Source organism: Dasypus novemcinctus, chromosome 4 (assembly GCF_030445035.2).
Source record: "Dasypus novemcinctus isolate mDasNov1 chromosome 4, mDasNov1.1.hap2, whole genome shotgun sequence".
Taxonomy (NCBI): domain Eukaryota; kingdom Metazoa; phylum Chordata; class Mammalia; order Cingulata; family Dasypodidae; genus Dasypus; species Dasypus novemcinctus.
Window position 1 is genome coordinate 98,892,196 of NC_080676.1, and position 72,089 is coordinate 98,964,284.

At 34.6% G+C, this 72,089-nt stretch overlaps 1 pseudogene; it reads right to left on the minus strand.

The window, feature by feature from the left end:
* Positions 1–775: 775 nt before the first annotated feature.
* LOC101429111 (COP9 signalosome complex subunit 1 pseudogene) lies at positions 776–1,094 on the minus strand (annotated as a pseudogene).
* Positions 1,095–72,089: the final 70,995 nt, after the last annotated feature.

The window sequence follows — 72,089 nt, forward strand, 5'->3', positions numbered from 1 at the left end:
ATGCACATATATATATAATACACTGAATCATGACAAATAGTACAGCAGTAACTAAGAAAATTCTTTGCATAGCTGGAGGTGTTTGTTGTTGTCTCTCTTTTTTGTTTGTTTTTAGCCCATCGAATTGGCATAGATTTTTCCAATAACTAAGAATCAATCCAAACTTTCAGTTGATTGCTTCTCCAGCACAGAGGGTAAGTATTCATCACAAACTCAGTAACTTTCAAATCTCCGGTTTGCACCTCCTCCTTCCTCTTATATTTTATAGAGGACACAACTGACAATCATTATCATGCAGAAAGGAAGGAAGTAATTAACTAAGCCTATGGAAGATGGCCCAAATTCTGTGATCAAAGATCACAAGAGTGATCATTTGGACAAGTTAAAACTTAAGATTGGGAGGTGTTGCAGAATCCAGTACAAATAACCAGGGCCATTGATCAGGCCTAAATTTTTTTTTTTTTTTTTTTTTTTTGAGTTTTCAGTATGTTCTTTAATGGACTAAAATTTGCAACAACTCATCTTTGACCCCAAACAGTGCGGGAACAAGGTGGCGTCTGGGAGGTGGGGCCTGGGGCGCTGTGTGCTCTGGCTGGGGTGTGGGAGCCAACCTGGCCAGCCCTGCACACCACCCCTGCAGGGCCGAGAGCGCATGGGCGAGGTGGGGTCCAATCGCTGGGCCCTCGAGCAGCCGCAGGGCGGCCGGTGCTGAGCCTGGTCTCCGCTGGGGGCGGGGACAAGCGGAGCGCGTGCGGGAGCCTGGCGCGCCGCACGCTCACTTGTTGGTGCTCATGCGGGACTGGCTGTTGGCCGGCGTGAGCTCCCCGGGCTGCCCTCGCGGGCGGGGACTTGCCGTGGACCTGGTTGCGCTGCAAGGCCGTCCGCAGGGTCGTGGCCTTGGTGCGGCGCTGGAACTCCTTGCCCATCAGGAGGGACTTCTCGAAGGTGGTGCTGCGCTGGTCCACGTCGCGGGCGTACAGGATCTCGCCGGGGGAGTCGATGCGGGCACTGATGAGCCACCCAAGGATCAGCTGTGTCAGCTCGTCCTCCAGGGCAGCCACGGTGGTGTTGAAGGCTGTAGCCATCTTGCGCATGTCGCCATTCCAGGCCTAAATTCACATTACTTGTAAATACTTTTAGCCAGGCTGCCCCTGCTGAGTGTTCAGGGGCCCTGGGCAACTTCCTGTCATTCAATTGGTTGAATGGATTTTCAATAACCAGTTAAATAAAACAAGGGTTTTTTAGAGTTTGAATATAGAAGTAAGCTAGTCAATTCTCAGAGTGAGTCCTAGAGCATGCTCTTCGTTTCATATTGTCATTTTTTTGTTTGCAGAAATTGTCTTTTATTACAATCTTTCCTTATGATTCAAGTGGCACAGAGTAAACAGATTATAAATGTAAAAAGAGGGTGGTTTGTCTTTTCCATCTGATTATATCATGTTTCATAATGATTTATTAGCTACTTGAATCAGAAAATGGGGTTAGAGCATTAATAACTTGACGTTGCAGAATGAGTAAAGGTAAAAGTAAAGAAGAGGTGAAGAAATCTCCACTGGATGATGAAGGGAGTTTAGGTTGGCAAGATTATCTGATTGAGATAACATGGTGTAGTCACTTGGACAGATTTGAGTCCAACAAAAAAAGAAAAAAGTACAACAGAAGCCTTGAGTTTTAGTTCAGTTTCTTTTTTTTTTCTTCTTTTTTTTAACTAAAGAACTAAGTGGCCTTAGGAAAATAGCATATAAATGCAATTATGTAAGGGTTAGAAATTGTATTCAAAACAGTGCAATACATAACAATGCCTTCTCTACCTACATGTGTGCTTGCTGTCATGAGAGTTGAGGCTAGAATTGCACTGAGTAGGTAGGAGTAGAGGATTTTTGCAGAGATATATCTGACATTCTTGTTAAGTAATGCAATTTCCTATTGTTGGTTAAAGAAAGTCCAGCAATTTTAATCTAAGGAAAATAGCCTGGTCAATTCTGTCCTAACTTACCTTTTCTTTTAGTTTCAGCCTAAGTTATTAATAGAGAAAGAACATTCCCTGAGGCATTAAAAATGTAAATGGAAAAATAAGATTTTGATATAATTTAATTTAACAAAATGTTTGTGAATCTTGTTGTTTTTTAAATTTAATTTGAAAATTCACCTCAACTTTTTTTCTCCTCTCTTTCTAGATTATTTATCATTGTTCAGTCACCTCCCACTACATGTAGAGGTCACATTTGAAATCAATCCCACACTTTCTTGAGGCAGCTCTAGGCAACATTTAGAAGTCTTTCCAGTGATTAAGGGTAGCTAGCTCTCCTGTCACCCCATTTCTTCCAGGCAATTCTGCTCTCTCTCTCTCCCTTGGAATGATGCCCTGAGTTTGTTTTACTCCATACATTTTTAAATGTAATGCTGTCTCAAATTATTCATAATTTAATGGATAATCCTTGTAGATCCAAGATCTATAGAGACTCTGACGAATTTCCAAATATGGAAATTGATGTTCAGTTATAATAGTTTAAAAAAATATTTTGGGAGCAGGATTTCCTGTCATATAAAATCCTCCAAACTGCATTACTTATGTATCTTAAGCCTTCCTTGTGCCAGCTTACCCTGGCAGCTAGCTTGTCATTTCTTATACACAGTAAGGTCTTCCATCAAAGAAATTAATATTTTTGAAATGATTTCTTTATACCTGGCAGTTATTTATTGTGGTCCTTCGTATAAACAATAAAGGAATCTTTGTAGTTAAGAAATATATTTTGCATTAGTAATGCCAGTTGAATTTAATAATAATATCACAACAAAATATATCTTAGTAGGGATTTTTCCTTATTTTTATCACCTAGCATTTTTTCTTGCCTAGTTGCTTCTTTTCATGATTAAGTCCCTGCCTAACCTAAGCAAATGTGCAACTCATGTATAGAAACTAAATAGCCTGATGGAATTCATGTAATGATTTTTGTTTGACAAACTCTAGAAGGTTTTGTGCATATTAAAGATGTGCTGAACATCACTGTGAGCCAGTCTCAGTAGAAAGTCAGCTGGTCACTGGCCTGCACTGGAGGGTACAGTGCCACAAGTCACCTTGGATTCCCTGTCTTCAAGAGCAGACTAATGTCCTCTAATTGAGAGTATGATTATTTCGACTTAATTTGCTCTTTTACTTTTTATTCTTTTACAGTAATTGGGTACATGAGGTGGTAGAGACAGTTTTATTTACTTGACAAAAGCTGTTCCTCTATCACTTTAATATGTACTTAGGATGTTTCTTTAAATAACATTTACCAAGGTATAATACACACTGTAGTATATTTTTGAAAAGCTTATTTAAAAATCATGTAGTGGTTTCTAATTTATCACTTACTTCTGGCCAAAGAAAACCTTTGGGTTCTTACTTCTTTTTAAAATGAACCCACAGTCTCCTTTATAAGCCCTGACTGAATTCCTGTATTCTCCAGAACTTTTTCATTGTTTTTAAGGTTGAAAATCTGGTGAAAGAAGGTATATGAGTTTTATCTTGAAGCTATATTATATGGAGAGTAGATTGCTTTTACTTAGAATATATATGTAGATCAATTAAAAATAGCAATATTTTCTAAAGAAATTTTTATTCTCACTTTATAAAATACTGTGAAAACCTCAGTGTTTATAAAATACTTCACCTATCTCCAACCACTACCGGATATGATTTCACAGAAATCTAAGTTTTACAAATCCAAAATCTAAGTTTTACATAACCTGCTTTAATGAAAGCAGGTTAAATGACACATCATTCCATACTCTCTCATCATGGCAATCAGTTAGGAGTTTTGATAGCAGAAGGTATACTGAGGAAAGATTTACTCTGAGAGAATGATATTTGCACATGTATTATTTATTAAGTTCTTGGTTTTGATTAATAATATCTTTAATTACTGGTCAAACAGCATTAAGACATAGTTTATATAATCTGCATATTTAAAATGAATACTTTGAAGGAAAGTCCATGGAGTCAATTTAGGTTTACTTTGAATTATACACAACTATAAACACATACATATATAAATATATATATGTATGCATAAAATATATTTTAAAGAATATTTTTATTTGAAATTAGTATTGACTTTAGAACAGCAACAAAGTAGCAATCCTGGGTTTTGGACCAATATTTATATCCTTCACTTTTTTACAATTGAGTTCTTCTTCCTCAATAAACTACCCAAATGGAATATAAGCTCCAAAAACTTATGCTAGCATTAGTTTGCTTCATGGAGTGCCATGTAAAAGGCCTTTCCTGGAAGCATATTTGCTTTGGTCTACCTGATACGAATGAAGCAAGGAGCTTTTCCATTTTTAGAGAGAATAAAGAAAAGATTTTAGTCTATTTTGTATTTCTCACCTCTCTGCACTGATCTCCCCTTGACTTTAAATGTTTCATCACATGCCTGATTGTAGATATGTAGTCAGACAATGGCCTCAATCCTATAAAAATATCTGCAGTTTCACTAGCTAGAATGGGTTTTATACCATGGGGTATTAATTAATGGCCACCTGGGGTGAGAAAGATGTTTACTTCTGTTTCACTTCATGATATACTTTGAACAGTTATGTGTGTATGGGGGCTTTCTGCTTTCTTGCAGGAATCTTTCACTGGATGACAGCTGTGATAAGATAAAAGATCTATCACCACCACGGTCAAAACCAAGATTATTTTTGCTGTTTTTTTCCTACCCTGCATAGCAATATCTATAGCAAAAGACTCTCTTATGGATACCTTTTACCTAAGGAGAAGGAGATAAAGATGCTATAAAAATCAGGCATCTCATGGAATATTCAGCAGTGAAGAACTTATTTTTATAAACCTCACAAATTCTTCATTAACTTTGCTTTGGTGACTGAACAAATTCAACCATCAAAGAGAAATCTTTTGTTATTGTTACAATGATTATAACTTTAGATTTGAAGGCAGATTTGTATTTCTGGAATTATAAATGCAGTTACATTTCTTGTTTCCTTCACTGATACCCAAAGATTGGATTGCAATTTACTGCTACCTTTTTTCTCTTCCATTAGCTATCTGGAGGAAGGCAGTAGGATCTGGAATCATGATTTCTTCTCTAACAATTTAGAAGTTGTTTACTTATCCAATATACTTTTGTTTGATTATAGCACTGAAAAAATCTGAAAAAAAATTTGTAAAGAACATGCTGATATGACCTCAACCTAAGTAGCATAAACAATGCCACTAAAATAACTTAGGTAATAAACTACTCCTATTCCAACAAGTATAGGTAATATTTTGGTGAAAGAGAAAGTTGCTAAGGTTTCGAACTGGTTGAGGTTTTCTTTGATGATAAATACTGTTTCCTCAATTTCTAAATAAAAATGTAATGAGTTAATCATTATTTATAATTCCAAGTCTAGTAGTACATTGTGCTATGTTCTTTTATAAAGACAGTATCCTGGTTTGAGTCTTTTGTGGACCCTAAAAAATATGTTAATAATATGTTAACCCAGTCCTTTATGTATAAACCTATTAATGTGTAGGACATTTTGGTTAGATTCAGTTAAGGGACATTTTGATTGGATAACTTTTGAAGAGGTTCTTCAGTTAAGAAACTTTAATTATTAGATTTCAGTGGGTCCTAATCCTCAAACTGGGTCCTTTTATAAACTGAGAACTAAAAGCAAAACCACACAGAGAAAGAGAGCTACCATTTTCCCTGCCATGTGTGAGAGGACTTCAGGATCCACTACAGCTACAGAAACAGAAATACCAAGAGTGTGAGAGAGAGGCTGGAGGCTGAAGTCACAGAGCAGTTCTCAGCTGAAGAGAGGAACCACTGTGTCTGATCACATACAGTTGAGCTTGGGGAGAAAATGAGCCTGGAGAAGAAAGCAGAGAGAAGCAGGCTGACCTGCAATCTGTCTCATCACCGGTAGGAGTCCCGGATCTGCCAGCATCCACTCTTTGGTGAGAACACATCTTCTAATGATGCCTTGAATTGGACATTTCAGAGCCTCAAAACTGTAAGATTTTACCCTAATAAATTTCAATGATAAAAGCCAACCCATTTCTGGTATTTTTATATTGGCAAACTTTAACAAACTAAAACAGATTGTTTTGATGATTAGAGGCTAGGCTTATATATTTTAAGATTTTGGTTTGTCATTACAAAAATATGACCAAGGCAGGGTAAAAATGAGCTGGAAGTCCAATAGCATATTTCTCTATATGATTTCTTATGACTGTTTCCCTAGAATGCCAATATATACAATAGATATTGCTGCTGTTTCTCAGATTTTTATTGTAACTCTATCTACAGCCCTTTGAAAAATAAACATTCTTCTTTCTAGTTGTCTGGCATTCACAGATCACAGAGAAATAGTTTCTTATTGCCTGCATCTTTGGGGAAGACATGCATGGTCAATTTAGTTCATAATAATATCCAAAATCATATCAAAGTGTTTACGTAATGATAACAAAATTATTCATGAAATGAGGAAAAGGATTGGGACTATATGGAAAGCTATGAGTTTTTTTAAGAAAGATTGCTTTGCTTTGCATTTCTGTGCACCAGCAATATGGAAGTAAATAGATCAACTTTTCTGCCTTTCAAACCCATTCCATGGCGAATCTGAAGTAGATCTCTTTGCTGAAACTCTCAACAAATGAGAATGCATGTTGCCTGACAATAGAGCATCATTATAAAATCACATAGGAAGCTGGCAAGTTAAATCCAAGCTGCAGAGTCTGTAAATGAAGATTTTTAATCTCATTTTAGCCTTATTATTTATCTAGCTCCTTACTTCTTCTTTGACTTGGTGTTCTACGAGTCTATTCTATCTTCCCTGTACAAGGTGTCCTCCTTATTTCTTGAACACAAAAGCAATCTTTTGCCTTATAGCCTTTGTTCCTGCTGTTTCCACTGTCAAGAAATTTTTCCTTGCAGATATTTTCCTCACTTCGTTAGATAATTCCTAGAAAGTTTCTCTAGGAATAATAATAGGACCTACTATCTATATCATTTAGTTTTTAAAATATTAAATATATGAATTAATGTAAAGTCTATAGAAGTGTGCCTAGCATATTAGCACTTATTTGGTGTTGGCCATTAGTGTCATTGTCTGGTTAAAATAGTTGAAGAAGGAAAAATATCCCATTTGTGTACACTAAAGGGATAAGTTTTAATAGAATTTGCATCTATTTGGATTTGTGAGGTGAGGTATGTGGAGTGGTATGTATTAGAAAAAAATGATAAAAATATATAATTAAATCTACTTTCTCTAGTCAGTGAGCTAACAAAAGCAATGTTGGTTCCAAATCTTTCAAAGGCCCCCTCATGTTGGGGTATACTAGTAACATCAAAACTTCCTCTGTATTAAAACCTGTTAGAAAAACTTCAGCATTTTTATTTTACCTACAATGTATAACAATTTGTCTGTTGGAAATACTTTTGAAATACTTTCAATTTTGGAAGCTAGCATAAACTCAACATATTGGAAAGTATGAGAAAAGTGGGAGGAGATCTTAATTTGCAAAAAGCTGCCAATGCAATATACCAGAAATGTGTTGGCTTTTTCAATGAGACTTTTATGATGGGAAAGTCTTACATTTCTGAGACTATGAAATGTCCAAATCTAGGATTCATCACAGATGACTTCTCACCAAAGTAAAGTACTAGTGTTCCTGGCGCTCTATCATGTACAAGGCAAGATGATGGCTGCTCTGCTGAGACCCCTGCCTTTCCATCCAAGCCCGCTGTCTCCTCAAACTCTGCTGTGGGTAATCAGGTGTACAGCTTGTCTCTTTCCTGGCCTCCTCTCTCAGCCTCTGCTGCTGTGCTTTCTCCCTGAGTTCAGCTGTGGGTAATCAGGCATTTCTCCCTGGGCCTCATCTCCTTGAGCTTCTTGGGGCATCTCTGTCTTTCTACAGCTGTAGACTAGCAAAGAGTACTCTCTCTCACATGACAGAGTCAAAATCACAGAGTTCCCATTCTCTGTGTCTTTCTCTTCCTCTTTGTTTGTTTCTGCTTTTAGTTCTCAGTTTATATAAGACCCCAGCCAGCAGGCAGGGATCTACACTGGGTTACGCCTCACAGACATAGCCCAATCAAAAGTCCTATTGTGATCTAATCAAGTGATCTAATCAAAGGTTCCTTAATTGAATTTATTTATTTATTTTTAAAGATTTATTTATTTATTTATTTCTCTCCCTTTCCCCCTGCCCCGGTTGTCTGTTCTCTGTGTCTGTTTTGCTGTGTCTTCTTCTTTGTCCTCTTCTGTTGTTGTCAGCGGCACGGGAATCTGTGTTTCTTTTTGTTGTGTCACCTTACCTCACACCCACATAACTGGATTAGTTCTAGAATAAGATCTTTTCTAAAATTGACAAAGTTCAAACTGTTACAGAGGATAATTTAAAAACGTATTATCCCTCAATATTAATAAGCAAATGCTAATCATTATCTCTAGGTCAAGCCTACTCTCCAGCAAAATAGACTCACAGAAATGCGGACACACAGGCATGCTTTCAGTGCCTTATATTGGTAACCAATCATGACTTGATCTAGGGTGGCTGTAGAATCTTGCATAATGCAGTAATGCAAGTGTTCACTTCACCCAACCAGAACTAATATAAGCTCTCAGAAAGCATAGACTTTTGTCTTTCTGATTTAATACTTTATCACCATATCCCTAGAACAGCCTTGGCACAGACAAGGTAATCAGTAAATATTTGTTGAATTAATGAATAAATGATTTTCCATCCTTGCCTTAGATCTTTTGTATTTCAGGTAATAAAATCATATTTCTGAGGCAAGTTGTGATGTCTTTAAACACATGGGAAAAAATGAGCAAACAATGTCTCAGCTTACCTGTATTGTATTTATGGAGTTTTATAACTGAGATAACAAGTGTTAGTGATAAGACATGTAACTTCACCTGTCATCCTAAGTATTGTCAAATCTAATCACTCCTCTGCTTTTTACAGGCTCCAAGCATGGAAATCTCCTCTGAGGATCATTCACTTCAACCTAAATAATTCCCACAATCTGTGGTCACACTCTGACATGAAATCTCATGTCTCTTCAGTTTCTGCTAGTTTCTTGCCTTCATTCATACCTTTTTCTTCTTTCTTTGCTCCTTTCCCATAGATTTGCAAAACCATCCTGTACTGTCTACATGACTTTTTTTTTTTGCCAATGCAGAATTTGCTTTATTTTTTTTATTCTGTTGACTCTTTTTTAAATTATCCTTTATTTTTTAAAGATACATAGATCAGACAAAATGTTACATTAAAAAATATAAGAGGTTCCCATATACCTCACTCCCCAACCCCTCACTCCTCCCACATGTACAACCTCTTTCATCAGTGTGGCACATTCATTGCATTTGGTGAATACATTCTGGAGCACTGCTATGCCACATGGACTACAGTTTACACTGTAGTTTACACTCTCCTCCAGTCCATTCAGTGTGCCATGGCAGGACATACAATGTCCTGCATCTGGCTCTTATCTAGAATATTCTTTTCCTCCATTTTCTGATTCTGTTCCCTTTGCTTCTAGGCACCATGACCCTGTGTTCAAAGTCAGGTGACTGGCCAAACCCACAGATTATTCTACCTGCAGAATGTGTTAGTTCTCATCTTCTCTTATTTGATGTGGGAAACAGAATGGATAAAATCAGTCTAAAAGAGGAACTGTGTACCGCAACCACCACCACTATCCACCCACAGACACTTTTATTTTTATGCCATACTACTTAATATCCAATAATAGCAGTAATGTAAGACTTAAGCTTCTGGCTTTAATACCATTTAAATCTCTGGTGATTTGGAGCTATGTACCTCAGGAAAACAGGTTCTTAAACTTAACCTGTTCCTTTGAATGTGAGCCCATTGCAAGTAGTAGGTTATTTCAGTTAAAATGTAGACCAAATCAATCAGGGTGGCTCTTAATCATTTTAATGGGGTCCTTTTTAAGCAGAATGAAATTCAGATATATAGAAACTCACAGGAAGTAAGAAGCTGAATGTCAGTTGATACCAGAAGAAAACGGAGAGGCCAGGAGAGGTCACTACATACATTGCCATGTGACAGAGAAGCCCAGAACCAAGGATCGCTAGTAGCCAGCTCCAGAAAGCATTGTCTTATGACATCTTGATTTGGACATATCTTAGCTTTAATTCTTTCAACTAATAAATTCCCATTGTTTAAGCCTACCCTTTCCATGGTATTTGCTTGAGTGGCCAAGGAAACTAAAATAACATTCATTCTGACAGTTCAAAGATTGTCTGTTATATTATTATACTTAAAGGGCCACACAATGTAGACATTGCACTCTTCAGTTCCAAAATTGCCCTTTCTTTCAAGTAGTCATTGATTGCTAACAAATGATGTTGAGAAATAATTGCTCATAATGCATATTTATTAAACAAACTAATCCAAAATAATAACATAGAACTTCTGGGTACATTGCTTAAATCTTTATAACTGATTGTTAAAATTTAGCCATATATTTGTTTGGGAGGGATAAACTATAGATGCCACTTTGAGAATACGTAGGTAATCTAAGATTGTGTAAAAAAGGCAATAAGCTGATTGAGAAGGCCAAAATGAAGATTATTTACAAATTTCTAGTTGTATACTACTTGATATTGTAGTTTAGTTTTCATTCTGTAAAGTAGGTAACACTAAGATACTGGGACAAGTTACTACACTTCTCTATGACTTGGTTTCTTCACCTAAAATGTCAGATAACATCTCAGCAATTTTGGTGAAAATCATTTGAATTAATATATGCAAATAACAGAAAAGTGCCTGGTGCAAAGTGAATACAAATATTAGGTATTATTATAATTCTCATTGCTGCATACACATTTTAATCCATTCTTAAGCCTTAAGCAGTTTTCTTGAGTTAAATTACAGAATATAGATGTGCAGGAGATAATTTTCTATAATTCTATAATATATAATTTTGTTGTTTTGAATATAAGAAGTATGAAGTGAGAAGGAACAAAAAAGATATGAAGACTGTTTTAAGAGCCTCTCTAATTCTTCTTTAAATATACCATCTCAAACAGAAAGAGAAAGAACAAAAACTATTTCCACAATTATATTTAATTTAGACAAGAAAACAAAGGATAAAAGAAATTTTGTATCTTGAAATAGAGGATAAGCACTCTTAATGTTGTTTTCCTTGGTATATTTAAAGTAAAAGAAGTAAGATGTGCCATAAACCAGTTGTTAGAATTATTAAATAATAGACAAAAAATAATAAAGAGTAAGGAGAATACTAGCTTCACCTGAGAATTTTTAAATCTATATATCCTCCAGGGATTCTTATATGCCTTTGTGTGGGATACAGAATGGTAATATCATGTTAAAAACACACAAAAAAGATGAGTGTAACTCTTGAGCTAAATATTCTCTATCATTAGTGATAGGGAAAAATGAAGAGTGATGTATATGTTATGGATTTCTTTCAACTCTGATTATTTCTATAACTGAAATATAAATGAAACTTAAGGAAGAGCAGAAGTTTCCCTAGTAAGTGATAAACTTCTTGATATCCTACTAAATTGTAGGGCCCAATGCAAAATTTGGGTCTATTGTTAAGAAATTAATATGAATTTCAATATGGCAGCAACAAAGCATTAATCCTCACAATCCTTCTAAGTGCTGGCTGACTGTGCAGGCAATAAACCCAGGAAGGTGCCATATTGTTACCATTGTGATAAGCGACCTGTAAGTAAACTGGCATGATATCCCAGCAGGAATGATATGATACCATGCTTGACCATAAACAGTTCATGCCTAATAAACCAGTGCAATGCATCAATTTCTTAAATGAGTCAAACTGAGGCATCATAGATTCACGATGAAATGCATATGGAATACTGTGCATTTATGGTTTTAAAGGAAGGGTACAAAGCCATCCTTGTACTCCTAATTCTCTTATACAAACTAATCGGAGAATATAACCATGCATAGTTCCTGAGATGTGAGCATCCTCTCATTCATCTACATGTTTTTAGGACACTAGCATCAGGATCAGCTCAGGGTGCTTATACATCTTCAGATTTGTGGGTTTGACATCAGATCTATAGAGATAAGATTTCTGGGTCTGGGTTTAGGAAACTGAAATTTATGCAAATTTATCTGGTGATATTTATTCACCTAAAGGAAACCACTGATCCATAAACTCAAGGAATTGACAAAAATTAAAAAAAATTCAAAGGCGTTTAAGGGCCTTTGGGATTTGGTTAATATTAGTGCTAATTTGCCCAGGTATCCTAAATTCCAAATTCCTCTCAGATTAGAAAGACGTGATGTTCCTATTTTGTGAATATACTGCCTTCCAGTACTTCTCTCTTTGTCAGGCACCCAGACATTTTTAGGCACTGAATCCAACCCCTTCAAACCTAAACATTTTTATGAAACTCTCCTATGATCAAGCATGTCTACTTTCAGAACTATTATGCCTATACCCTTACATAAGAGTAATAATAGTGATTTCAGAAATTTTGTAAGCCATGCCAAACTGTAAGAACTGAGTGGACAGATAAATTCTAAGAGAATTACTGGTCTTAATTTTGCTCCAGTCAACCACACTACTCTAATTTCACTAGAAATTAATACTGTAGTACTACCTCTTTTCATCTGTATTTTCTTTAGAATAGATAATCTGACTACTCACACTCTAGTATCTTATGATATATGCTGCTGTCTTCTCTCCTTTGCTTTTGGCCTTATGGGAAACATCTCAGTTAAGTGTTTTTCACTTGTATTGGCTAGCTTCCCTCTGTATTTTAGTCTTAGTTTTACATTTTCTAATGCCATGATCTAGAAACATTTCTTAACCTCCATGTTTTCTCTCTAATAAGTTGTCAAGTATCAAGAACCTTATGGAGCCTATTTTCTTGATAAACAGAAACCACAGAAGGTATTTTTCCCAGATTTACTTACCCTTCCTTAGGCCATCTTCTAGAGCTGAGAATCCTTAACTAATCTTGTCAATACACTTTCCTGGATGCACACCATCTTTTCAAAGAACTGATGAGAGTTAACTCATAATAGAGGAATATCTGTCTCTCCTCATATACAACATTCCCTGTTTCTTTTTCTTCTTTCCTGTGATCTACCTAATTGTATAATTATAAAAGCACTGTTAATTGCCAGAAATCTAGATCAATTTAATTTTCACATTGTCTCTCTTGCTATACTAGATCTAGCACTTTCTTTCTAGCTCTATGGTGCTCTTATTCTAAGATCTCCTACAAATAGGGAGATTTACCCCTGCCCCTCTTCACAAGAAGATAGACTAGACCCTCTCACTATTTGGACCAGGGAACTTTGACTGGGTTCATGAGTGCCAAAAGTGTTTTGTTATCTCCCTTTCTCAAGGATTTTCGATCCAGACTCTAAAGTAAATACTGCTCAATTCTGTGCTCAGACTTGTTATAATTGAATAATCAATTAGTTTATTCATTCTTTATCTCAGCTCCTTTGGATACTATGGGATGTGTATAAACTACTAATAAATTACTAATGCATCTCATGGATGATATCTGGTTCTATTCCTGCTCACTTGATATAGAAATAATAGTATCCAATATTTGAATTTTGATACAATTTAATCCATCAATCTAGAGCATTTTTTGTCAATTTGGGGGACTTTGGCGTATAAAAATGATTCATGCCTTAGGAGAAGAAAATTAAAAATCATGAGGTAGTTTTGTCTGTCTAAAATGCTTTCTTTAATTCAGGAAATTCCTTCTCTTTTTACACACTTCCTGGATTAATGAATAATGACTTTTTCATTTTGTTTTTTAGTAAAATTTTCAAGGCTGTAGGATATTGTTTAACCTGGCTATAATTAATTGTTTTCTTTCTCTACCTTTCTTTTTCCATAATTATCTTTATTTTTCTATTTATTTGTCCTCTCTACCACTCTTCTAGTTTCTTGGAAAAATTAGGAAAGCAGTTAATCAAACAAAATAGCACCAGTATTTGAACATGCCTGGGTAGAAAGTCAAGAATTTCTAAAAAGAATAAGAAAATTACTAAGCAGTTTGTTTTCTTGCAATTTTAAATTGTTGGTCCTTTAAGAAATTGTTCTTGGTAAAGCTTTAACTAGGACGTATAATTTAATAAGACCCTTATTTATGACTTATAAAATAAGGAGATCTCTAGTTGCAAGATACGAAAATATTTTAATATTCTTCGAAGGGTTTAAAAATTTGAAAAAAGAATATTATAAATTTTGTTAGAAAAATTTTGTACAGTGTTCATGATAAATAGGTTAAGTTTTGGAAAATCTACAGTGAGTTAATGATTTTTTTAAGATTAATTTTTAAATTTTCTCACTCATTTAATTATATAAGACTAAAATAAATACAATATTCTATTTTATGGGAAACTAGGGTCAAACTCATCATGATTTTAATTTTCTAAATTCTTATATTATTTTAATGTCATTTAACTTACCATTGTTTCCACAAATTAAGATTTTAAAAATGTACATTTTTAACTAAATGAATCCATAATTTTCAAATCTTTAGTTAACTTTTAAACCTTGAAAATTTTAATTGTTGTAAACTGATAAATAATATTTGGACAATTTTTTTATTAAAAAAACTTTGTTCATTAAGTAAAGTTCTTATACATTTTAAATGACAAGAGATTAGCAGATTTGCAAATGACTTTGAATAATATTAATTATGTGGGAGTTCCTTCTATTTAGAAATTTGTAAAGATATGAAATATATGCAAATAAATAAGAAATAGCTAGGTAGTTCTTTGTTTCCTGTTTTCCTATTTTCTAGTTTTATCTGTGTCAGGAGGAAACAAAAATATGTTCCTTTGTTTAAAAGTGATAATTAGTGTAATGATTGAGACTATCCTTGAATAATAATTACAGAAAGATGTGAGTAGGTATGTACAAAATAATGAATATGGTATGCCAATATATTAAGAAAGCTGTTAAACTTTCTTAAGATTATAAATTGAAAATATAATGTACACCTTGCTTTATTCACTATATTGTAAATTTAAAGCTGAATATAGAAATTCACATTTTTAAATCTATTTTTGTGGTTATGTATTTGTGTATGTTTAGTTATATATATATATATAGATTAGTTTAAAAGCTTATGAATAATAAAAATTAAATTTAAAGAAACCAAATAGCCTAAAATGTTTAACAAAACTTGTTCTTTATCAAAATATTCTATTAACTCTCTGTACTTACAGTAGTTCTCTTGAATTGTTTGTAATAAATTTCCTTATTCTTGAAAAAAGTTAAATTCTTAATAATCATTTATAATCATGGCTTTTTAAAAAATTTTGCTTATAAACTAATCTTGAAAAATTATCAGTTTCAATTATTTTCTTCCCCCTCAATTCTTGATGTTGCCTTTTCCAAACTCAGTCTTCAAATTAGAGTCATAAAACTGGTAAGTCATCTTTCACATCTCAAACTATCTTTTAGTAGCCTGGGATAGCCAACAGGTAATTCAAAGATTTGCCCTTTCACCTATAAAAGGAAGAAAAATAAGGAAGTTTATTTTGACATTCTTTAAATTGGAGTGAATTAAAAGCTCTTATCAACGTTGTTTTGTTTACCATAGTTAAGATAAACAGAAAAACTTTGACCAAAAAAAGGGCTGCCTTCAGAGATTCTCTATGTAACATATATATTATCGTGTGTTACAATTCAGTCTGTCTACCTTTCAGGTTATAAGAAACATTTGTGTAATCTCAAAGACTGTTTACCTCATGATCCATTAAATGCTCTTATTCCTATTGTAGTCATGGATTACATACTTAATGTCCATTATGCAGCAGGAGAGGATACCATTCTTTTACATTCTTTTAATGCTTTCTCACGTAATACATCAGCACGAACAATTCTTTACCTAAGATACTTGTTCTTTGTTTTCAGTCCTCTGACATCAAGTGGCTACTGGTGGTGGTTTCATATAAGTGCGACACTGGGAAGGAAGAATGAATTTGAAAGTGCTTTTTCAGTCACTGTGCAGAACTTCCCCAGTTGCACACACTGTTGCTTATTTAATTCCCTGTTCCTTTTTAACAATTGTCAAAAGGTGTTTGGAAATAGTGATCTTAAAATATAAATATATGTTTTTTTCCTGTGATGAGCTTAATGCTCTTTACATACTTTTTTCCAACTACAACAAACCCTTTACTAGACTCCTATAAAACATACGGAGGAAATAAAGTCAAATTTGACTTTTATTTATTAATTTCAAATAATAATGCAGATATGTGCAATATTTTTAAAAACTCATTACTAATCCTTTTAAACCCACTGTACTGGGATGAACCACTGCTCATTCAGTCACTAGAGATTTTAAAGGTCAGAACTGCTGTTTATATTCAGTTCTTAAGAACTGAACTATTTCATTCTTTTTTTGCTATAATTTTAGCTATTGCAATTATGTGCTCCTGCTGAGTAAAGAGCAGAATTGAATTTTCAACAGATCAGGTACCTATCACTACCAGTATAGGATTCTAACAGAAATGGTTTTTGCAGCTGTACTTTGTTTTGTTTTGGTTATTCTTTCTTAACATTTTTATTTATTTTGCATGTGTGTGTGCATATGTATACATGTGTTTTCCTGGAGGCAGCAGGATTCAGCAGTTATGCTCTTGTTACTAATTGTTTTATCCCCATCAATTCCTTTTTCTATTCCCACTTCATCAACTCAGGTACAAATTAGTAAATGCAACACATTTGGCCACCCTTTCCTCAATGGAAAACATTTGTTCTGTGATTTAACTTTTCAGAAGACTGGGAAGTTAAAGGTATTCATTTTAGTTTTTTTTTTTTTTTATGTTTTGCTTTTGTTTTAGAAACTCATATCTGGTAACCCATTTGGTCTAGTTGGTAGAGATCTTTCTTAAAGTCTACAAGTCTATACCAGTCTGAGAAAATACAAAACATCAAAGGAAATCCAGGTTTGAGTGAACCTTCAGGTGCAATGTGAACACAGACTGCATTTCAGATAAAACTACAAAGAAGACTTTTGCTTTTTTGAAATGTCATCAGTTTGAAAAATGCAAATTGTTACTTTACTTTTTCCCTTTATTTTCTTCCGTGTTATGCCTCTACTTTATGTGCTCAAAAATTTTGGTTGGTTGTGGTAGATTCTGAGATCTTTGCTATGCTATATTCAACTTCTTAAAATCTTCATCGCCCATGCAGAAGACACAAAGTACAACCACACCTCATTTAACTGTGCTTCGCTTTATTACTCTTTACAAATATTGTATTTTTTCACAAATTCAAAGTGTGTGGCAACCCCATGTGGATCAGGTCTATTGGCACAACTTTTCTGAGAGTGTGTGCTAACTTCATGTCTCTGTGTCACATTTTGATATTCCTCACAATATTTCAAACTTTTTCATTATTATTATAACTTATGGTGAGCTTAATGTTACTATTGTAATTGTTTTCAGGAGCCATGAACCATTCTCATGTAAAACAGTTAATTTAATCCATAAATGTGTGTGTTCTGACTGTTCCATGGACTGGGTGTTCCCCATCTCTGTCCCTTTCCTCAGGTCTCCCTGTTTCCTGAGACATAAAAATATTGAAATTAGGCTGACTAATAATCCAAAATAACATCTATGTATTCAACCGAAAGGATAATGCATAAGTCTCTCACAAGTAAGGATGGCATGTCAAAAGGCAAGATAGGCCAAAAGCTAAGCCTCTTGTGTCAAATAGTTAGCCAAGTTGTGAGTGCAAAGGAAAATTTTTTTAAGAAAATTGAAAGTGTTACTCCAGTGAACACATGAGTGATAAGAAAGTGAAATAGTCTTAGAACTGTTATGAGGAAGTTTTTGTCATCTGGATAGAAGATCAAAACAGCCACAACATTCCCTAAAGCAAGCCTAATTCATAAGGCTGAGAGATGAGGAAGCTGCAGTTTGAAGCTAATAGAAGTTGGTTCATGAAGTTTAAGGAAATATGCCATCTCCACAACATAAAAGTGCAAGGTGAAGCAGCAAGTGCTGATGTAGAAACTGTAGCAAGTTTTCCAGATATAGCTAAGATAATTGATCAAGGTGGCACAACTAAACAACAGATTTTCAATATTGATGAAACAACTTTCTATTGTAAGCAGTTGGCAAGTATGACTTTCATAGCATGAAAGGAGAAGTTAAAAAAAAAAAAAAAGAGAATTCAAAGTCTGGCTTCAGAGATTCAAAGCACAGCCTGACTGTCTTGTTAGGGGTTAATGCAATTGGTGACTTTAGATTGAAGCCAGTGCTCATTAACCATTCCAAACATCCTAGGGCCATTAAGAATTATGTTAAATCTTCTCTGTCTTTGCTCTATAAATGGAAAAACAAAGCCTGGTTTATAGCGTATCTGTTTACAACATGGATATTTAAATATTTTTAATCCACTGTTATTGCTCGGAATAAAAGATGCTTGTCAAAATGCTTACTGGCAATGTCTTTGGTCATCCAAGAGCTCTGATGGAGATGTACAATGAGATTAATTTTGTTTTCAGGCCTACTAACACAACATTAATTCTACAGCTCTTGCATCAAGAAGTAACTTCAGCTTTCAAGTCTTATTTTTTTTAAGAAATATATTTCATGCATCCATAGATAGTGATCCTTTGATGGATCTGGGCAAAGTAACTGGAAAACCTAATGGACAAAGGGTATGGGGAAAGGCAGGAAGAGATGAGAGGTGGAGGCGTCTTCGGGACATGGAGCTGCCCTGGATGGTGCTTCAGAGGTAATCACCGGACATTGTAAATCCTCACAGGGCCTACATGATGGAATAGAGGAGAGTATGGGCCATGATGTGAACCAATGTATATGAGGTGCAGAGGTGCCCAAAGATGTACTTACCAAATCCAATGGATGTGTCATGATGATGGGAACGAGTGTTGTTGGGGGGGGGGGAGAGGGGGGGTGGGGGGGTGGGGTTGAATGGGACCTCACATATATATTTTTAATGTAATATTATTACAAAGTCAATAAAAAATAAAAAAATTTAAAAAAAAAAAAAAAAAAAAAAAAGAAAGTATTTACCACTCTGATGCCATTAAGAGTATTTATGATTCATGGGAGAAGGCCAAAATGCCAACCATTAATAGGAGTTTGGAAGAAGTTGATTCCAATCCTCATGGATGACTTTGAGGGGTTCAAGATTCAGTGGAGAAAGTAACTGCAGATGCATGGAAAGAAAAGAGAACTGGAATTTGCAGTGGAGCCTGAAGATGTGAATGAATTGCTGCAGTCTCACATAAAACTTTAATGGATGAGGAGTTGTTTCTTATGGATAAGCAAAGAAAGTGGTTTTTTGAGGGGGAATCTCCTCCTGGTAAAGGTGTTATGAACATTGTTGAATTGATTACCAAGGATTTAGAATATTAAATGAACTTCATTGATACAGCAGCTGCTGAGTTTGAGATGATTGACTCCAATTTCAAAAGAAGTTCTATTCTAGGTAAAAGGCTATCAAATAGCACCATATGCTACAGAGAAATATTTTATGAAAGGAGGAGTCTATCAATGTGATTAACTTCATTGGTGTCTTATTTTAAGAGATTTTCACAGTGAACCCAAGGTTCAGCAACCATCACCATTACCAGACATCAGCATCATGAAAAGACTCTCCTCTAGCAAAAAGATTATGACTCACTGAAGGCTAAGATGATGCTTAGCAATTTTTGCAATACAATATTATAAATTTATATATATATACTCATATCTTACAAATATTTTTTTAAGAAATATTTTTTTTAAGAAATATTAAGGGACTGACTCTTTGATAAGATCACTTTTTATTAGATTGCTTTAGGACCTTCGATCGGATTATGTGGTGAGGCCTGACTCAGGATAAGTCTCTACCCTCTTCTGGAGTCTTATATAAACTGAGAACTGAAAGCAGAGACAAACAAAGACAGCTGTCATTTTTACCCTACAAGAGTATACCACAGTGTCTCCTACAGCCTCAGAAAGACAGGCTGTGAATGAGGCCAGAGGCTGGAATAAGCAGAGTACAGAGGCATGGAAAGAGATCTCCAAGAGCTAGGCCCATAGAGCAGATCAAAGCTGAAAAGATGGAGTCCTACTATGAGCTTGGTCATCAACAGCTGAGACTGGGGAGAAAGTGAGCCTGGAGGAGAAGGCAGGGACAAGCCAGCAGAGCCACCATTTTGCCTTGCCATGTGACAAGAGTCCAGAATCACTTGCAGCTGATCTTGATGAGACAGCATCTCTGATTATGCCTTGATTTGGATATTTTCATAGCTTTGGAATTGTAAATTTTTACCCTAATAAATTCCTATTATAAAAACCAACCCATTTCTGGTATTTTGCTTGCAGTAGTTTTAGCAAACTGAACTATTCAACATAATAGTAACAATAGTAGATAGATAAAAAGTAAATACCTCAGTAACATCACACCCTTATATGTTTAAGATTCATATGTATAAAATTCCACTAAAGTAGTAACACTTCTTTCATAAATATTTTGTCATGCTCTCAGGTGGGTCAGACACACATTCTGCAACTGTACTATTCCCATAAAGAATTATATCCCAACAGCTCCAGCGTGTTCTTTCTTTGGTCACATGCCTGGTTCCTTTGCTTAGGTAATAAGCAAATGGACTGCAGAGATTTTAAAATTTTTATTCTGATATCAAACTTACTGGACAGTTGTAAAAATAATACGACCCCTGTACTGAGAACTCCAACATACGCCCACTACTCCCAGATATCCAGATCCACTCAATTAAATATTTTATGACATTTTATGTATCACTTTACTTATACAAATTTCTCTTTCTTTCTTTCCCTTCTTTCCTTCCTATAGTTTCTGAACTTTAGATTATATATCTCTATAGCTATATCTATCTGTATATCTATATACATATATATATATATATATCTTACTCCTTGAACACTTAACATTTCCATTTTATTTCCTAAGAGCAAGGATATTCACTTGTGTAACCACCTTAAGAGCACATATCATTGTGCTCTTGAAATTTACATTGAGGTAAAGCTTGAAGTATATATATATTTTTTCATACATCAGAATAATCTCCTTTAGTGTTCTCTCTTTCCTTATTAGAGTTTATACACAATCATGCATTGCATTTAATGTCATTGTCTCTTTAATTTCTCTTGTTTTAGATTGTGGGAACATATATACAACATAAACTTTCCCAACTCAACCACTCCAAAGCATACCATTTAGTGGAATTAATCGTATTTACAATATTGTGGTGCCTTCACCATCTTCCATTACTAAAACTTTCCTATCTACCCAAAAAGAAACCCTTTACTCATTATGCATTAACTCTCCATTTTCCTTATCCCACCCTCTGTTGTAATTTCTGTCTCTATGAGCTTACATATCCTCTGGTATTTTCTTTGTTGTTCCCCTGAGACTTAAATTTAGCATTCTACAGTTATTTCAGTCATGTTTGTTTTGATATCAACTTAACTGTAATAGTATATCCAAACTGTATATTCCTATACCTCTCCATCTTTCACCTTTATAGAGTTTTTTTCTCACAAATTATATGTTTATACATTATGAGTGCAAATCCACTTATTATGTTTTATTCATTTTCCTTTAATGTCATGTAGGAAGTAAAAAGTGGAGTTATTACACCAAAAAAATACAGTAGTATTGTTACTCTTAAAAGAGATCTTCATTTTTCACAAGCTTTGACCTGTTGTCAATTGTCCTTTCCTTTCAACATGAAGAACTCCCTTTGACTTCTCTTGTAAAGCCAGTCTAGTAGTGATGAACTCCTTCAGCTTTTGTTTATCTGGGAATGTTTTCATCTTTCTCTCATTCTTGAAGAAAAAATGTTTTTCCAGATATAGAGTTCTTGGCTAGTAATTTTTTGTTTTCAGCAATTTAAATGTCACCCCATTGACTTTATACCTCCATGGTTTCTGATGAAAAACTGGCTTCTAATTTAATTGAGGTTCCCATGACATAACATTTGGATTCTCTCTTGTAGCTTTCATAACTCTCTTTATCTTGGCATTTGGCAGTTAATGGTGCAGTGTGGGCCTATTTGGGTTTATTCCGTTTAGAATTTGTTAAATGCCTTGGATGCATATATTTTTGTCTTTTGTTAAACTTGGGAAGTTTTCAGCCATTATTTCTTTCAATATTCTCTCTGTCCCCTTCTGTCTTTCTTCTCATTCTGGGAAGTGTATAAACTGGTATGCTCGATAGTGTCCCACAAGTTCCTCATACTCTTTGCTTTTCTTTCTTATTTCTCCTGCTCATATTAAATGATTTCAATTTGCCTTATCTTCAAGTTCTAACATTGTTTCTTTTGCCAATCTGTTGAACAATTCCAGGAATTTTTCTTTTTAATTTCTGTTCCTGTGTTCTCAACTTTCATTTAGTTCCTTTTTATAGTTTCCATATCTTTAGTGATATTCTCTTAGCATTCAGTTTTATTCCTGATATCATTCAGTTCTTTTTCCATATTTTCCTTTAGGTTTTTGAGCATATTTAGGGCCATTTTATTAAAGTCTTTGTCTGGTATATCCCAGGTCACCAGGTCATTGAGGTTTTCTAATGCTCTATTCTTCTCATTTGCCTAAGCTATCACTTCCTCTTTCTTTGTATGTTTTCTAATCTTTGAAAACCTGTAAATTTTGAAATGTTAATGTGTTATCTCTGAAATTTAGATTTGGAGGTATCTATTCCTTAAGCTTGCATACATCCAGTTTTATAACAGAAGTTTCATTAAATGCCAGGAGTTAACAAAAAAGACCAAATAAATGAAAAGAAAACATTTCCCGGGTCTTTTCAGATTGACCTGTTCTAGGACTCTCTTTCATATCTTATTCATAAAATGTGTTTAGAAAACAGTTCAAGACCAAAATATAGAGATTTCCAGGTCCTTTCTGTACATGCTTCTTGTCTTGAACATGCACATATGGCTCTAGGAATTCTCCTGTTTACATAGATATGAATGTCTCCTCTTCCTTAGGAAACAGTTTCCTCATGGTCTCTGGCAATGTAATCTGTGTTCCACAACCAGCAATCCCTTGCTCATGGGGCAGCTTTCTATGCACAGGGCAAGTCCTAGAATGATGAGACTGTGATAAGTGTCCTGGTTCCGTCCTTCAGCTTGCCACCAGACAGTTGGCCCAGATATACATATTCCCTGTATGTTCATGAGGCTTACTCTGCTCCCTTTGCAACCAAGACAAGAGACTTGCCCTGAAAGCCTAATCTGGCTACAAGGAAGGGAAGGGGATATGATCAGCAAGTACACCAGGAGATCCTACCACTTTTAAGTAGACTTTTTCTTGATTAGGCAGGCACCTTGTTACTGTAATCATTTAACATTTTTCAGGAGCCTTGAGAAAGCTGTTTCTGCCATTCCTTCTTGGTGCTCAGCACTTCTCTGGAATTTAGAGTCCTGGTGTTTCTGACTCTGCCCTCTTCATCCCAGGTAATTTGGCACAAAAACCAGGCACTTAATCTATTTACTTAAATAGAATAATGAATGCATATATGAAAATAAATATAAAGATAAATTTAAAGATATTCATAGGATGGAAGAAAGAATGACCTTGCTATAAGAGGTCAATTCTAATTTGGTCATTTCTTTAAAGAAATAGGCATGATAGGTTTTGAGCTGAAAGGGCAAGAATAAAATGGTGGCTGAGGATGTTGCCCACCACACTAATTCCCATGTTAGGAAAATTATAGCAGTAGGAATTGAGATCAAGGAGCTCTTACATTTATATTCTGCCACTGAATACTACATAGTATTAACATTAGGTAAAATAAGACATTTGTACTGGGATTAAGAAGATGAAGTGGACAACAATTTTGAGTGTCATCAATTGGAGAGAAAGAAGCTAAATCTGAAAAAGGAGTGCTCCTTTGATCCTAAGTAGAGAGGGAGTGCTCCTTTGACACAAAGCAGCAGGAAGGTCATTTCCATACAAAGGACTCATACTTAAATAGAGGCAAAGGAATGCAATTGAGGATTGTGGGAAGATGGCAACAGACTAACAGGCAGCAGACAGAGCTGAATGCTCCCACTAAAACAACAGAGAAAAGCCAAAAGCTGTTCAAGGGTCCTGTTTTAGTAGTCAGCATATCAGGACAGTGCTACACAACTCCCAGAAGGGTGAGGGACAGAGAGACAAAGAAGCCAAAGTTACAAATGTGAGATACCATGTCATCCTGGAAGGGCTTTCTTCCCTCATCTCCCAAATATTAATCTGGGATAAAACCCCCAGCTCACTGCAGCCAACTGAGAGGAGGACCAGCATCTTAGTCTCTGTTAGCTGATTCAAGGGAAAAGGGAGGAGAAGCCTGACTGCTTTTCTTCTGTGAATTGGGCAAGCAGAGCCTGCTCTGAATCTCCAATCTGGAGATTCAACATGGGACACAGGAAAGCCTAGACTGAAACACCGCATGGAAGCATGAATTAACTAATGCCACCTGCAGGCCAGTCTAGAAATTGCATGGGCAAAAACTCATACTCTCTGTATCCAACCCCTGGGAGAACATCTGTACCCCACTAGTGAGTTCCTAGCCTGATTTTGAAAACTTAAGCCTAATGAGTTGAACAAAATATCACAGAAGAGCTGTGGAAAAAAAAAAGACACCAATAGGCAAGAAAGAGAATTTTGGCATCAGAGTAAACTCACCAACATATTCATATGCCTAGACATCAGCAAAAAATTACAAGCCATACTAAGAAATAGGAAGAGATGGCCCAGCTAAAAGAACAAACCAAATATCCTGAAGAGATACAGGATTTAAGACAATTAATCAGTGATAATCACACAACTCTCCTAAATCATTTCAAAGAATTTAAAGAAAATATGACTAAAGAAAAAAAGGATACTAAGAAGATACTGGGAGAGCATAAAGAACAATTTGAGTGCCTGCAAAGAAAAATAACAGACCTTATGGTAATGAAGGACATAATGGATGAGATTAAAAATACATTAAAGGTGCATAAGAACAGATTTGAATTGTTTGAAGATAGAATTAGTGATTTCAAAGTCAGAACATCTAAACTGGAAAAAGACAGGAGAACAGAAAGAGAAAAGAATGGAAAAAAATGGAACAGAGTCTCAGGGAATTGAATGGCAACACAAAATGCACAAGCATTTGCACTATTGGTGTCCCAGAAAGAGAAAGAGAAGAGAATAGAAAAGGGACAGAAAGACTATTTGAGGAAGTAATTAAGGAAAACTTCCCTCCCTTATGAAGGACATAAATATCAATATTCAAGAGGACAATGCACCCCAAACAGAATGAATCCAAACAGACCTTCCCCGAGTTACCTCCTATTCAGAATGATTAATATCAGAGATAAGAAGAGGATTCTGAAAGCATAAAGAGTAAAGCAAACCATTGCATACAAACCAAACTCTAGAAGATTAAATGCTGACCTCTCATCAGAAACCATGGAGGCAAGAAGAAAATGGTATGATATATTTAAGGTAGTGAAAGAGAAAAATAGCCAACCAAGAATTCCATATCTGGCAAAACTGTTCCTTAAAAATGAGGATGAGTTCAAAGTCTTCAAGACAAACAAAAACTGATAGATTATGCTATCAAAAACCAGAATTATAAGAGATACTAAAGGTACTGCTGCAGCCTGAAAGGACAAAACAAGGTCAAGAGAATTGGAGAAGAGTTCAGAAATAAAGATTATTAGAAAGGAATAAACAAAAGGTTAAGACAGACAGTGGAAAGATATGACAACAGAGAGTCGAAGGACAAAACAGATTAAGCAAATAATGCCTTTATGGTAATAATACTGGATGCTAATGAATTGAACACCCCAGTCAAAAGACAGACTGGTAGATTGGAAAAAAAATATGAGCCATGTATATGTTGTCTACAAGAGACCTATCTCAGACATAAGGGCACAACCAGGTTAAAAATGAACTTGCAAAAAGATATTCCATGCAAATAATAAATAAAAAACAGCGGAGTAGCAACACTAATATAAAACAAAATAGATTTCCAATGCAAAACTGCTATAAATAATAAAGAAGTACATTTTATATTAATAAAAGTGGCAATTCACCAAAAAGAAATGGCTATACTAAATATTTATGATCCTAACCTGAATGCCCCAAGATGCATGAGGCACATACTTGCAAAACTGAAGAAGAAATAGATGTCTCTACAATAATATTTGTAGACATCAATATACTACCCTCAGTACTGGATAAAATACCTGGGCAGAAGATAAATAAAGAGAAAACTTGAATAATATGTTAAATGAACTAGAACTAAAAGACGTTTAAAGAGCATTGCCCCTCCAAAACAACAATTTTGGGTGCATCAGCTGGAGACAACCCAGGAGTTCATCAACAGATGAATAAATAAACAAGTTGTGGTGTATACACACAATGGAATATTATGCAGCAGTAAAAAGAAATGAAGTCATGAGGCATATGACAACATGGAAGAATCTGGAGGACATTATGTTGAGTGAAACAAACCAGACACAAAAGGATAAATACTGTATGATTGCGATATTATGAACTAAATATTCTATGTAACTCATGGAGTTAATAATCAGAATACAGGTCCCCAGAAAATGAAGGAGGATGGAGAATGGAAGGCTGAGGGTTATTTTGTGCAGAAGTTTTTAAAAGTTTGTTTATAAATGTTTGGAAATGAATAAAATGGTTTAAGCATATCATAGGATTTGCAACTAGCTGTGCTATTGTTTGGGTAGGACTGTGGTAGGAAAGTCTAAGGTCATGTATATTTCTAGAAGGAAAGCTAAAAACTATAACAATGAAATGTATAAGATAGTAAGACCTCATATAAAACACAAATACGGGTGATATTGCATATATAAGACGGTTTTTACAATATATGAATACAAATATACTAGAAAATAGGAAAAAGAATAGCAGTTATTTACACCAGGCATAGAGAAATTGAGAGTGGTGAGTTTTGTTTGTTTTTTTGTTTATTATTATTATTGGAATAATGAATGTGTTCTGGGAGTGAATGGGGTGATGAGTATACAAACATGTACACCAAATACCATTGATTGTACTCTTTGGATCGATTTATGCTTTATTAATATGTACCAATAAAATTGAAATAAAATGCTTAATTAAAGGAAAATATGAATGTACAAAATAAATTAGAGAGATAGAAATGAAATAGCAGCTATGTATTGCATGGGAAGCTTGGAGAGATTGAGAGGTGAATATTAAGTGGTACAGTTATTTGGACTTTTTAATCATTATTACTATTAATATTGAAATAATGAGAATACTCAAATGGTGAATGAATTGATGAATGGACAGCTATGTGATTATACTAAATACCGTTGATTGTACATGTTGGATAGATTGAACACTTTATTAATAGGTGTCAATAAGACTGATTAAAATTTAAAAAAAGAAAGAAACACAGGAGGTACCAATTCATGCTACTGAAATGGCTAAAGTAAAAAAGATAGGAAATAATAACTGTTGACGAGGAGGTGAAAAAATTGTAACTCTCACATACTACTGATGGGAATGTACAATGGTTTAGCTGCCTTTGGAAAACAGTCTGGCAGTTTCTCAAAAGGTTAAGCAAGGATTACCATTGACCCATCAGTTCTGCTTTAAGTGTATAGCTGAGGGAAAAGAAAACATATATATACATGAAAATACATACACAAATGTTCATAGAAGTATTCATAACAATAAAAAGGTGAAAATAATCCAAATGTATCAGTTAATAAAGAGATACATAAAGTGTGGTATATCCATACACTGGAATATTATTGAGCTAAAAAGTAATGAAGTACTGACACATGCTGCAACATTGATGAAGCTTGAAAACATGTGGCAAGTGAAAGAAGCCAGTCACAAAGCACCATATATTTTGTGTTTCAATTCATATGAAATGTCCAGAATAGATAAATCCATAGAGACTGAAAGGAGATGGTGGTTGCCTAGGGCTGGTAGGGAGAGGGTTTGGGGGAAATGAGTAGTGACCACTAGTAGGTATAGGATTTCTTTTGGGGGTTGGTAAAATTTTCTAAAATGATTGCACACCTCTGTGAAAATACTAAAAACCACTGAATTGTACAATTTGGGTGAATTGTATGATATGTGAATTATACCTCAATAAAACTACTATATATAAAAAAATAGTGGCAAAGATGGGCTCAGCTATAATTTTATCTCCTCCATCTCCTCCTATTGAAGCTTATTTTTTTCTTTAAGAAAATGGTATGTGGGAAAGGGGTGGTAATAAAGGAAATTAACACCTTTCTTATCGGCAAACAAAACTATATTTTCAAAATATTTTTTAAAAATTATTAACATATCTTAATATTCATGAGTTCAACTCATTGCCAGCAGGTGTTAACACGCATTAACCTTTAATTTAACTATGATCAGGTAAAGAAATGTAAGAGGTAATTCACTGTTTCTCATGATTTGATTCTTTTTTTTCAGAATGAGAAAATAACCAAGAGGAAAAAGTAATGCAGAAGTGTTAATGCACAAAACAATCAGTAAATAAAGAAATGTGTTGGCAAATACTACAATTGAATGATAATGAACAGGAAGGAGAAATTCAAGATCAGCTTTATCAGATTACATTCATGCTAACAGAAGGCTATTGGAAAGAAATCCATTTAAAAGTCATACTGAAGATTATGTTGACCAGTTTTAGTTTTACAACTCTTTCCCTTCTTTTTGATTTAGGTATATATTTTAAAATTCAATGAAATGACTTTGTTTTATGGCAATTTCCTTTTTGTTTTCAGTATTTGGCTTTTAAATTAAACTATTTGGATTATTTATATTGTACTGACATCTGGTGGGCCTTGGCCTTGTTACAGCTGGGAAAAAACAATGATTGGAAATATCCATCAAGGTCAATTGAACAAATCTATGGTGGCCTTCAAATCACACACTAAATCAAACAAGGGTGAGTACATTATTTTAAGTTCTATTAATTTCTTCTCATTCCATTAAAAAAAAGTTGAGTTGCTTTGGCTATACAATGAAACTATTTTAATACAGAGTGTTTCTCTGATATTTTCTATTTCAGAGATGTCAGAGATATCATTACCATTTTTGCAGAGTCCAAAAGGTATATTATTTAGAGGATTAGCATACCGGAAGCTTAAATCATTCTTGTTTCTTGAATATTAGGAACTTTTCATGTCATTGTTCACAGTCTCTGGACATACTTATATATTTGATAGAGAACCCTTGTCAAAGTACTTGAAAGCAATTCTAGTGTGTGGGGAATGAAAGGATCTCACAACCTTTCAAAAAAGCTGATTGTCTTTGATCCAGCTTAGTTTTATTCACTTGACTAAATTTTAACAGATTTTTTGTGTATTGAATTTCACCACCCCCCAAAAAAATTTTTTAAAATATTAATCCCCAGTATATCAGAATGTGACTTCTGTGGAAATAGAGTTGTTACAGAGGGACTTAGGCAAGTTAAAATCAGATTGTAATAGAATAGGGTTGGCTCTTAATCCAACATGACTAGTATTCTTATAAGAAGTCACCCAGTTTATGGTACTTTGTCAAATCAGCCCTAGGAAACTAAAACACCTAGGCTTGTGGGTTCTTTTGAAATAGTACAAAAATGCAACCTGTGAGAATGAGGAAATGAGGGCAAAAAAACATTATTCAAAAGCTCACCCATACATTGACTAAAGAATCTTGAACTAGAAATTCATGGTAAATGCCTTTCCCAAAAAAGAAGTTTCACATATTTTTCTTTTAGAAAGTTTCCTGGGACCTTCCTAGCATAATTATTAGAATTAACATGAGACAAAATAAGGTAAATTCATTCTGAAAGCTCTTCTATTTTAAGAAAGCCTTTATACTAGTATGCAATTTCTTCTCAAAGGATATCTTCTATTTACAAGTCATAGAGGAAAAAAAGAGGTATATGTCACTTGACAGTGAAGAGTAATATTATTATCATGTTATATCCATCCTCAATACTGTTAGTGTTCCATTATAATTCAACTTCTAGTCCAAGATACTGGTGTCTAAATAAAGCATGAATAGCCTGTTATTTCATTCTGATTGTGATTTACTGGTCCCATTTTCTCTCCTTCTGTGGAAGAAAGCTAATAATTTCACTGTATACTGGACTTCTAATTATTTAATATTTATTCAAAGCAATAACAAAATTGTGATTAACTTCATTAAATAAAATACAAAATTTCTGAAATAACTTGTTTAGCAAGATAATTGGTATCACATAACTGATGCTAACATACATCACAGTCTTTTCCAATTTTAAGAATCACAAGTAATTTTGAAAACTAAAATTTTATTCCTGAGTACCTATCTAGCAGGACTTAACAGAAAAAAGAAATAATTCACAATGATGAGAAAAGGAAATCAATAATTCTATGTCCTCAGGAGATTTGGGGGGGAAATATTTTATTCAATTTAGTGGAATTGCTTAAGTGAACATTTAGCGAATGAAAGCATCTACTTTTATAAAATGTTTCAAACTAAAGCATTTATTTATATATGCATATATATGTTAATACATAAGTTATATTTGAATATTGATACAGCTTGGATCAAACATATATCCTGGATATAGAACTTGCTTGGTTAATTTCATCAATGAAAATTGTCACTTTAGGCTAAATAATATACTTGAGAATATAAGCTGATTTTGTTAATCAGGTCATTACAACGTTGCCCCATCATTATATCCTTTCTTGATAAACTTAATATATTTATATATTGATGTACATGCTATATTTTTCCTTTATCATAAAATCTGCTCAAACTACAAGGTTATATGTATTTTCTGTAATGGCCATGCTATTGCTTTTTACTTTGTGCTTTAATGCTTCTATATGTAATTGTGAAAATTCTTTTTCTTCTCATTTATATTATTCAATGCTTATGCAAAAAGCCTATTATTATATCGCCTTTTCTGTTCAAATATAAAATATTGAGATATTAAAAGTAGTGTTTCTCTTAGATTTGAAAATAGAATCTAGTAGTGAGTACTTTTCAAAAGCCATCCCTTGGCACTGAGCATATGAAAATGAGAGAGAAAATGCACTCATAGTCATAGTTATTTAGTTCTTAAACCCCCCAAAATATGTAATATCTGTTTTGTGGTTGTTGCTAATTGAACGCACCAGTTCATGTTCACAATTGTGAGGAAGAAAAATTATCATGTTTTCCTACACTATGACTTTGCTTAGAGGGAAAAAAAATGAATTATAAGTGCATTGTTTTCTCTCTGAACCATCATGTATATTAACCAATTTACACTAGATAATTACACTGATCAAAGCATCTGCATGCATTTTAACTGGCATCAGTGGCTCCAGCCTCACAAACTGTATAAAACTTATGCAAATTTGGCAAAGAGCCTTTACTCTGAAGGGCTTCTGTATTGCTGAAAGAAATATTTTTCATAGACTTATTGAATTTTAATTTCCAATTTACAATCACAGAATTTAGGTACACTTAAAGGCATATAAATAGTAAATGGTTAGAGTCAGTTACAGAACATGGTTGAACTATCTTGAATTTTTATAACCATATGTCCCTTTATATCTACTCTTCTACATGCATCCAGGGGTGGGTAGCACCATTATTACAGAAAATTCATTGAAAGAACAAGAGCAGGTGCTAAAATGAGCAAGCACTTTAGCAACACTAACAAGCAAGTAAAAGAAATTAGAGGTAATTCCTGGTTGCACTAAGGATTCAAGGAGCTTTATGTCCATGTCCTTTCTTAAAAGGATAGATAGAATGAAAGTCATATCTCAACATTACAGGCTGAATCAGATTAAGTCATGGCACTAAGTGAAGGCCAGAAAAAGGAACATTTGACCCAAATTATCGTCACTAGACTTTGAGCACTCTCCCATCACAGTGGGCAAAAGTTAAACTCTGTGAAAATGAAAACATAAAGAATATAATATTTACCAGATAATTACCAAGACTTTTCTCAATTATGTACGCCATAGCAGCATGTACAGTATTGGAAATGAATGTTAATATATTTTCAGTAAAAAACAAATGATGTTTCTTCAAACTACATTAAATATAGTGTTCCAGTAACCATACCTAGGGCATGATGTCACAACACCAGTACCGGATAAAGATCCAGGAAACTATCCAGTCACTTTGCTACCTAGCAGCTCAGCTAGGTTGAAGACAATGGTGTTCAATGTGGATTATCCACTTTTGCTTTACTAACATAGGAATCTGTTTTTATGCTGCCACTTAGCCAGAACTTTTTCCTACAGTTAATGTAGATGAAATCATCACCATGTTGCATTCCTATCTCTAGCCAGCACACATATGGCATCCAGGCTGCCATCCCTAACCTTTGAACACTAATATCCCCTATTTTGTATATTAACTGGATCTATTTATAATGGACGTAAACCCTTTATAATGAGGCTAGCTGCTTGAGTGTTGAGGTGGAGGAAAACATCAAGAGGAGTCAGGACCATCTCTAAAATCCATTTTTAAATCTTGCATATATTTTCATATGAATAGTGGATCACAGAGATTGATTGAAGTAAGTGGATAAAATAAACCAACATAAACCAAGATCAGGTATTCAAATTTTTACAATTGCTTTTATTATTTATATCATGCCAGGAATATTTTCCCACAGTAAATAAGACAATACACCTTAGTTCAGGGCAAGGCATTGCCTAATTGGCAGGAGCAGGAAACTATATATTAAAAATAACCCTGGATTTACTCATCTTTGACATATTGGGCAATTTATTACACTTTTCTGAAACTTGGTTTTCTATTCTGTAAAATAAAAGTGAAAGTATTTCTTTACCTACCTCCTATGCCATTAAAAGATGGTGATGGTGTTAGATGTTGATACTGCCTAACAAATTATCACAGGCTTAATGATTTAAAATCACGCACATATTTATCTCAGTTTCTGTGAGTCAGGAGTCCAAGAATGGCCTGTGCCCTCTGCTTCAAGGTCTTTCACAAAGCTGCAGTCAAAGAATTGCCTACAGCTAGGATCTCATCTGAAATTCAACAAGGGAAGGATCCACTGCCAAGCTGATAGGGTTGTTGGTTGAACTCGACTGATGGCTTCAGTTCCTTGTCAGCTGATGGCTGGAGGTTGCCCAAAGCTCCTTGCTACGTGGGCCTTTCCAAATGATGACTTGCTTCATTAAAGCCAACAAGGGAGAGAGTCCAGACGGACAGAATTTCCAGTCTCTTGTCGTTCAGTCACAGAAGTGACATTCCCATGACGTTTGTCATTTTATATTAATTAGAAACAAGTTTCTAGGCATGCCAATGCTCAAATGGATATTGCTTCATAAATGTGTATAGTAGGAGAACAGGAGGAACCTTAGTGTATGCCTGCTACTGGAATCTAGGTAAAAGTACTGAGTAAATTTTTAGGTACTAAAAAATGTAATGCTTCTTAATTGTTTTTCTGAGAAATAAAACTGCTTTTATTTAAGAGTGTGCTTAATAGCGAGGAAAGTCCTCAAGGCCCAAATGCCCATATCTGCTAGTGAAATTACTTTTCCATTGATTTGTACTTTTTAACCTATATAATCAAGGAAGGAGATATCTGCATTTTAAAAGCGTAACAGTTAAGCACGCTGGTTTTGAGGGCGGAGAAGCCTGGGTTAAAACTTTCACTCACTTACTAAAGGTATAGTCTCTGGCAATTTAGTAAACAGAGTCCTAGTCTCCCCATTTGTAATATTTCACTATGGATGTTTTGATTATTGAAAAATATAAGGTTGGTAAGCACTGAGCACTACTATAAACTGTTATTATATTTTTAGTAGTAATGGCTTTATTATCAGTATCAGTACTATTGCTATGACCTCATATGCTTGTCTATCATAGACTAGGATTTATGCTAAATTCTTTATTGATGAAAGAGTGATGACAGCAAACGTGGAATTACACGCATTTTCTCCATTTCTCCACTTTGCTTTTCTTTCTGTTTCCATGTTTAATGGAACTTCAGCAATTTAACATGAAGTTGAAGACATAATAAATTTCATAATTTTGAAATTTTAATTTAGTGACTATGTAAGTAAGGCATTTTTTTAGGGAAATTTATCATAAATAATTCTTTTATTAGCCAGAACTGCTAACTTGGATTAGATTAGAAAGAGCTCCTCTGCTCCCAGTTAATCCATGGCATTTTTCAAGGATGAGTAATATCCATCCTCCATTTTTAGGCATTCATAAACATTCTAGCCCTCACTGAGCTCCTGTCACCATGAATTTCAAATGTACCCACAACCTATTCTATACCATTTAATATCTAAATGTAGAATATACCTTTCTTCTAGAGATAAAGGGAAAATTCTTTGAAGGTATATTCATGTTTATTTTACATTATAATTTTCCTCACACTATTGAGCACAATGATAATAAAAGTGGGTAATAAAAAAGTATTTCTACAGTATATCATTAAAACTCTAAATGCTGAAAGTAATTTTTAAAAAATATAAACTTAGCTTAAACAATATGGGGATTTAGTTGATTCAGCTAACTGGGAAGTCCAGAGGTTGGGAAGACTTCAGAAATTTTGATCCGGAAGGCTAACTAATATAATCAAGAACTTAATTTAACTTTTCCAGCATTCTTCACAAGAATCCAAGAATTCACCTTGATGTGGTGTGAGTTAAGTCAAATGCCCACCTGTAGACAAATTTTAGAGTCATGGAAATGGAATATATATGTGGTTTAATTCAATCTAATTTTTCCCTTGGATTCGACTTTAGGATCTACACTCAGTGCTGTCTAAGATAACTTGATCTAATAATGGAGATGTTCTGTATCTGTGCTTTTCAATTCACTAGCCACATATGGACATTGCACATTTGAAATGTGCCTGGTATCCTTATCTTTAATTAATTTTAATCAATTTGAATGTTAACAGCTACATGTGGGTACTGATTAAGTATTGCACAGTGTGTGTCTAAAGCATGTAGGTTGCTTGGGAGAAGAGTAGACACCCAAATAAATATCAGAGAGCACATAGAGAGGGATGTGGAGAAAATGGATTCTGGCTAGAAAACAATACATCGATAACAAAATGTTTGAAAACTTGAAAATGTATCCATGAAAAATAGGAAAGAATTATGATGTTAACCACCAGCGACTTAAATATTCTGTAGGGGCTGCTTTCATGGAGAATTATAAACATACAAAGCATCTTATGTTTCACGTAAAAATCTGGGTGTTACAATCCTGTCCAGACAAATGTAAAGAACCACAGCATGGTTTACACAACTTCTGGCACTGTAGCTAAGTAAATATGGCTTAGTAAAATAAAGGAAAATGTAATGAATTATTTAGTAAATTTAAGAACTGAAATGAGAATCACAAATGTCTGTTTTCTGGATTTAACTGTGTACACCACATGAGCCTGATAATTGTGAAGTTGTCCTTTTTGCTTTGTATCATATGCAAAGTGTCCTAGTAATTACATGATTCTTGAGGGGAAAAATTGTTTTGGTTTGAGTGCATATGTTGAATTTTAGTGTCGAATTTATGAGAAAAATAAGTAAGTTACAAAATTGCCATGGTGACAGTAACTGTAAATGTAACTGAATTATTTGGCTTAGAACTATTAATGATTTAAAATGTCAACCTTAATATTGCATTAATGTAGTATTCAAACTGAACTCTTTATAAAATTTAATCACAGCATCATGAAGATTGGCAAGTTCAGGAGCAAAGAGGTCATTTGGAATTTAACAGGATCTGAATTTGACAGACTATGTAATGTTTTTCCAGTATAAGTTGGATTTCTGTTTTAATCTCCAAATTAACATGTATTCTACTGAAAATTGAGCTCGAATTCTGCAGTTTGGTTGAAACAAGCCTTGTTTTAGTTCTGCATTTTACAATAAGTACAAGGCATACATGGGAAGAAAACAAAGCCACACAGCCTTACAGTGGGTTTCTCCTGTTATGGGTCAATGAACCTAGAGGCTCTGGTTGCAGCTTCTACTGCAGCATTTAGCTTCTTGGGCTTCAAAAGGTGATTGCACACTAGAATTTTACTCTTTGGATATCATTATCATGAATACAAGCTGGTAACAGTGAATATAGCTTGTTGAGGTATATCAACAAGTATATTTTGATTCAAAAGATTTCAAAGATTTCAAAGTTAAGCATGCATCTGTTCCAAATAACACTTACCAAACAGGTTCCAACATAGAGAATGTTAACCAGAGCAAAGATAAGAATTACGTTTTATATTTATTTCCTTTATTTAATAATCAGTTTTGAAATATATTAAAAACCCTTGTGAAAGTATTGCCAAGGATTGAGTGAAGACAAATGATATCAGAGTGAGTCTTCTGACATTTTAGAGACAGTCAATAGGTGTTTGTTTAAAAAGTGAATTTATTTCATTAAGCATTCAGCCCCTGCTCTTTATTAGAGGTAATGTTTAATAGTTCTTAATGTTATTAAATAGTTGCATATGCTACTAAGATGCAATTACTTTCATTAGTATGCTTGTCACTATGGAGAATAAAGGGAAATAAAAGCCAGGGTCCCTGAACTTTCAGTTCCTTATTGTATTGCTGGTGAGTTAAGACACTCTCAATCACTTATTTTAACATTTTTTCTGCATCCTTTTTACCCTCTTAAAACATCCTCCATTTCCTGATCTCACTCAATGGGCACTGTGGATAGAGCAGTCCCAGAACACTTCAGCTGTATTCTTAAATACATTACTCATAAAAGAAACTTTATGTTAATACAGGCTACAAATGTTTTATGAATTCATAATTGGAATGGAATATTTGAGATGTAGGCTATTATGGAAAAATTTCTAAGGTCTATGGAATTCTTGAGCAGAAGAAAGACAGGAATTCATATAGTCAATTGCCTATCATGTTACAAGTGAAGAAACTAAGGTCATGCCAAATCACTCACTGAATCAAAGGCAGGTCTAGGACTAGACATTCAGTCTCCTGTCTCACAGCCTGATATATATTTCTTTTTTACCAGGACAAAAATGTGATCGATTTTTTAAATTACATAGTGCTAAAATTAATAAGGAATTGGTTCCTTACTCAGAGGTGAATATATATTCTTCTACCATTTTATTAAAATTATCTTCTGTTCTATTGAACCAATTACACTCTAACATAGATGCTACCTTGAGACCAATAGCAATTTTTGTTAGTAGAGTTCTACTAATCTTAGGTCTGAAGTCTGAACCCATTCCAGTTTTCTGCTTTATCACCAAGCTTTAAATTGTAAACTCATTGCATCGTGGGCCCTGTATTACTAGCCCTCACCTGCATCTTGACATCAGGCACAATGCTGGCTTATATTAGGAACTCACCAAATACAATTTCAGTGAATTTGGTACCTCAGCACCACAATAATTTCAAATGAATTGTACTATTTTGTGCTTTGTACTATTTTGCTATTGTACTATTGTATACTAAATAGTACTATTGTATACTAAATATTGTATACTAAATAGTAATATTGTATACTAAATACTAAAATAGTACTTTGTACTATTTTCTTTGGTTCTCAATGTGATCTCAAAATCAATATTCACAATAAACAATTTCTCTCAAGCAAGATAAATGCATAAACTCCCATCTCTGGGAGCAAAGATATCACTTCTTATCTTTTAATGCAAATGAAAAATTTGTCTCAAAGGTGATTCCACAAATTTTGAAAAATTATGAAATATCAGGAGGGAAAGGAAGTATTAAATGAATAAAATTTGTCTTGTGATGGGACGTGTGGAGCCCACATTAGCCCCATTGGCAGATATGCTGTAATTCTGAACCTGGCCCAGGCTCTGCCAGGAAGACCATCAAGAATACTTATTAATTGATTGATTGAAAATATAGTGCCACATCATTGGCAACAATAATTTAAAACTTTCATAGAGCAAAAGAGATTATGTTACTTCTCACTTTTCATCTTTCTACTTCTTCTTACTCTTTTTGCAATAAAAAAACTCTCTGGAAATTATCTACCCATCCTTAGCTTTAAGAGTGTGCATGAGTTCATCCACATTGGTGCATATATCTGGATTTCATTCTTTTTTTATGGCTGAACACTATTTCACTGAATATGTATGCCATATTTTGTCTACCCATTAAACAGTTGATAGGCACTTGGGTTGCTTCTATTTTTTGACAAGTGTGAATAATGCTGCTATGAATATCAACATGCTGCAAATATCTGTTAGAGTCCCAGATTTCAATTCATTTGGGTATATCCTTAGTCGTGGAAATGCAGGGTTATATGTTAATTCTATGCTTAACTTTCTGAGGAAACGCCTATCTTCCACAGTGGCGACACCATTTTACATTGTCACCAGCAGTCAATGAATGTTCCTATATCTCTGCCTCCCTTCCAACACTTCTAATTTTATATTTTTTAATGGCATCCATTTTAATGGGTGTGAAATGGTATCTCATTATGGTTTTGATTTGCATTTCCCTGATGGCTTAATTTAAATTTCTCTGATAGTTTTGATTTGCATTTCCTGGAGACATCATGTTGAGTGAAATAAGCCAGACACTAAAGGACAAATATTATATGATCTCACTGATAAGAAATAATTAGACCAAGCAAATTCATAGAGTCAGAATCTAGAATATAACTTACCAAAGAGTGGGTGGAGATAGGGAATGGTAAATTAAGGCTTAAAATGTGCAGGGTTCCTATTTGGAAAAATGGAAATATTTTGGTAATAGTAGTGATGGTAGCAAAACATTGTGAACATAATTAACTGAACTGCACTGAAATATATATCCAAATGCGGCTTAAAAAGGATATGTTAGGTTGTAAATATGGCAACCAAAAAAACAAAAACAAAAACAAAAAATGGCCATGGAACTACACTTCGCAAACAGTGAATTCTAAATTAAAACAGACTATAGTTAATGGTTAATGATACAATTATAAAGATGTGCATTTATGAATTGTAGCAAATGTACCACACCAAGGCAAAGTGTTAATAATAAGGTAGTATATGGGAATCCTTTATTTTATGAATTATCATTCTGTAAATCTGCAATTTCTCTAATAAAGAAAAAACAAAAGTAAATAGCAGGGGAAAATGTATTTATGGTTTCATTAATTAACCCAGTTTCTACTTTCTTCATTGAGTCTTTCCCATTTATTATAGCTGAAGTTCCCCCCCTTCCCCCCTTATTTTCATACTAAAGATCTTACTGACTCGTTCCTTGTACCTACAATTATGGCCTTGGATTATTAAATAACAAGTAACTTTATTTCCATGTCACATAATGAGATTAGAAGTACTTTAATGACAGGAATCTTATGTATAGTTTCTTTGTAGCTATTCCCTCTTTCCCAAACAAGTACACCACACAAGAAACAAATAGACACATTTTAAATATCTGTTAATTAATTTATTTTGGCAATCAAGAAATAGTGATTGATAGAAGTTGCATAAATTGGGAGAATATGGCAACTATACATTTAAACTGTAAGGAGGAAAATAAGAAATGGTGGAAAGGAAAATCTCCAAAGTTTACATGCACTAACCTAATTGGAAATATATCCACTTTCCAAAAGGCAAAAGCAGAGGATTTTTCATCTTAATTCCTTTCCAAATATAACTGAAATTTTCCTTTTCATTTCCTTTAAGAATTCTCTCTATGGTGTTTAAGGAGGCAACTCTTAACAAAAGAAAAAGATTGAAGATAGAAGAAGAATCAAGAAAAACACATTTTAAAAATACATGTACACAGTACTTAGTCACTTTTCAATGTTTAGTATTATAATGATTCTAATATAAAAATTAAATGTTTTAAAAATTCTACTCAATATATGCAAATTTCTTTGTAAAAATAAGACATGAGTTCAAAATCCTGTACTCTGTTTTGTTGCTGTTGTTTATTAAGGGGCAACTGCCTCCCAGGTATTTACCCAAATTCTGCTTAAGTAATTATCTCTTATTATAGTTAGCATAAAAATTTTTAAGGAGCAAAAATAAGATTAAATATTATTTGTACACATCATCTGAATTGCCTTGAGAAATCATGTATGTCTATTCTTTAGGATTGACATAAGACAAAGTGGTATATTAAGAGTGAAATATATTGATCACTGTCAAGAGACCAACTTTCTAATCTAGTAACTAACTGTATTTGTAATGAAAATTGCTTGAGCATCCATTATTTATTTTGGAATCCTCAGATAAAGACAGGAGGTAATACAAGTAGAAAATTAATTTTCCTAAAATGTGGTGATTTAGGATAGGAGAACATAGAAGGGGCACCTAACCAGCTAGTTAAAAATAGATAACCAGAAGAAGATATCTGAAAAACGTCCTGAGGAACATATCTGAATGAATCAGGAAAATAATGGAAGGAAAAAAAATTAGGTAATAGATTTGGTGGTATGAAAAAAAGGAACGTTTTAAGAACTGTGTATTTTTGCATGAACAGTTTTGGTTACAGATTGTGGTTAAGAAAAAGGGGGTAATAAGATAAATCTGGAGTGTTTAAAAGTACACTTGTTAAAAGAATTTGAATGTCACTTTTTAAATATCAATATAAATGGGTAAATTTCAGGAAGATGGCAACTGGAAGTGAATTGGAAGTAAGTAAGGGAGTAATTGACTACAAAATCCTACATAGAAATGAGAAGAGATACAATTTTCTCACCAAACTGTGGGACAGTTGCCTCGATTATTCCTTTGTGTAGATCTGCTATTGGAAATTCAGTTTGTAGAATTTTTCTCTTGCTTTCAATGGGGGATGATACCCCATTGGAAAGCTTATAGTTTAGCTAACCTCTCCACACCTTTTCCTTCATTTGTGAGGCTGGATAGATTTCTGATGTCTGGGAAGGCTTTAATTTCCAGAGATTGTTTTATTCCATTACAGGTCTAGGGCTTTATTTTAAGAAATAAACCTGCTGATTTCATTTGTGATTTGTTTTATTCTCAGTCTTTGGCAGTGATTAAAAACTAAATTGTTCCTTTGTTGGACTATGATTTGCTTTGTGATAATCTCCTCTGGCACATACTTTCCAGGACCCAATAGTGAAGAAAAATAAGGATATTTTGTAAAATATACATTTGAATTTAATTGATAATTATATTCTCTAGACAAATTAATAGGAGCTATTCTTTAGAGCTTAAGAATGAACATTAAAGGAAACATATTTCAAATTAGATTATATTGTCTCCAATATTTAATTTGAATTTATCACAGTGTCTAAAATAAAGGGCTCTTGTTAATGTCACTTTCATGAATATTTTGCTGAATACCTATTAAGTTCCAGTTGATTTAACAGGGGCATTAGGTTCTACAACAACCCTGTAAGACTATAATAAACCCATTTTATGATAGAATAAACTAAATATAGAGACTACCCAAATGACAAAAGATTACTGCTAAATCAAGATTTGTAGAGAATAATAGCTTAAATAAGAGATATTTATTTACCTTTCCAAAACTCAGAATAAACAGTCTAGGGCTCTTATGGTCACTCCATGATGCTGGAGACAAAGGATATTTATATTCTATTTTTCCACTATTCTCCAGGATATTACTTTTCTTACTTGGTTAAAGATGGATTATCACCACATCCACTAGGTTCGAAATCAAACAAGCAAGAAGGAAGAAAGTAGGAGAGGGTATACTCCTTCTATCACCAGAATGTATTGTTGCCAGTTTTCTGAATGTTGTTGTATTTGTCTACACTATATAATATAGCTCAGGTCTGGAATTCCCCCTTCATGCCTCAAGCTTTCCCAAGGCCCCAGTAACCTATATTTCCCAGTCCTCATTAGGTCTTCAGTGGTAAAGGATTTCCTATGTTTCTAAAACCTGGCTGCATTACTTGTCGATTTCCTTCAACCATTTCTCTTCAAAATCCCTTGTGTTCCTAATAAGCCCCTGGCTGACACAATTCAGACTCTACCAAGCCTGACAATTATTATAACTCTTTGGGTATTATAATATGCATTTTCTTGAACAAAAGTGATGATGATAAAAATATATACACAGAGAAAGCCAAAATATTTAAAGGAAAGCTATGAAACTAACCTATGTGGTTGAGACTAATCTAATTATACAAGTTCTTAGAAGTAGAAGAAGATGGTAGAACATTGGTATATAGATATGCAATAATGGAAAGAAGAGGCAAGAGAGATTCAAAGTTTGAGAAGACCTCAACCATGCTGGCATTCGATATAGAGAAAAAGGTCTATGAAAAAAGGAATGTGGGCAACTTTCTAGAAGCTGGGAATACCAGCAAGAAAATTGGGATCTCAATTCTGTAACAAGGAACTAAATTCTGCCAACCATCTGAATGAGTAAGGAAATGGATTCTCCTCTTGATCAGAAAGGAACACAGCCTGCTGACAAATATATTTTTAATCTAGTGAGACCTATGTCAGATTTCTGATCTAATGGGTTGTAAGATAGTAAATTTAAATTGTTTAAGGGGATTTACTACATCAGCAATAGAAAACTAATATTGAATGAACTCACTTAAATTAAATTTCCCTGAACCCCCATCATGAATATGAACATAGACAAAAAGAACCAAAGCTTTATTTACCATTTGTTCTTTAATGTGAAACTGTGAAGAATGCACTTACTGAAGCAGATAACTATAGACAGTAAGGTTAAACCAAAGTATTATTAAAATGGCCATATTTGTGATGAACTAAGATAGAATACCAAGGACTAGATATGGTAATGGACAGAGGAGAGATAAACAATGTCATCTATGATCAGTGGACATTGGATTTGGGTTGTTGGAAAATAGAAGACCGGATATAATCCAAAATCAGGACAAGGAGAAAGTAGTGCAAAAAGGCAAGTGGAAACAAATAAACTAAAAGGGAGACTAAAAATGAAAGATGCAATGGAGAGAGGATAAATTCTAAGAAATTAAGAAAATGAAAGAGGTTTAAAGGGAGTGAAAAGATAAAAGATGGAAAGTGATAGGAAAAGAACTAATAAAGGAAAATGTCTTTAGTCAGAAACTCTTGATTCAACAACTCTAATTTCCTCTATGATGGCAATTTTATGTGTTAACTTAGCTAGGTTATGGTGTCAACTTTTTTATATCTATAATCAGTTGACCTTAAGTATAGTTAATTATCCTCCATAATATTGGTAGTTTTCATCCAATCAATTAGAGGTTTTAACAAGAAGAACTGAAGATTCTAAAAAGAAAGAATTCTGCCTCAAGACTACATCATCCCTATTTCCTGAATTTCTAGTCTAAGGAACTCAAATGCAAGAATTAAAAATCATTGTTTCAGTTTGCCAGGGATGCTATGACAAATACCACAAGCAAGTTGCCTTTTTTTTCCCCCCCAACTGGGAAGTTTTTTCAAAAAATGAAGATTATTGGCAAGTTGTCTTAAACAATAAGAATTTATGGTCTTGTGGTTTTGGGTTACTAGAAGTTAAAATCAAGGATCTTGGTAGGGAATACTTTCTCCTGGAGTCTGTAGCACACTGGTACTGGCTTGCCACAATCCTCGATGTTCCTTAGCTTGCATTTCTGCCTATCTCACATGGTGATCTGTCTCCTTGATTTTCTCCAGTGTCTTTCTCTGAATGACTACATCCAAATTTCATCTGCTTTATAAAGACTCCACCTGACTCAATTAAATCCCAATCTGATTCAGTTTGGCTTCACTGAATAGTATATTTAAAGATCCTATTCACTAATGATTGAACATCTTAACTAATAATATCTTCAAAGGTCCTATCTAAAAATGGTTCAAATCTACAGGACCCTGGAAGAGTGGATTAAGACTTGAACATAATTTTTATGGGGAGAATGACTCATTCCTCAACAACCATTTTAGAATTTCCAGCTTCTAGCCTTCCCTAAAAATTCAGATTTGCCAGTGCTTAAAATTATATGAGCCAATTCTTTATAATAAACCTCTTAAATATATTTATAATATATCCATACATACATATAAATACATATATGTGATGCATATCCTGTTGGTTCTTTTCCTCTGGAGAACCCTAACTAAAGCATCCTCTTTCCAATGATTCATATCTGGGTCTGTAATTTTCTTTTATGCAGTGGTTTGTACCCCAGAAAAACGTGTTCTTAAATCTAATCCATTTCTTTGGGTGTAAATCCATTGTATGTTAGATTTTTCATGAGCCTACTTCAGTTAAGATATAACTCATCTCATTCAGTGGGATTTAAAACTATTACTGGAGTCCTTGAGAAACAGAGTGAATACAGACAGAGAAAGAGAGAGAAAAAACCAAGGAAGCAAGAACTGAAAGCAATAAAACCCAGAAGGGAAGGCAGAGACCAGAAGACACCTTTGTGTGTTTTGCCTTAAGGACCGCCAGGAACCAATCTTCAGGAAGAAAGAATTGGCTCGATAATGCCTTTATTGGGAATTTTTCTTGGCTTCAGACTATAAGCTAATGAATTTCCATTATTTAAGCCAATCTATTTCATGATATCTATTTTAAGCAGTAGGAAACTAAAACACTTTCCTAAACTTATTCCTTTTTTAGGAATGCAGAAACCAGCTGCTCTTGTCCTTTACTTCTTCATTCTAGCCCAAACTTTATGACCATGATCCAAATTCCCTTTGATCACCCCCTCTAAACTAACACTTTATACTTAAACCCTTGAGCTTACTGCAGCAGATCTTTACCTTGTGGATTTTTTCTTACTTACATGTTTTTGGATGAAAGAGAGATTCTCTCCTTCCAAGGACAATCAAACTTGTATCAGGCATGGATCCACAAATACCAGGCACCTGGTTTTTGAAAGTGAAAACCAGAGCTAAGGGCAAATTGGGGTTATATGTGACATTATTCCTCTGTATAGGCAGATAATTGCAGGCTTTTCCATTTCTTGGATTCCTAACTCTTGAAGCATTAAACATCCACAAAATACACTGTTTTGTGAACAAACATAGGTAACCATGGTTCATTTCAATCAGAACAGGAAATTCTGTGTATATTTATGATTGGAGCTGAGTTACTTGGTAAAGTGTTAGTATTGTGGGAACATAGTTTAAGTTGGATAAAGTTCAATTTAGGTCTTGTTATAAAAATATATTTGGAGACTGATAAACTCTTAAGTAAAGATTCTAAGAAATAGCACTCATTCTTATTATCACTTTCAGCATGTGCTAGGGATTTTAAAAATAATTTGAACTGATCCTAAGACAACAGCTATCTGAATAGTGTGGGTGGTTCAGCAATAGGTGATCCATTTATAAACCCTCAACCTGGACACAGTATCCTTGGAATTATTTTTTGTGATCATTATTTTATGCTTACATTTTTTGTATGTCTATTTAATTGCATGTGTACTTTGCATATGTGCATCAAACTTGTTTAATTATTTGGGGAAATTATCTACTTTTTAAAAGTACTGAATAAAATTTTTCAGACTGAAAAGGTCTTGTATTTTGTAAGAGTAAAAAGAAATAAAAGAATCAATTATATTTCCAAACCAAGAGTTCGTTTGTGCAAACAGTGTGAGGAGTGCAGACTACCTGAGAAAATAGAGAAAAAAGGTAATGTGTATGAAAAGCCAGTTGCAATTTTGCAGGAAATGTTTCCTCTGGGATTCAAGGCTTAGCTCTATGGGCTGCAACTCCTTAAATATTATTTTACATAGTGTCCCGAATTTTTGTCAAATCTATTTGGATTGTTATATGGTGCTCAGGAGGTAGACTGAAGTTCGGTAAATAAGAGCTTCAGTTTCAGAACTATAGGCCTGGGTGAATGTAAATACGTTTCAGTGACAGTCATCCAGTAGAACAATGTCTATACAAGTCAAATACTCAGCACTTTGTTACTGGAAATATTCAAGAAGAATTCATTAAGAGTATTTGAGAAGAAATTTCTCCACTGTCTGGAGACTGCTCCCAACAAATTATAGACAATTTTCACCTCTCAGATTCTGCATGTATTATTCCACTTTGACCCATGCACATTACATGCCAAAAGATGAGATCTAGTCTACTTTTTAAAAAAATCTGCTTTTATGTCTATGGCATACTTAGCATATATTATAATCTCCCCTGATTTGTGGCTTCCATTTCCTCGAGGCACAACTGAGTATTATACTTTCCCCAGTCCTTTTCATATTAGATATGACTAATTCTTGTAAAAGAATTATGGTTGGAAATGATGCAAATTACTTCCATGCTGAAGTATTCAACTGCAGAAGATATTACCTTTATGTTCTTTCTATGCTGCAACAAGCATGGAAGCATATTTTGAGATGGAGACTCCTTTAGCCTGTGTGGCAGTTTGAATCTTTTGTGGACAAAATCCTGTTCTTAAACGAATCCGTTTCCGTGTATGTAAACCTATTGTAGGTAGAACTTCCTTTAGATTAAATCACTTCAGTTAAGGGCCTTTGATTAGAATGTGTGACCCAGGGTGGTTTTCAATCCTCTCATTGAAGTCCTTTATAATGGAGGAATAAAAAACCCCAGACATAGGTAAAAAGCTGCAGAGATAGAGACAGCCTCCAAAATTTAAATCAGCAAACCCAGGAGAGAGAAGAGCCACAGAGAAAGCAGCCTGAAGCTCAACATAACGAGGCCCAGAGAAGGGATATGTGGCAGTTTGAAATTATTTATGAATTCCAAAAAGAGGGATTATGTTTGTATACTGTTCTGTTTCTCTGAATACAAAGATTCAGCTGTGATGTCTTTGATTAAAGTATGTTAAGATTAGGGTTTTGATTTGACCACCTCAGTAGGGTATAACTCAGGTTAAGTTCCCACACCCTTGGTGGGCTGACACAGACAGACACTCACTCAGGAAAACACAGTGGATATACAGGAAGAGAGAGAGCTCCAGAAACGTGGCAGAGGAGAGAACTTTGATCCTGCAGCCCTGGGAAGTGAGATGATCCATTTGCCTAATAGTTTGCAGCTGAGCCTGGAAAGAAACCAGCCCTCTGCCAGCCTATAACTGAGAGACAGGAAGGCTGAACCCTCGCAGGGAACACCCGCCATCTTGTGTAAACCCGTGGCAAATGACTTGGCTGAGAAAGTACCTCATATGGTACCTTGAGACAGATGCTTTAATACCTTGTAACTGTAAGATTTTAACCCAAATAAACACCCTTTTAAAAAGCCAACAGATCAGGTATTTTGCATCAGCACCCTTTTGTCTGACTAATACCATAGGGATGAGCCAATGCCACCGTGTGCCTGATATCCTGCAGCTGCAATTCTGCAAGAAAGCATCTCCTGATGTTGCTTGCCTTTACTTGGGCACTCTCGCAGCTTCAAAACTGTAAGCTTTTAACCTGATAAATTCTCACTGTAAAAGCCAATCCATTTCTGGTATATTGCTCCCAGCAGCTTTTAGCAAACTAAAACAGCCTGGATCCCTAATTCACCAAAATGAACAGTGCCCCAGCCCCCACCATCACAATCCATTTGCATTGGATATTTTTACTAAGTGAAAACTAACCTTTGTTGTTTTAAGACAAATTTGGGGGAGGGGCTATTTTCTTTAAACACAAAAACATCTAATCTATTATAATTAATACAGGGAATGTTTGAGGTTTGATGTGCATTTCTCCTTTGCTTTCTGATGTGCTGAGAATGCTCAGATTTCCTAAGAATTAAATGTCTAAAAATTGGGTTCAGGTTATTGAAGGTGCAGGCAACCCCCCAAAATTCATCCAGGTAATCTTAGGCTTGGTATCAGATTCTGGTTTACAACTCCAGGGAATGTTTTTTAACCCCATCAGAATACTCTAGAGAGGGAAGCGGTATTTGAAACAGCATTAAGGATAAGACCTCTCTCACTTTAGTCTCATAATATACTTTGGAAAATTCATAAACATCTTAGTGTCTGTATTTACAAATTTACAAAATGTGGCTCATGATAATAGCTGCTCTAAAACATCTCCTCCCACACTGGTTGTGAGAATCAAAAGAGATCATACGCAAGAACAAAACATTCTAAGGTACAGAAGTTAATGATGAAAGAATATAGAGACTTCTAAAAAAAGCAAACAGACACAAATTAAAAAGGAGCTCAGCTAGGTGGCAAAGTTTGCTTTCAAAAGCTTAGAACTTCTCTAGAAGCATTGAATGCATAAGTAGTGCATTCAAGTAAGTTGATCTCATCATATTTGAATACTGCAATGTCACATTATTTCTATAACATAGAAGAAATGCCATGTATACAACTGTATGCCCTTCGGAAATAATTCATACCAATTTACAGACAGATAAGATCAATTAATTAAATCTCTATTCTCTATTGTAGCTTGTGGAAGAATCTATTAAGTTTAAAACAGTTGTATTTTAAACCATGAACAAGGTACCCTAACCTATACAAAGTATAATATATTATGTGTTCATCACTGAAGTACTGCCCAGTAGAATACTTTGAAATCATTAAACACAAAACTGAATATAAGAAAGATTCAATTTTCATAATATTCAAGTTTCTGCCTGAATTTGGCTCTAAAAAATGGTATTCATTGGCTCAAGTTAAATACTGCATCACTCTGAGTTAGAAATGTCCCCTGTATCTGACCTCACAGATTATGCCCAGTGCTATAAATTGTTGTTGAGTTGTAATGTTCACTTTCTCTGCTTTATTACATAGGAAATGATTATCATTGCTTGGGCTGTAATTGCCTTTATAAAATTTGACCACTTGAAGACAATTAATGAGAGATGCTCTATTGCTTATAGAGTGTAACAAATTTTATTCTGAATGCCTTACCATTCAAGCTACAGCAAAAATTTTATGGGGGCAATAGCTTAAAGTTGATACACTTTCACAGAAACACAAAAGCAGTTAATTACACACATGGATTAAAACTGTGTAATGTTCATTTTCAGTTAGGCATAAAATATCCATTTTTGCATTCAAGGTATGATCATACATTCACTATGAATGTCTGTTCAATTTTTTAATACTCAATAATTCAGAAAATAAATGCAGAAATGATGTTTTTGTAATAGAAAAAATTATATGTAATATGCTCTAATTTTCTACCTTATAGTTTGAACACCCTAGATTTTAGTCTAGACAAATAAAAGTCATTGTTTGCCTAACACCAGATATGTTGGGAAAGAAAGTATATGATATATATTGGTGTTCTTAAAACTTTCCATTTAAACTAAAGCTATTGTAAAACTTTGTAATCACTTTTCATGTTAGGGAGATTGACCATACAGAAGCTATAAACTTTTACTTTTTATCAGTTATGTTAGCCTAATCTATAAACTGAGGTGGCTGTTACTTTCTTTATCTACAATACAGGATTTTTCTAAAAATTAAATCAAAGATGAGATTTACTAGTAAGATGAAATGGAATAGTATATGTGAAGGAATGGCAAAGAGTAACATTTACTAAAATAGTATGCAATAATACACAGTGGAATTATTATACCTTCACTGTGTTTTGCTTTTGGTATTCCCTGTAGTTTAGCTTGATAAGCAAGGGCTAAGAGAAAGAAGAATACTCTGTCAAGAATAACATTCAAATAACTGTTTGTTATTTGTTAGATAAATAAATGAGGTGAGGTGATAAACTTAATTAAAAAGATTCACTATGTAGGAGTGTCATTAATACATTATATTCTTTTAATGTATTAAATAGCTTTGCTATCCATAAGCATTTATTTTATTCACATTGTCTGAATTAATTTTTCTCAGATACTAAAAGTCATTCAACTCTTCAAAAGTTTTATTTAAATTGTCATTAAATTCTAATTATACTGTAATATTAATAAGTTATTTGTATAATGAAAATATATTTTTATATGTGTTCTACAAAGTGTACTGCCTTTTGTCAAAGACATAGTTTGTTGTAGAACAGATTTTCTGAAAAATATGCAAGTTTTTCTGTGTACTATGGCAACTTACTTGGAGCTATTTAAATGTCAATAATGTTTCTCTCTACTAAGACAGGTAATTCAAGTTTAAGATTAAAGAAGTACCCATTTTATTCACCAGAGGTTATGAATTTGTAACATGAACATTTATATTTGGAAAGAATATTTTCTTCTTGATCATGTGGATTAAATTCAATATAAAATAAAGTTGACTTCTAGGAGTCTCTATTTAATTAATCTTTCTTCTTACCTATATATTTTATTTCTTGAACCCCTATGTTTTCTGCCTAGTCCCTTGAGATTTGAATGTTCATATAGATTAACAGATTCAAATGCTCCCTCATATGTTTTCCATTTAGTTTAGCCTAACACTTTAGATATACTTCATTTTCTCAATTTTTGGTAATCCCTGTTTCCAACTTCTCTAATTACCAACCCTACCCTCAGTGTAGTATGCAGCTAAATATTATTATCTGCTATTCTGTCTCCTGTAAAGCTCATGCCCTTTATTCTACTCCTAACACACTAAACCTTTGAAGTCTGACAGAGGACTTGGTGATTCTTCAACATGTTCACCATTTTGTAACATAGACAATTTATTCTGATTGTGAAAAGAGAAAAAGAAACTAAGATTGTGTGATCATAGGTGACAGTGTTGATATGTGTGCATATAATTCAATTCTATATGTGCAAAAGCCAAATCCAACCCTGTAAACATTTCTTCCAATTCGGAATTAGTCGGATGACCACATTGTCTGTTACCTTCAAAATGTTTTATGAAGTTCTCTTAAGGTAAGGAAGTCCTTGCTGAAAAATAAATATAATTAATTAGAGATCATTCAATTATGTGTCTTTTGAAAGTGAAGCAAAGGCCTAGGGGACAGAATTGGATATATGTCCCCAACATCTTATACCAGGACATCTGGATTGTTAAAATATTGAGTAAAACAAGTAAAAGAGCTAATGACCATCTCTCTCCTTCTTAGCATCCCTATATATTTCAAGAGCAGTCATTAGAAAAATATTCTAGCATTGTTCCATTGCTGTATTGATAAGCATCCTCCATTTCCATCCTTGTTTCTGGATGCTCATAAATTAGCACTTCATTCTCTCTGATTCTCCAAAATTGCCACACTTTATAGGATACCAGAAATAAAGCTTTGGAGATTTTATTATTCTTTTTTGATTATTAAGAGGGACAAAGCAACGGAAGTGAATACTCTTACCATATAAAGCTTTCTAGTTACTTTTTCAGAGAGTCAGCCAATTTTTTTTTTCAGTCTTCTTGGCAGTTAATACTATTTCTATGTCTGCTCTTTATTATGCTTCAGGAAATATGAACTCTTTCAAGGATGAACTATGTGGTTGTCTCTTCATCTTACTTATTAGTTGAAACAAAAAGGATGTAGCTGTAATTGCACACAAGTTTTATAGCTGTAACATGGTAAGCCAGGTTTGGATTTCCATTAACGATCTCCTGAATTTAGATCTATGTTCCTTTGAGGCTTTTTGTACTGATGCCAAAATAAAATAGAGTGTACATAGAAGCAGGCAGCAGGGAAGAAGCTGGGAGATACCTTTAATTCTCGCCTGAAGGAATATTCTATAATCTTGTAAAGATGAATAAAATTGACTAATAATGAATAGTTCAATAAAGTCTGCCTAATATATAAACATGAAGTAGTAGTAACTGAACAAAACAGATTCAGCATATTGTTTCTACTTATTAGAAATAAAGTTTAAAACCTCATTATCATGAATGACACTATATACACTTTATAATCTTCACTCATAAAATCATCTAATCCTAATATTATATTTGAACTTTTACTCTTTGGGCTATTGCATCCTTGTGACTCTGTGGGCTATTGCATCTTTTATTTTTTTTTAATTGAATTAAGCTATAGACACCTCCATTTCTGAGAAATTGTTTCTTTTCTTTTAAATTATCCTATCTTCTTTTATTCTCTTTTTTTCAGTAACAAATATTTGTACAGTTCTTGCTGTATACGGGGTATTGTGATAGTCTCGAGAAAAGAATGCTAAGATATCTTCCTCAGGGAGTAAAGCACCACAGATTGTGGGGAAAGAGATAAATGAACATCATCTTTCTAGTTCTAATTAAGATAAAATACATATTTCTATATATACAGAGGTTGATTCCATTTGGGGAGTAGCATGTTGATTCTAAGTCAAGTAAAGTAAAAAAAAAAAAAAAAAAGGTAAACACAAAATTAGGTAGAGATTCTTAGAAAGAGCCTGGGCACATGACAGGCCCTGAAGCTTAATCTTTTCACTTCAAAGTAAAGTTGCTTCTACATGTATGAGCCTCTGTATGTGCATGTACATGTTCATATTACTAAATCTATGTCTTTTTAGGAGGAAGAAATTGACAATAGCACTGAATCCCTCTTAGATATGACATAGTATCCTCAATGAATTCTTGGGAAATATAGGCTATTAAGCTGCACATTAAATATGGCACCTGAAAATAATCGTCCTAGGAAAAGTGTACTTGCCCTTAATTTCGCTTAATTTCAGCCTATTTCAGCAAATATTTTAAAGAAAAGTTTGCTTACCATTCTAACCACTCCTCCCCCTAACCAAGGTACTTACTTGACTTCCCCTTGAAGTTCCCTCAAAGTCCTAAAATGATGCTGGTGGGAAAGGCCTCTTTTAAAGCACATTTCTCACAGCAGACACTCTACAAGAATTCTGAATTTTCATTGACCCAACTTTTACTTATCATTAATCATGATTCTTTGTGATCTTGAACTATTTTAAGCAGCAATAGGTTTTACAAGAAAAATCACATAAACTATTCCCTCCAACTGTACCATCCCAGCTAAGAGTCGTCTCAGGAAGCAATGCTAGTGACAAGACCCCAGGGATGGTAACATAATGTAGCATATTTGTCTAGAGATCATTTACAGCCTTGCAAATACCACTATACAGGAAACCAATTACATCACTTGATATAAAAGGCCAGCAATTCCTCCATTGAAATAGAGAAAATACCAATCTTATATCATCTTTAGATAAGTAAAGAAAATTTTAGCAAAAACACAAACATATTAGAGATCATAAATCTTTAGACATTATGGCTTGTTTGTTCCCTACTCTGCATTTATTACAGTTTAAAAACTGTAAGTATAGTTCCACTTTTACACTAAAGTAGATGAATACCCCCTAAGAACAACATTGATACTCAATTATAAGTATGTGAGTAATGAAGTCACACTACTTACCCTTTCGTCTTCTCATTAGGAATTTAGGGACGGGATTCTGATTGGGTACTTTGATTTTTTTGCACAGTGTGGTAATTACTGTGTATTGATTAAATCAGCCTTCATTCCATTCTTTTTAAAAGGTGACTTTCTATTAATATTTTGCAGAGACAGAGAAGTTTGCAAATGTACTTCCCAAACAGTATAGAGCTAGGTTTCTAGGGTAAATTAGGGTCCATCTATTAAACACATTTGCACGAAATTAGGAAGGAAAAGGCAAAGGAGAAGATGAAGCCATCTACTTATACTTTTTGAGTTACTGTTAATATCTAGCATGAAAGTTCTCTTAATAAGAAAATTTTCTGCAGCCACATTACAGTGTTTCTCCCCAACTTACTGGGTACCAAAAGAAAGTTACACTAGTAGCAATGGCTTTTATTATATCAGGTTTCTAAATCCTGTATTTCAGTTAGGGACATGAAATTTAGTCTTTTTTTTCATATAATAAACTTTTTTTTCAGTTTTAGATTACAGAAAAGTTACATCAAAAGTACAGGGATTCCCATATATACCACCCGTTCCGTCCCACATTTTTCCTTATTAACATTTTATGTTTGTGTGGTACATTTGTTATAATTGATGAACAAATATTGAAGCATTGCTGCTAATCAAGAGCTATAGTTTACATTATGGTTTATACTTTGCACAGCCCAACTTTACAGGTTTTGACAAAATGTACAATGCCTTGTGTCTGTCATTGCAATATCATGAAGAATGATTCCAATGCTCTAAAATTGCCCTGTGTTCCACCTATTCTTCCCTTCCCTTCCCCTCAGAACCTCTGATAATGACTATCTTTATATCAATGTTTCAAGTTCTTCCATTACTACAATTACAAACCTACCTTGGTCCATGGTTGCATTCCCCCCTTATGTTTGTTCATTCCTTAATCTTGAGGATTTTTATATGGCGATGCCCATTCTGCTTCAGATTGAGAGGGTGATTTGATCTTATGGGGCAAATAGTATTAACTCTTTTGCTTGCAGTTGTAGATAATCACTGTTTTCTGGGATGGGCATAGTCCATTATCATAATTTTGTTAGTTGTCCTAGGCAAGTTCAATGAACAGGAGAAATAAGTATTGACCACAACTCTGCTGAGATTCAGGGTTCAACTGGTATTTGAACAGACTGAAGATTTAAGTCCCTGGGACATATATTTAATGCAGGGATTCTAAACCATTTTTGTTTCATAGACCCTTTTGCCAGTCAAGTGAAAACCACAGACCCCTTACTAAATTCATACTATACTTTGTATTATTTAATAAGTATATCACATCCACACTAATACACCCCCTAGAGAATAATGCTTTTTTGAATTTCATGTCATGGACCGCTTGTTAAGAACCCCTGATTTAATATGTATAGTGCTAATTATAGGTTCAAATAAAAGATGTGGAATAATCATGTATAGGGACATTATAAATGACTCTAGCTCTCTTACATTGGGAAAATAGGTTAACATATATTCAAAGGTAAGGCCCATCAACAAGGTGCTGGTCTCATGGGGTTGTGTGTCTTCCTGTAGTATCTGGATCTGTTGAGCCCTCATGAACAGCCCTGTTTGAGGCCTTTTATACTGTGACAGTGAGATCTGCCTGAGACGTTCATAAGTATTACTTCTGGAATGGAATCTTGACTCACTTTAAAATCTCTTAGCCATAAAAACACTTTTGTATCTAATATTTCCCCTTTTTGGTCAATGTCTATTTCCAAAGCCATTGCTAATTGTTGCTTTATATGTATCCCTTCTGTGCCAGGGAGGCTCATCCCTGGGGGTCATGTCCCCTGCTGTGGGGAGGGGCAGGTAGTGAGTTTCTTTCTTTAGTTTGGCTTAGAAAGAGTACATTTGAGTAACAAGGAGGTTTGTAGGAGGTAACTCTTAGGCAATATATATTATTAGAATAAGTTTCAATCTTATAAAAACAAGGTTCCTAAGTACAAGCACTAATATTGGTCTGTTTTCTATTATTAGTCACTGCCTATGTACTCTAAGATTTTTCCACTGCGTTTGACAACATAGCAGGACTCACCAGGAAGGAAATTTAATGTTTTGTTGTTGTTTTTTTTTTTCTTTCTCTCTTTATATTTTTTAATGTTACATTAAAAAAAAATATATAAGAGGTCCCCATATACCCCCAACCCCCTCATCACACTCCTCCCACATCAACAACCTCTTTCATCACTGTGGCACATTTATTGCATTTGGTGAACACATTTTGGAACACTGCTGCATCACATGGATAATGGTTTACATTGTAGCTTACCCTCTCCCCCAGACCCCCCAGCAGGCCATGGCAGGACATACAATATCCAGCATCTGTCCCTGCTTGAATGCAATATGCTGGTGGCCTGAGTAGGTCCCCTGGTAGGTCAGTTATAGGAGACAATCCTGGAGTTGAGACTAAGACCCACTTCTCCTCTAAGCCTTGAAATGGTTTTGAAAAAATATAATGTTCTCTATTTCACTAGGTTAAAGAACATAATGTGGTTTCTGTTTCTTACAATGTATCCTAAATGATAAAATATTTTTGATAAGTTGGTGCAAGCTATCATGGATTGGAATCTGATTAGCTTGTGTATGAAGGTAGTAGCATTCCCTAACCCTTGAAAATGGAATAATATTAGTAAATGATGTATAGGGAAAAATTATTACTTAAATTACCACTCAATTTTATCAGGAATAAAGTTCTTTGGTAGACCTGCTAGGTGGTGTCAAAGACCATATGGTAGGAATAACAAATACAAGAATGAAGAGATAGCTTGAAGCAATGGACATTTCAAGGGAGAAAATATTTAGGATTTTACGTTCTCAGATGAGTTATGCTCAGAGTATCAGAGAACTTCTGTGACTACACACACACACGACACAGACTATTGATTCTTATAGCTGCAGTTAACAAAGGCAAAATTCTGAAACAGTCTAATCATGAAAGTTGGACTTTTCACAATTTTCAGATTGTCTATGTGATAATTAAAATACTTACTTGGACATAATATGACAATTGGAATGAAGACATTTGAGTGAAATAAAATGATTCTGAACATCCTGATTTCCCAAAAAACAACAAACATTAGTTACTAGGCAATATTCCTAATATCCCCTTTGATGAATTTATTCCTGACTTGCATTGTAATCTTACAATGGCTCACCTGCTATAATGTTTTACTGTTGTTATTGTTATTTGTTTTGTTTTAGCAGGTGTTAATAATTTTCCTGATGAATAATTTTGCCACCTCTCATTTCCTTCAGACAACTAACTACTCAGCTATGTGCATGCAATAAAGGCACAGGTATGAAATCTGACCCAGGAGGAAAAATTAAAATTAATTGTAAGGCTTCGCTAATTAATACAGGCAGTTACTTACTTGAGAACTATCTATAAGAATATTTTTAATGATGCTAGAATAAGCAGAAAAGAATATAACTTTAAGTTAAGCAAAGTAGATTATCCTTCCCACAGATAGTGGGAAAGATTCTAATGGATCCCTCAGCCCTTTGGCCAAAACCTGGACCCACTGGTATACTATGCTAAATGAAGTGGAATGGCCAGAAATTCACTGGTGCAGTTAAAAAGAAGGCAACTAAAGACAAGCTAAGAATCCAGTTGGAGGCATTTCATGTGTTCAACATTTTTATAACTATGTCTTCAAGAAGACAGAGAAGATATTCCTTTCACCAGAGCATTATTATCTTGGCTTTCCTCTATAAGACAGAAACAAAGATATGAATATGAATATTTAAATGAGATCCATTAGAATGAAGTTTTGTGATCCCAGACTAACAGAGCACAAATAGTACACTTCACTGCCAGAAACGATGTGAGTCTGATTACTATAATAAATAGCACAGGGAGAGCAGTGAAAAACATAGTTTTATACTCAATGATCATCGCTATTACCTAATTTATCATATTTTCTCTAGGACTGAAATAGATGAAAGACTAGTAAAGGTGTATTAGTCAGTCAAAGAGGTGCTGATGCAAAGTACCAGATATCTGCTTTTATAAGGAGTATTTATTTGGGGTAGAAGCTTACAGTCACAAGGCTCTAAAGAGTCCCACTCAAGGTACCATAAATAGAATTTTCTCACCCAAAGTCTTTTTCTACTTGTTGACCCAAAATGGCAGGTGACATCTGTGAGGGTTCGGCCTTCCTTCTTCCTCCTAAGGCTCTGTGGTCCCAGCTTCTTCCAATCTCAGCTGTAGCCTGGCGTATGGCTCATCTCTCATCCCAGGGTTCATTTCCAGTCTCAGCTGCTCTGTTTTCTTCACAAGGTCAGCTCCACACTATCAGACTCATCTATCTTCCCAGGGCCTCTGCTATGTCTAATGAGCTGTCTCTTTTCCTCTGCTGTGTCTTTTTCTGTGTGTGTGCCCACCAAGGGGGCAGAGACTCAATGCCCTACTGATGTAACAAAATCAAAGCTCTAATATTAATTTAATCAAGTAAGCATAACTTTTGAATTTAATACAATCACAGGGTATCATGCCCAGGCGAACCAACCAGTTTACAAACATAGTCAATATCTCTTTTTGGAATTCATAAATAATATCAAACTGCCATAGAGGGTATACTTGATTAAAAAAAAAATTAAATTTCTAAAACTCCTGAAGAAAGTCCTGAGTTTAGTTTCCACAATGTCTAGTCATGAGCATTAGTCAAATTCTTAGATTTGAATAACTCCATAGAACTTGGCTCCTTGAATGAAGGGACAGCTGGGTACCCCGGGAAAGGACTCTTTTAAACTGGTTCACAATCACACTTTCCAAACGTTGCACCCAACATTCACTAAAATGATACTATCTAAAAATATGAACGTGCACTTCAGAAAGAAAAGACAACAGACAACAGGGTGATGGTTTTGAACTAATGTTAATACCCAGGTATCAGGATGCCACTGTAGTGCCATGGCCAGAGGGTTAGCTTATGGGGGCCAGGGGGTGGAGATTTGGCTATTTTTTTAGGCAATCTGGGCATCTATTTCTGTTTGACTGACAAGTCTCATGATTTTTTATTATATGTCCAACATCACCCAACTATAAGGTACCACGGAGGCTGAACACACACAAACACACAAATGCAATATATATATATATATTTCTTCCTACCTTTCCTCTTTCCTCCTTCCATCCCTCCCTTCCATGTCTCCCATCCTTCCTTCCCTCCCTCTATCCCTCCCTTCCTTCTTTCTTCTATAGGACTGTATGAGCTTAATACAGTGAGATTGTGAGAGTTCAGAATAAGGGATAATAGTGGACTTGGAGGTTACAAAACTACATGAGACTTTCAGATTGTTGGTGTTGATAGTGTAAGATTGTGAGATGAAGTCAGGAGACTGGGAGAATATGAGACCCCATGATCTCCTTTGACTCTCTAGGCCTGGTCCCAGTCACTGCTTTCTTAGTATAATCCCTATGTAAGAAAATTATTTGGCCAAGAGGATTATATTAGCTTTGGGTGTTACACACTATTAAAACACTAGGATAAGATTCTGTCTAGAATGACTTCTGCTTGGATCCTTAAAAGTTGAGATAGGGTTAGGAGATATTGATATCCTTGACTGAGAGGTCATAAAATCCAACCAAGTATTGTAGTACTAAAATCTATTAAATGAGAGCATAGTGATAGGCACATGAGAGGCAGTACTTACATATACTATATTTCCAAAATGAAGACGACTTATGAACAACTACTGTTTTCTCTGGATGTGCTGACCCATTGTTACTGAATTTAACCCAGACACAACATGGTTTCTATAGCCTATAATGGGATGCCTGACTTACATCACTAGGATTGTCTCATCTCAGCTAAAACAAAATAAAACCTTCTTTCCTTGAGCATAATTGTCTCCTATGGACAAAATTTCACATATCATGAACACTTGGAAATGCTAAGCAGTTGTTTCAAATGCAGGTGCTCTTTTGTATAAAATTATCTATTGATAAAAGCTCATCCCAGTCACCATCTTGGCAAAAGAATGAAAATGAGTGTTGTCTATGACCCAGAATTTCTCAGATGATGGAGAGATACCTACTCCAACAGCTTTGCAGTTCAGACTTGTATAGGGGTTTAGCTTTTCATTATGTTTCTTGACAGTACAGATAGGGAGATGTTAGCATTTGGCCATTTTGACCTGGAAATTGGTTTGAGAATATAGAAGATTATTAGCGAAATATGAGTTCATTGTCATCTGCTCTTATAATTACTCTGCTCTATTAAATTTTATTTTTCATTATTGATATTTACTCAACAGAGATATTTGGCATTTATTTGCTCCTTTCTCATGTAGATATGCTAGGGTCCCTTGACTCATCACATTTGTCTACCATGGTACTTATACAATTTACCAGATACATCATATCCCATGGCATATTTACCCAGTAAGAACTCACATTTTCATAACGCTATACAGTGCTTTGTAACCATGCTTCAATTCAAATTAAATATAGGAATTTACTACAAAAAAAAATACAAGATCATCAGGATGTTGGGGTGAATTGTATAAGGAACATTTTATCTGTATGGTAAAGATTATTAAAACACATTTTAATTATCAGTTTGGTGTTTTCCTGAAAAATACAACTAGAAATAAAATAAGGATTATGGAGATTTGTTAATCTATTAAAGTCTTCCATGGACAATATCTTGATGGTACCAGACTAACTAATGTAACAAATCACTCTCATGGAATGGTCAAAGCATGAACCCACAGTGTACTAGAAAGAGCATCTATTATCTCTAGGAAGCAGAGTCCAGACTACTTTCTTTCACAATTCCACTTGTTCTCCCAACCTGAGTATATACCGATTCTGAAAGTTGAGGACATAAGTGGGAGGAAAGATGATAGCACTTGGCAGAGAAGGGGCCCAGCAACTATTTTAAAAGTCAAATATGGGCCTTCCTAACCCTCATCCACCATCATGCTTTGTGGCCCACTAACTGCTCTCCAGATATCTACTCTGTTTAACCTACAAGTCTTAACTTGCTCCAGGGTAATCTTTACAAAGATTACATTTGATAAAGCCACATCACTATTTAAAACTCTTAAATGTTACTGCCTTGATGATAAAAGACTAAATTTTTAACAGAGCCACAGTTATAATCCTGTTGATACCTCCATCTGTACCCCAGGGCATATCCCTTTTAGCACTATGTGCTCCAGTCATAATGGGCCTGTTTTTATTACCCTTATAATATGCCAAACTCCATTCTGCTCTAGGGTCATGATACATGTCCTAAATCTGAAAACTCTGATACCACCTCCACACCTCTCCTTTCCCTTTTTCCAAGGTACTTCAAATATAAGTTTAAGCATATAGGGATGCCTTACTGTTATTCTCATATAAGTCGTAAACTTCGTTATCTTTTCCAAGAGACCTGAGGCCTTTTTTTTTTCGTATCACTTATGACAGTTTATATTTAACCATCACTTAGTAACTATTTGATTAATTTCTCTCTTCCTGCTATTGAATCAAGGCCATATATTTGTACCCATCAATGTCTCCTCCATGCTTAATGTGTTTATTACACAAAAGTAAGAAAATATTTGTTGAAAGAATTAAATGATCATATACTTTAAAAGATTATTAACAAATCCCCAAACACTAGATAGTGGTATAAACTTGTTTGCAATAAAAGGTCTATTTTTTCATTTAAAAAATTTATTGAAGTTTACCATTCATTCATCAACATACATAAACAAGAAAGGTATAGTAAAAGTTGTGAGCTTACAAAATACACAGGACTCCCACATATCAACCCATCACTAATACCTTGCATTGTTATGAAACAGTGATTACAAACTATGAAAAGGTATTGTCAAAATATTACTACTAACTATAGCCAATATCTTAAATTTGGTGTATTTTTCCCCAGCCCATCTAGTTAATGACACCCTATATTAGTATTATATACTTGTTATAGTTCATGAGAGAATTGTTCTCATATTTGTTCTGTTAACCACAGTTGATCTTCCATCACAGGATTCATTGCGTTATCTAGTGCCATGCTTTTTATAATACATTCAAAGTATGCACTCAGTGGCTCTCATGTTCATCACAAAGTTGTGCTGTCATCATCTCAGTCAATTTTCAAACATTTTCATTATTCCAATCCCATATCCCTTTACACCCCCTTATTATTTACCCTTAGAATATAATATCTTCTTTACCACTGCTGCAAAAATATTAAAATATTCCTGTTAACTACTGTTCTTATATTAGTTGTAATTCTCCCATGTATCATCACTTTCTTAACACTTAGTAATAGAACATTCTTACATTTATACTATTAAACAATCTTTATCCACCACTGAAATCTCTGACATTTTCACACTGATGTTCATAGCAGTATTATTCGCAATTGTTAAAATATGGAAACAACCCAAGTGTTCATCAACTGACAAATGGATAAACAAAATGTGTCATATATAATACATACAGTGGGATGCTGTTCAGCTTTAAGAAGAAATGAAATCAAGATGCATATGACAATTTGGATGAACCTTGAGAACATTATGTTGAGTGAAATAAGCCATACACAAAAGGGAATATATTGCATAATCTCACTAATATGAACTAAATAGTGAGTAAACTCATGGAGAGAAACTCTAGAGTAGGTTAATAGATTGAATGTGGGTTGAGAATGGGAGTTGATACAGTTAAGACTTTTACAGAAATATTTTATTATATGCATCTTAAATGTCAGGTAATGAATTGTGAGAGTAATTAAAAAACAAAGGCTTACTAGAGACATTTGAAAAGTGAAAAAATAAACAAGAATATACTATTACTAATGGCAACATTACTAGATGCAGAAGATGGGAATGATGAGCTGTTGTGCCATTCAGTGTTCATTCCAACATAGTTTTAATGGCTATGTGTGTTATACTTTAGAGTAACAAATTAAAAAATCAAAATTTTTTCCAAAAAACCATACCTTCGTAAAATGAAGTTGTCTACATCTGTTGAAGGCAGCATTTTTCTCTCTCTTATCAAGTTTTCACAACTTTTTTCAAGTATAAAATGGAGGGCCTGGTAGAAAGTCTCAGCATATTGTGAGTATAATTTCAGAATTTGTCCAATAAACAAATCTAGATTTTACATCACTCTCATTCTTGATAACAAGCAGATGTTCAGAGCAGCTTGTGTCCAATTATGATACAAATATTTAAAATCTGCATTGATATACAGTCTTCAGTCTTTGTAATCAAAGGCAAAGATGAGTGTGCTTTTTCACAGAATTTATTTTTAATTATGTTTAATGGCTAGCAGAAGCTACAATGCGTGAAGTCAGTGCTGACAGGTGGCATAAAATCTAAAGATGAACTACCCTCCTACACTTTACAATGAGGGTTTTGTGGTTGGATTTTATTCATGCTCTTTCTTAAAACCACTTAACCACAATGACCACATAAACCCCATGCTCATCCACTGATTTTCTGAGTTATACTGTGGACCTTGTAATAGAAATCTTAAAAACAACCAAAAGTCACAGGGAAAATTAGGTTACATGGGGGAATCATATGCATTATCCAGAAAAACCAAAACAACAGAAATTTATAAAAGAAACCATAAACACACACAGACTGGCTCAGGTAACTAAAGGTTTCATCCCCATCATTCTTATGAAAATATTTTGTTGTAACTGTGTTGGTTATGACATATTGGTGCTTCTGACTTCATTGCAAACATCTTTAATGTTCCTGTTTAGGACTTCCTGTACACAGCACTCCACAAAAAGACTGTGGAGAATCTAACAGTCTGAAAAACGAACTCAGTAAATATTTGTCAGATTGTATTTTCTAAGTCCCTTCTTTATTGATTGTATTCTTTAACAATTTACTTATAAAAACCAGAGATCCTTTGAGAATTAAATGAATCAAACAGCAGAAAGCTATTGAATTTCTAAAGAAGGATCCTATTCATCAAGCCTGACTTATATAATGATCTTTTATTTCATCTAGTAGTCACACCATTGTAATATTTTCTCATTTATCTAACATTGCACAGAAACAATATTAAGTAATTGGATAATTATTTTACCAGTTAAAATCTTTAGAAATTTATGAAATAAGGAAATACATTTTATATTATTAGGTATTTTTAAAAAACACATTCTGGAGCATAATATTGGTTTGGTTAGATCCAGTCATCTTAGACTTTGGACTTTGATACATTTTGAAACCTTACAGCAATAACTGATCCAACCTCTCATGTTTTTGTTTTTATTTACACCTTGAGTGATGTATATTGCTGAGACCAGCTCAGCAATAGGTTTGCTGAAAGGGAAGGCAACGTGGAACTGAAGAAATAAACAGAAAGGACAAGAAAGATACAAGAAAGGAACAAAGATGGGACCAGGGGGCTCACAGCTTCTGAAACTGAGAGCCTCGACCCTAGTTTCCACCTCGTATTTATTGGAAACTACCAAGCAGCTGTTTGCTGTTAGAATTGCAACATCATTTATAGTAACAGGGAAAAACTTCAAAATCTAACAACTGCAACATCTGCAATAGAACAGGTGTACCATTTACAATAAGATACAGGTAAGCCAGTTTCCCACAACATCTCCCCCTTTTTGTTTTTGTAAAGTCTACACAAATGATGTTTCACTGATTAACAAAGCTTCCTGCATGATATTTTCACTTTTAGGTTTGAACAAAATTTTTTTCATAATTTTCAGTCCCAGGATTGTTTAAACTTAAAACAAAAGATTTACATCAAGATACATTTATATATTACGTCCAGTTCAAACCACTTAAGTATAAATGTATTGTTATTAAAGTTCTGAATAGTATTCAAGCATTCTGTACGCAATCCATAACTATCATAGATTATATAATAACAAACAATAAGACGTCTATCTAGCAGACGTTTAATGGCTAAACCCTCATTTCTCATAGGCTTAAGATTTCCTACCAGCAAGGCTATATAGGCCAGTACTTGATTAAAAATGAGCTCATTTTCCCCAATTTGCATAGTTTGAGTCATAGGCAATGACAAATTCTTACTTTCCCATTTTGGGCTGTGGGGCAGCTGGAAATTTATCGCATAACTTCCATGTCTTCATTGGTCCTGCTGTTAGCATCTTCACTGGATGTGGGGCCACAACTCAATGTTGAGTCCATCATTGTGCGGACTCATTTTTCAGGCAGAAAACAATAGCTGGCTTGTTATAAGAGTCCCAGTGCAATGTCTGCAGCAATGAAAGCATATCTTGCCCCTCCCAAGAACAGGAGGAGACTGATGTCACAGTCATTAAAGTGAGCATGAAGTATACTCAAGGGGCATGTCCGCAAGCTGCTGGTGAGCAACAGGCAGCTGGAACCATTGGGCTAGGCACCACAAGATCTGGTACTCATGACGTTCACTTTTCTGGTGGAGTCACTCCGCTTCCTCTCAGGTCCCAATTTCATGGTTCTGAATCTTCATAAGGCATCTGCCTCAATAGTTCTGAGAAGGATGCTAGAGGAGTGGGCAGGGACATGACAGTTACCTGTCACTGCTGGCAGGTGTCCCAGATGTTCTTCCACATATCTCTCCCCCATAGAGGGTGCTTCACAACAGTTCATCGTTTTTGTCTTGCTTTCAGTATTTGCAATCCATCCCTGGATAGGGATGGCTGTCTTCAGAGTAACCAGACACTTTTGGTTCACTTTTAGCAGGGCTTCTTATGCTGCACACAATTGCTTTTTTATATTTTACTTCTTGCCTCTTCCCACAATTGTGAATAAAACCCAAGGGGTACTTAATTGGAATGTTGCCTCTGCCACAAACCCCACCCAAACCCAATATTGGTACTGACCACATCCAATTCACAGGCTAAGTCAATATCCCCCCCCCTTTTTTTTTTAAAACAGCCACTGGAGGTCCTACTTTCATGAAGGACCTTTCCCAATTAACACATCTCAATGAAAGATTTTTAGTATACCAACAATATTACAAATTATATTAACATGAGAAAGTATTGTACCTTATTATAGCAGAGTATAGTTTTGTCTTTCCTAACAACAACAACACACACAAAAAAATGTTTAAGAATTTGATAAGGTTGCTGGGACCTTACAGCTTTTCCCAATTGTTTGCCTTTTCCAGGCCCTTAAAATACCATTGTCTCTGATGTTTCTTAGTAGGGTCACTGCCACAGGTTTCTTCTATACAGCAGAAATCATTTCCATCAGGCCAAGGTAGAAAGCTCTGAAGAACTGCAAAAGTCCATTGACCTTTTCACACAGTTTGCACTTTTTGTATACATTCAGATTTGTTTTACTTTTACAAAACACATCATCTCCTTGAATGCTATATTTTTACGATTTACTATATCCATATTAGTTCTGTCCCACATATCTCCATTTCTGATTTTATACCAGTAACCATTTTAGTCTAAGACAAAATACACCTTAAGTTTCATTTAGCATTCCCACAAACCTTTTACCTTTTTCAATATTTGCTTATGTTTTATATCCCATATTAGGACAAAATACACTTCATAACATTTCAGTTTGCATTTCCACAAAGTTTTTACTGTTTTCAATATTCACTTTTACATCTCTCATTCTATCCTATGAAGAAAAATTATTCCTTTCAATTTAAGCAAGAATTATTTTTATGAAGAGACATAGTAATTCTATTAAGACTTACACTTTTTATTATAGAGATCTCATTAACATTTTAAACTTAGGTAATAATATAAGCACTTATTTAAATTTTTTTTTGGTCAGTTGTATAGAGCTCTTTGTTTTTGTTTTTTTTCTCAAATTAAATCACCATGCAGAGGCATCAAAATATACACTGACAATGAACAATCACAAAAACCATTACACACACTGAAACAATAAAAACACACACTGACATTTAACAAACCAAAGCAGTTTTTTTCTTCCTTTGTTTTTTTGATCACTTATTGTAAAGCCACTCTAACTTATAAACCTTTTTGCACTCTTAAACACTTCTTGTAAGAATAATCACCTCCAGGTGGGAGGTGAAGCTACTCTAATCTTCAGAATGGGACCCAGCCATGCAGTTTTCCTGACTGGAGGTTCTGGGTTCCATAGGAACTTTCATTGTCTCTTGGCATTCTTGGTATGGCTTTATCTGGCAAGCTGGTACCCGCACAGGACACTCTCCTTCTCCTGGGGAAACACCAGCAAACCCTCTTCCCCAAGTTAACAGCTTCCCTGCCAGCCATTTATTGGTCAGTGGATAGCCCATATGAATCCTGAACAAGTATCAGCAAAGGCTATTTGCCATTTTAAGTGATTTTGTAGGCAAGCCTCAACTTTCCTGCGCAAAAGTGGAAGAATGATATGAGAAGAGTCGCATCTGTGAAGGGCACGAGTGCGCCCACAGCCCTCAAGTACAATTTGGGCCATAAAATCCACACAAGGAGACGAAGCTTCAACAATACTGTTAGGTAAAAATATCTACTCTACAATATGATCTTGTTGCATAAGGATTCCTGTGGGGGAGAGCAAGGAAGGCAAAACTTCCAATTGCAGTGGCTGTTCCAGATTAATGTGCTCAACCTGGGCACCTCAAATTTTTTTCTCCATGAGTTTTAATTCTTATTCTGCTTTTCTCATTAGAACTCAAGGACTATTAAGCATTCCTTGAGGAAGATATTTCCATTGAAACTATTTCCACAATTAAAACATTTCCCAGAAAACTTCTCACTGATTTTCATCCCTGCCATAGCCTGAGCCATCATTGTAGCATGGTGGCCCTCTGTCCCTACATCCTGCCACAATTTAATATATCCAGTCAAATCTATTTTACCTTTCATAATCCCAATAGCTTTTTGACAATCCCGATTAGCATTTTCATAAGCCATTAGCTGTAAAAGAGTATCAGCAGCTTCTAAATTATTGACCTGTTTTTTGATGGCCTCTTGTAACTGAGTGATAAAGTCAGGGTAAGGTTCTTTAGGTCCTTGTAATATTTTTTGAAATGACACCAGAGGCTGACTTCTAGCCTTAATTTTTTCCCATGTCCTTGAGCAAAAACGATGTTCCTGTGCGATGGCTTGATCATTTATTGTTAATTGTTCATCTAAATGATCTGTCCACCAGGTTTTGAATTGTAAAATCTCTCCAGACCCTAGGGTGATGTGTGTTAATGCAGACCAGTCAGCTGGATCAGCCTAGAGCCTTCAGTAAGCCCTTGCAGTGTTCCATAGGTAAAAGGAGAATTTGGTCCATATTGTTGCACAGCTACTTTTAACTCCTCAAAATTTTAAATGGGGAGGGTTCATGAGTGAACTCATAAACTCCATTTGGATTCTGAGGATCCATTCCAGGGGCTACTCCTTATACCGTGACCGGAAAGGCCATTTGAAGTGCCTCTAAGTCACCCTCTTTTCCAGCCTGTAAAATGCTTTGTTGTAGAGCTGACAAAACTTTGGCTGAGCATTTCAGAACCTAGGAGGGGGAGGAGGTGTCGGCGGGGAGGAAAGTGACTTTATAAATTCAGTTAATGGAGGAGCTGAAGGCAAAATAATTCTAGTATCATTAAAAAATTCAGTGGGAGGAAGTGCCTCGCTTTCTCTATTTTCATTTTTCTCTTCCTCATCTCCTATTTGCAAAGTTTCCAAAGCAGATTTAATAATTGTCCAAATAGACCAAATAGTAGCAGGGCGGGGAACACCTCGTACATGTAATTTTTCTAACTCTTCTCCTACTCTTTCCCAATCTTCTAATTCTAAACTTCCTACTGCTAGGAACCCTGAGCAATATTTTTCTATAATCCTTAAAAGTTCTAAAATACGAGACTCACTGGCCTCGGCTTCTCCTGCCTTGAGGAGTTGTTTGAGGAGACAGACATACAGGCAATATTTTGTTGAACTATCTCCGTTTCCCATAGTAACCCTGCTAGAATACTCGAGAATGTCCTTACTCACCGAGGACTTGGAAGGCCTTCTAAACCACTTGGGGCTCCACAACGTGACAACACCTTTAATTTAGCTTGAAGCTCTTCTTCCCCTCAGGCCCCACGTTGGGTGCCAGTTGCTGAGACCAGCTCAGCAATAGGTTTGCTGAAAGGGAAGGCAACATGGAACTGAAGAAATAAGAGGACAGAAAGAAAGATACAAGAGAGGAAATAAAGATGGGACCAAGGGGTTCACAGCTTATGAAATGGAGAGCCTCGACCCTAGTTTCCACCTCGTATTTATTGGAAACTACCAAGCAGCTGTTTACTGTTAGAATTGCAACATCATTTATAGTAACAGGGAACAACTGCAACATCTAACAACTGCAACATCTACAATAGAACAGGTGTACCATTTACAATAAGATATAGGTAAGCCAGTTTCCCACAACAGTATATGAAATGTTGAATATGGTAATCCTATTATCTAGTAGACCTTTTATGTGTAATAATGATAAAAATACTTTACCATGTGTAGGTAGATTATATCTATAGCAATTATTTTCAAACTCATATCAATTTATACTATAATTAATCTATTTGAACAGAGGACTCCAGATTGATTAGTCATGTTTCTTTGTGAAAGTATTCCACATGCACAGGATGACTTCTGTCTTGGGCAAAATTTTTACATTTTTATAAATAAATAAGATTTGACTTTAAATATTTTTAACTTTTGCAACAGAAATATAAAGTAAGATGCTAAATAACTGTTGTGCTAATTTTTCCCAATTATATAAACATCTGATATGTGTTCTGCCATAATATTTTACACATTTTATTACTGAAATACAGGTTATAGAGACTTGTGTATTATTGTTTAATTCTTGAGATGATCATCGACTTCTATGTAACCAAACAGTATCAATGTATAAATTACATGAACAGAGGAAGATAACGGAATCATTTTGCAGGTTATCACCTTCCTAATGATTCATCCATGGGAAGATATACTGAAGTATGAAATGCACTACTAAAGTTGTAACTTCTGATGATCAATGTGATTGAGTCAAAAATTATTAGCCTGTGAGTTTTCTTAATATCCACCTCTCTCCCAAACTTCATTCTTAAGCACTGAGTGAGGTAATTATCAACAATGAGAAGAGGTTTCAAAGCAAGGAGTTTGCTTCAGAATAGAGTGGGAATTATTTAGAAGGGATCTAGAAAAATTGGCATGGAAAGAAATAGAAAATCCATATGAACTGTATAAGAGAGACTTTTATATGGACAGTTAAAATCAGAGGATAAATGTCACCATTGAGAGTGGATGAAAAAGATTTTAATTATGCATTTCATACATTAAAATTGTTTCACTTTCAAATCCATATCCTCAAGAAATGGTTTAAAAATTAAAATAAATTTTAACTACATTTTCTTTGGTGATTTGTGTTTTTCGAAATGTTAGTTAGGAATGGGCTGGATGAGTGCCCATTTTTATTTTGATTATATGTGCTGAATATATAAGGGAAATTGACTTTTCAATTTGTCCAAATTTTAAAGCGGGTGGGATGGTAAGTTAACTTTCTTTGTCTAATTTTTTCATGTGAAGATTTCATAAATAAATTTCATTTATTAGAAATAAAGTTTGAGTAAAAATGCTGTTATAGTCTCACATTAAACAAGTCAGTTATATTATGACAAAATATTACTCATACTCAAATTATTAAAATCAAAATAAGGACATCTTTGAAATATTTCACAAAAGTTCAAATAAATAGAAGCCATGAAAGATAAGAAGCTAGGAAAGTATCTTTAAGAGTATCTATCTCTCTTACATATCTGTCTGTCTAACCATCCATCTATTTATCTATCTATGTTTATGACAGTATTTTTTGAATGTGCAAAAGTCTGGAAAAACACGAATGTTTTGTAATAAATAGATGATTGAATAATATATGATGTAACCATAATAGGAAATAATATAAAAACTTTAAATATTTGGTTAGATCTGCAAGTATGTTTGAGAGACATACCTACGAATTATTAATTTTAAAAAACAATGTTTACAGTAATGTGATTAATTTGATTCAGTTTTTATTATAAAGGCAGCAAAGTATGTTAAATGTTTTTGTAAGCACAGAAAGTTGTTTAGATTAAAGCACACTAAATTATAAATACTTTTAATTTCAGGGAGTTAGGACTATAGTAAGTATAGATAAGTTACTAATTTCTTATTTTTTAATTCCATAGAGTTAGATAGTTTACAATGGTCATTCTTTGTTTGTTTTGTTTTTTTTTGTCATTGTGTAGAATCAAATAAAGTGATGGGGTATTAGCATATTTTAGACAAGTCAAGTGTTTGCAGTCTGATATAGACCTCCTGCTTAATTTTAAGGATAGTTTAAATTTGCTTGCTCCAATTGTACATGTCTCTAGCAATCCAGGTTAACCCTACTGTATCAAATCTGTAAATATCAATCATTACTGATTAGATTATGAACTTAAAGATAACTTCTACTATAACTTCACCATTCCAATGATATTATATACACTGAAATCAAGTTTGATGATTACATTTCCAAATACCCAATATCCTGTACATTAAAAGTAAAGCAACTTCCAATATTTTGAAAGTAAAAGAGTATCTGCTACTAAATATACCAGCACTGCACAATTGAAGTCAATAGAGGAGATGCCATATAAGAGGGTAATATTTACTGCATAAGAGAGAGTTGTTTTTCCCTCTTCCTCTATTAAAAATATAAACAGATCCATGAGCTTTCCAGATGCAAAATTTAAGATTTTGTGACTTGCTGTTATTTCACCCATCTCAGGGTTGTAAAAAAGATACTGTTGTTTCCTCTAGTATCTTGATTATGGGCAATACTGTCTGTCTTATGGCAGTAAATATGAAAGTTAAAGTAGTTACTGGAACTTTCTCCTTGAAGGGTTTTGTAATCATATCATCATCTAGTTGTCTTTTCTATTAATCCCTAACTAATTCAAGAGAAAATTGGGAGCAAATAAACTAATTCTGAAACCATTTTTAAAATCCAGGTGGGGCATGTAGATTATAGGGGAATGGCACTGTGTGATAAAGAAGCCTAGAATGACTCTCTGGCAATTCAAAATGAATAGAATATGGATTAGAGTGGATTTACTGATATTCTATTCATGAACTATTGTGATTAGTAATCGAAGAAAATGTGGCATTTGTGTGGAGAAAGTGGTCATGGTGGCTGCTGGGTGTGGAGAATGGGAGGAAGAGATGAAATGTGGAGGCATTTTCAGGACTTGGAGTTGTCCTGGTGGTGCTGCAGGGACAATTACCGGACATTGTATATCCTCCCATGGCCCACTGGATGGAACATGGGAGAGTGTGGGCTATGGTGTGGACCATTGACCGTAAGGTGCAGCTGTGCTCAGAGATGTATTCACCAAATGTAATGAATGTCTCATGATGATGGAGGAGATTGTTGTTATGGGGGGAGGAGTGTGGTGAGGGGGGTGGAGGGTATATGGGGACCTCATATTTTCTGAATGTAAAAAAAAAAAAAATTTAAAATCCATTGGAGGGCCAACTGATGCCAGCAGATGCCACAGAGAAGAGAAACTAACATTAAAAGAAACTGAGAAGGCTTAACCAGTGCTGAAAAAGGGAAATCAAGAGAGTAGCATTCTGGATGCAATGTGAAGAAAAAGTACATCAAGGGAAGTGGACTTGGCCCAATGGACATGGCGTCTGGCTACCATATGGGAGGTCCATGGCTCAAACCCTGGGCCTCCTTGACCTGTGTGGAGCTGGCCCACGCGTAGTGCTGATGTGCGCAAGGAGTGCTGTGCCACGCAGGGGTGTCCCCTGTGTAGGGGAGCCCCAAGTGCAAGGAGTGCGCCCTGTAAGGAGAGCTGCCCAGCGCAAAAGAAAGTGCAGCCTGCCCAGGAGTGGCGGCTGCACACATGGAGAGCTGACACAGCAAGATGACACAACAAGGATAGACACAGATTCCTGGTGCCGCTGACAATACAACAATAGAAGTGGACACAGAAGAACACACAGCAAATGGACACAGAGAACAGACA